At 43.4% G+C, this 72,089-nt stretch overlaps 1 protein-coding gene across 1 annotated transcript; it reads right to left on the bottom strand.

The window, feature by feature from the left end:
• Positions 1-24,080: 24,080 nt before the first annotated feature.
• LOC147619156 (protein MID1-COMPLEMENTING ACTIVITY 1-like) lies at positions 24,081-65,822 on the bottom strand. The gene is made up of 7 exons (XM_086774331.1): positions 64,613-65,822; positions 43,533-43,981; positions 43,317-43,429; positions 43,166-43,237; positions 25,275-25,381; positions 24,991-25,084; positions 24,081-24,755 (listed from the first exon to the last, which is right to left on the bottom strand). The coding sequence occupies exons 1-7, from the start codon at positions 65,018-65,020 to the stop codon at positions 24,706-24,708; spliced, it is 1,293 nt and encodes a 430-aa protein (XP_086630457.1). The 5' UTR covers positions 65,021-65,822; the 3' UTR covers positions 24,081-24,705.
• Positions 65,823-72,089: the final 6,267 nt, after the last annotated feature.

Below are 72,089 nucleotides of genomic sequence, written 5' to 3'. Positions count from 1 at the left end.
AATTCACCCAAGTCTTTCATGTCAAACTGCGACATGTATAACATCTGTAGCATGATCTCCTGTGACAATCAAGTCATCCACATAGATAACAAGTAAGACAATCCCATGATTTGTTTTCTTCACATAGAGTCAAGAATCTTCTGAAGAAACCTGAAATCCAAGGGAGATAAGATATCGGCTTATCTTATCACTCTAAGCACGAGGTGCTTGGAGTGATATCGGATTATCTTATCACTCCAAGCATGAGGCGCTTGCTTCAAACCATATAATGCTTTCTTTAATCTGCATACATGAGTGGGATACCTCGGGTGTACATATCCTTCTAGCTGTGCCATATAAACTTCCTCTTGTAGATCACCATTTAGAAATGCATTTTTCACATCCATTTGATGCATTTCCCAACCATTTGCTCTGCAGCCATAGCAATGACTGCTCTCACTGTTCCCATCTTTGCAACTGGACTAAATGTTTCATCATAGTCCAAGCCTTGGCTTTGTGCATAACCCTTAGCAACCAATCGTGCTTTATGGCGCTCAACAGAACCATCTGACTTGCATTTCACTTTGTAAACCTATTTGCAACCAATGACATTTTTGCCTTGTGGTAAGGCAACTAAATCCCATTTTTCATTTATGAACCAAAGCATCCATCTCAACATCCATTGCTCTCTCCTATACATGCTTCCCAATAGCTTTTGTATAGCATGTAGGTTCCACATGCTTCACCAAAGAGGTCATATATGCGTAATGCATAGCAAAATCACGATATGTCAACCTGTCAACTGGATACCTGACCCTTTGGGATCTCCACAATACATGCGGATCACTCTGAACACTTGTCACTCTAGCATGTGGAGGCACATATCTATCCTGCCTTGCACCAGGTGTGCGTAAAACTGGTATGCCAAGTTCCTCATCCAAACTCTCTGCTAAACTTGACGACTCATAACCTGTAATGCCAATTCCTTCAACCTTATTTTTCCCTTTATCCACAGCGTTACTCCTAGTGCTCACACTCTCATGTCTCAAGCATCCTGACCATGGATGTATAGTGCTACTCTCAGACTCTGCTGGCCCAGACATAGAAATAGAACTTGCTTGTGGTAAGTTCACATGCACATCAGCATCAAGGGAATCAATGACACCCTCATCCTTTGCTTTGTACCAACTAGCAAGTTCATAAAACACCACATCTCGTGAGATAACCACTTGCCTAGTTTGTGGATTGTAACATTTATATGCCTTGCGATCCTGTGCATATCTAACAAACACACACTTTTCTGCCTTAGGATCCAACTTCCTCCCTTTCTTGTCTGGCACATGTACATAAGCTATGCAACCAAACACTTTGAGGTGTCCAATGTCTGGCCTAAAACCTGTAAGCCGCATCTCTGGCGTACTTCCATGTATGGCTATTGTGGGTGTCTTATTAAGTACATACACCATGGTGGCACATGCTTCTGCCCAATGATAGTATGGCGTGCTCTTTTCATTGAGCATCGCCCTGGCCACATCACAAATGACTCTATTCTTCCTCTCAGCAGCCAGCAACACCATTTTACTAAGGTGTGTACCTGCAAGTTAACTGCCTTCTTATGCCATGCTTTCTCAAGAAATGCTCAAAAGCATGTGAGGTATATTCACCACCTCCATCTGTCAAACATTTTATCCAAGAGCCATATTGCTTCTCTACAAAAGCTTTGAAGTCCATAAACTTTCCCAACACTTCACTTTTCTCTCTGAGAAAGTAAATCCAAGTCATTCTGCTGAAATCATCAATGAATGTCACATAATACAAGCTGCCTGTAATGGATGGGTTTTGTGCAGGACCCCATACATCGCTGTGAACTATCTCAAGTGGCATGCTACTCATGTTGCCTTCTTTTTAGAAAACGGCAACCTCGCCTACTTTCCAAACTGATAGGCATCACAAACATGCATATTCCCATCATACTTGAATCTAGGCAGCCCACTAACAATGCCTCTTGCCTGCATGTTCTTTAACCTTTGTATGTTCACATGTCCAATCCTTTTATGCCACATGTCAATGTCCTGTACCACATTTCAGCTTTTAGAGAACATGGCTGATTTCAACTCAGGAATCCCAGCATCCAACTTAAATAACCTGCCTTCTTTCTTGCCTTTGGCAATGACTCTACATCCATTTTTGAAATCCTCAACGAAGCAACCATGCTCGTTGAAACGAACCTGTAAACCCTGTTCCACCATTTGACCAACTGAGGCCAAACTTTTTGTAATAGAAGGCACTTACAAGACATCTGCCCCATAGACTGTTTCACCATTGTGCATAACCAATGGTACACTTCCAACATGTGTGATAGCATGTTGGGTATCATCTCCTGTCTCCACATAGCCTTTCACATCCATAGGCTTCATATGCTCAAACCATTCACCATGACAAGTCATATGGTTTGATGCTCTAGAGTCCATATACCAAGTGTTATCACTTTCACCATTCGTCATCATAGATCCCACAACATGTTTCATGGCAAACAAGTGATTTGCACTGCCATCATTACTGCTTGATGCATAATTTTCACCACTTGCATAATTTCCACCATGTTGTGCATAATGTCCACCATGTTGTGCTCTACCCCCTCTCAAATCATTTTGACGTGCCATATGACCAAATTTTCCACAGTAATGGCATTCCACATTTTGCATAGATGTTTGTTGGCCTTGCCAACATCCTCTACCACGAGGATTACCTCTGCCTCTCTGAGGTGTAGATCCACGACCACCTCTAGCACCATATATAGGCTGAAAATTCTGTTGTGGTGACCTATCCTGCCATCCACGACCATTACCACGGCCACGTGATGCAAATCTCCCCTTGCCTCTAAATCCCCTTTGTGAATAGAAAGCCTGATTTCTGCCATTATCATCATGGCTAGTAGATGCATCATGAAAAGATTCACTGAGTTTGATTTCCTCGACAAGCAAGAGTGAAACCAACTCATCAAAATCTGGTAAACCTATACTCCGAACCGAGATGGATGTATCAAAAGACTTATACTCGTTGTGCCAAGACCACGCAAGGTAATGTCTACCAAATCATCATCAAGCATGGGGGCATTGATTGTTGCCAATGCATCTGCATACTTCTTTATCTCTTGTACATAATCATGGATGCTCCTTCCTTTCCGTTTCACATTATGAATCTGTTGTCTCAACTGAGACTTGCGAGCACTAGTGTCTGTATCAAATAGCTTTACCAATGTATCCCATGCATCCTTGGGATTCTCAGCATCATGTATATGTATGAGTATAGCATCCGAGTATAGCATCATGTATATGTATGAGTATAGCATCCGAGATACATATAGACAGGTAATGCAAAACTTTGTATGATCACGAGGATGCGATCGCCATCAAGAAGGGGAGAATGTTAACCCTTTGCTAGGGTTAACAAGAGCTACTACCATTATCTTATATCAAGGAGTCAAGGTAGATACACCAAAAGGTCATACATTCAAGATATGAAGCAATGGTATCCAAATCTACAACTTGGACGGGCGCCCGTAATGGTGTGATGGAGTATTTATGATGATTCCTACTTCAAGAGCGTGTGTTAGTAAGTTAGGATGAAATCCTAAGTGTTGTACTTCATGGATATATTATAAGAGTAATCATTGTAATAGCGTTAGGTCTCTACTGAGCCTAAAGTGCCCAGCCGACCATAATTTAAGTGAGTGTGAACACTTATGACCATGTATATAAGTGAATATCTCTCATAATACTCTCCCATTGTGCAATAGAGTCTTGCTCTTGCTAATGCACTTACTAATCTCTCTCTCTCTAATGCATGCTAGTGAGTGTGTGTGAGTGATGTGAGGTGAGAGGAGGGACGAGTACATGTAGTGCAATGCAGTGATGTGATAACGCTTGTGGGAGGTGCGGTGGAATTGCTTCTCAAGGAGTTGTAGAGCTTGGAGACCTCAAGGATTATGAGCTCGGCCATTGGAAAGATCCTCACGATAATTACGATTCACCAGGCAATCTCTTGTTAGATGTGTTTCAAAGGGGGGTTAGGGTGAGCCATAACATGCATTAAACTCATCACCTTCAAAGTATTGCCCCAGTTTTTTAAGTGGAATTTTAACCATAGATTTGGTATTTTCTTCTTCTACTGGGAGTATTGATTCGGGTACAACTCAGGGTGTCTCCATTGTATATTGGGGATGTGCCTTATGCATGTTAGTAATGGTGGTAATCCGACATTGAGTTTTGCATTAAGGAGAGCTCTCATCGCTTTAAACAATTCAGGATCTCCACTCAATCGGTGGTTATAGTTGTATTGGTTTGTGAGGCCATAAAGTCTAACAATTTGGGGATATTAGTGGTGCATTCATGACCTCCTTTCCATAAACAGGTGTCGGGGTGAGACTGGAAAATCCATCTCTGATGGTAGTTGTCCCGTGAACCAATTAGGGATTAAACTATGAGAGGTGGAGGCCTCAGTCTCTTCCATGATGACACTCAGTACCTCTAGAGGTTTGCGAATCTTAATAGTAGTAGACGTTAAGGTACTAGCGTGTATAGTATCCGAGACTCTTGGTTCAAGCTCCTCTTATGTTTTGGTAACTAAATCACTAAATTCTTGGATTTGCTCAATCTCCTTCTTGTTGAAAGAGTGAGTAAACACAGAATGACCACCTCCCCTCATAGCCCATCCAATACCTCAACCCACCCGTAAAGGGTGGTGGAGGGATGAGGGAGGCCTAAGGGTCTTTTGACCCTTATACTAAGGGTTTTTCACCCTTTCAATTGCATGTGGGATGATTCCCAATCTACATGGCACCCGAGGGAGATGGCTCCAACACCTCCCCTGGCGCCGAACTTGGCTCCACGCCAATCACGACATAGGCTGTGACAACGTACGATGGCTTGGCTCAAGGGACTTGACAACGCCTTATGCTCAGAGGCAACATTGTCTTGGCCATGGCCAACAACGGCTTGGTTAGGGGCCATGGTGAGCTTGGGTGCAGAGGCTTTACGTAGAGCTTGGCTTGGCTCAGTCCAATAGCATGTACACACAAGGCAGGAGCAAACGATGATCAGAGTAAGGCAAGGAGAGCGACCCAACTCTCACTTGCTTGGGTTTTGGTTCAAGCTCCTCTTATGTTTTGGTAACTAAATCACTAAATTCTTGGAGTTGCTCAATTTCCTTCTTGTTGAAAGAGTGAGTAAGCACAGAATGGCCACTACTGGCTGCCTCCCCTCATACCCCATCCAATCCCTCGACCCACTTCTTGTTGAAAGAGTGAGTAAGCACAGAATGGCCACTACTGGCTGCCTCCCCTCATAGCCCATCCAATCCCTCGACCCACTTCTTGTTGAAAGAGTGAGTAAGCACAGAATGGCCACTACTGGCCACCTCCCCTCATAGCCCATCCAATCCCTCGACCCACTTCTTGTTGAAAGAGTGAGTAAGCACAGAATGGCCACTACTGGCCGCCTCCCCTCATAGCCCATCCCCAATCCCTCAACCCACTCACCCATAAAGGGTGGTGGAGGGATCAGGGAGGCCTAAGGGTTTTTTGACCCTTATACTAAGGGTTTTTAACCCTTTCAATTGCATGTGGGATGATTCCCAATCCACGTCGCACCCGAGGGAGATAGCTCTTCCAACACCTCCCCTCACATCAAACTCGGCTCCATGCCAATCACGACAGAGACTCCAGCAACGTACGATGGCTTGGCTCAGGGACTTAATAGCGCCTTATGCTCAGAGGCAGATTTGGCTTGTGGGCCATGGCAGCAACAACTGGGTTAGGGACCATGGCAAGCTTAGGCGTAGAGGCTTTACAAAGATCTTGGCTTGGCTCAGTCCAATAGTGTGTACACACAAGGCAAGAGTAGATGATGAGCAAAGCAAGGTGAGGAGAGCAACCCGACTCTCAGTTGCTTGGGTTTTGGTTCAAGATCCTCTTATGTTTCAGTAACTAAATCATTAAATTCTTGGAGTTGCTCAATATCCTTCTTGTTGAAAGAGTGAGGAAGCACAGAATGGCCACTACTGGCCACCTCCCCTCATAGCCCATCCAATCCCTCAACCAATGAGGGAGGCCTAAGGGTCTTTTGACCCTTATAATAAGGGCTTTTAACCCTTTCAATTGCATGTGGGATGATTCCCAATCCACGTGGCACCCAAGGAGACGGCTCTTCCAACACCTCCCCTAGGCGTCGAACTCGGCACCACGCCAATCATGACAGAGACTGAAACGACATACGTTAGCTTGGCTCAAGGACTTCACAACGCCTTATGCTCAGAGGCAGCATTGGCTTTGTCATGACAGCAACAGCTTGGTTAGGGGACATGGCGAGCTTGGGCGGTGCGGAGGCTTTATGAAGAGCTTGGCTTAGCTCAGTCCAACAGTGTGTACACATACAAGGCAGGAGCAGACGATAAGCAAAGCAAGGCGAGGAGAGCGACCCACTTTGATACCATGTTGAAAGAGCGAGAAAGCGTAGAATGGCCGCCTCCCCAATCCCTCAAACCCCAAACTCAACTTGTACATGTGTACATGAGTGATGTTCCGTATTGTGGTAAAGTCATGGGAGCACTCATTGACTCAGTGTGGGCGTCATGGATGTGTGGTTATATGTGGCAATTAAACTTTAGGCTTTGATGGAAGTGTATGTGCAAGGGAAATGATGAGCCCAAGGTGTGGGAGTACCAGGCTAATCCAGAGCGTGGTCTGCTTGAGATGGTGTCAGTCATTCAGTTGCTCTATACATGTGCGTGTCTCAAAAAAAATAAAGTGGGTACTTGTAGATTGTATTCAAAAATGTACAAGTGCATGGGGGCAATTAATTGTTGGGGGTGCCAATATAATATGTATATGAGGGGTGAAAATGTCCAAGATTAAAGGAGATTCGAGAAGGGTGATGTGGTTGCGTGTGTGCATGGCAAGGGAGAGATGGCACAAAGAGATTCGAGCAGGGAGGATGCCAATTTGGGCCAGGTGTGGCGGGTTTTTCCAGAACAAGGGGACAATTCGCTGAAGAGGAGGACGAGTAGTGGGAGGTGAGCCGACCGTGGCTGTCTCGAAGAAGAATAAGACGAGAGGGTAGTACCCACGAGAAGGCTAAGGAGAAGGAGAGAGGAGTGGATGAACAGCAGGGAGAGCGAGTAGCTGGAATAATGTGCTCAGCAAATTGCTCAAAACAGAAAAGGTGACTTATCGTGGTGCTGATGACCTGGTTGGAGTCATAAGGTGCATGCGTATGCTTGTTGATAACAACGTTGCTAATAGTGTAATGAGCATCATTAACCAGAGCAAGAAAGGCGGGTTGCATCATTTCTAGTGTTGTTGATGAACTATGGGGAGATAGTGGTTGTGGCAAGAGTATGAGTTGTATATAGAGGTGTGTAGAGGCCAGGATGTTGAATGAATGCCTTTTGCCTTCTGATAGTGTTGTTCGGTTGTTTTAAACGTGAATGAGGGTGGCTGTGAAGGCAGATTAGGTTCTACTGCTTTTGTCCAACTCTGTAAAGATGAAGACCTGTATTGAAATAAAGTTTTGTTCATACTCTTGAGTCTGGTGTTCTGGGTGTGTTTGTATCAGTGTGTGGAAGTGTGACACTCTTTAAAGGCATATACAGCTATACCGCTTCCGTGTCTACGAGCTTGGATTAGTGCCTCTACTACTTGCATTTCTTCTAATATTCTACCATCAAGCATAAGCACTTGTGTGGGGGGTGGTTTGATAGTCATAGTTGCAATAGGAGCTATATGGACAAGGATATCAACGTGAACGCTCCCTACTTGTGTGGGGGGTGGTTTGATAGTCATAGTTGCAACAGGAGCTGTATGGACAGGGATATCAACGTGCACACTCTCTACTTGTGTGGGGGGTGGTTTGATAGTCATAGTTGCAACAGGAGCTGTATGGACAGGGATATCAACGTGCACACTCTCTACTTGTAATGTGATGAGAGTATGTTTAATGGTTACATAGCCAAGTAGTTAAGCAAATACAATTTCTCCACAAGAAACACGTTGATTAGGCGAAAACAGAGATTCAAACACAGCAGAAACGTAATGCACAGACAGAACTTTGACAGAGCAAGGTCACACAAGAGATAAAACCCTAAAAATCTGCTTCATTCTCCTCTCCTCTTTTTCTCTTCTCTTCCTACATTACATTGCTTCCCCTTCTTTTCTACGTTGCTCAAAAAACGTTTCTCTTTCCCCAACAAAACGTTATTCTTGAGTAACCGTTACATATCGTAACTTCCAAGATCCCAAGAAATACCACCTTATGATTCTCACTTAGCACATATCTGACTTACCAAATATCTGACTCAGCAACTTAGCACATATCCGACTTACTACATATCCGACTTAGCAATATTCTGACTTAAGAGAACTATGCCTTCAACACATGGCACGTCCCGGCGGTGGTAGATTTCAAAGAAATCTGACTCGGATCCACATATCCCTTAATCAGATCAAAATGTCAGACAACAGTAAAATCATGCTGCTTCATCAAATAGTCTGGTCCACCTCCTTCATAAAATTAGGTTCAGCAACCTGAACATCCTTGTCTGTTGCTACTACATCCAAAACTGGTTCCTTGAACTGCTCAGTAACCTATATCTACTCTGCACCATGCATCTCTACATCAGGCACTTGGTCTGCAACTATTTCAACTGATTCTGCCACATCAAACCTGCAACTTGTGTCTTGAAACTCTTGTTCTTCTCCAGGTCCTGCACTTTCTGCATTGAAGGTGCTCTCCATAAAGTAATCATTACTCTTAGTGGGCATGCAGTCCCCAACTTAAAAACTCCGAGCCAGTAAAGTCTGATTAAGCAACTTCCAACATAGCAGAATTCAGTCAAACAAACCCTGACAAAAGCTTCAGCAAATTTCAAGCTATGCAACAACTGATCAAAACACCCTGTGCCATCACTTCTTGCCGTCATCTCAACATCTATGTTCTGCCTTACGAACATCCATCTCTGTGCTGTGTTCACTTCTGGTGGTGAGTCGGATCTGACTTCCTCTTCAACAAATCTGATTTCACAGAATTCCTCCTGAGTTGATTCTTTATCTGTAATTCCACACACATCATCCATGGAACCTAAAAACAACTGAATCACATCCTCCTCTTCATTCATCTTGGTATCCACGTCTTCAATTGCGCTTTGAATGACATGAACAACATCATTGCTATGTATGATCTGCTTCTCCTCACAACATTCCTCAATTGACAGTAAAAACTTCTCGATGTCATCATGCTCATCACAATCATGCATTTGATGCATATGATTATCATCATGAACAAGATACCCACTTTTGGCATCAACATCATCACAAAAATGAAGAAAACTATGTATGACATCATCTTCATCCCCATGAACATCAACCTCAACATCAAAAACAACATCAAACACTTCATCAACATGCACATCCACCTTGTCATGATCTGCTGATTTGCATAAAATTTGAATTCTGGGACATTCAGAGTTACTTCTCTGATTTGAAATTTGATGCATTTCAGCCCCATCTTCATGATCTTGGGCATCATTTGAGACCTGCCCTTCACCTTGCAGCACTAGGTGAAGGAAACTTGCAAAAAACATGGAATTCTCAAATTCAAAGTATTCTCTTTGAGAGCTTTGAACTGAAATCTGATTTGATTCCATTTTTGAAAATTCAGAGTTGGAGATTTGTGATGCAAAAACATTGCTCATGCACATGATTTCATCATCATCTTGGTTGTTGGGATGCGTGTGGTGAAGAATTTCCCCACTCTAGGTGGTGCTATCAATTGGGAACCCTTGGTCGATGATGAGGCTTTGGATGATGCGTCCCCTATCTCTTAAATCGCATGGATGACTTCTAAACTCCTTCTATATCCTTGTCTTGCAAGTTGTCTCCACTAGGTCTATTGTCTCACCATGGGGCATCACTCATCAAAGATGTAGTGCCTACACCTATAGAGATGGTCATGAAGCCTCTTGCTCTTAAGACTAATTATGAATCAGTCCCTAAGAGATAGTCATGAAACCTATTTTCTCTTAATACCGATTATAAATCAATTGATGAGTAATAAGTCATCTACTCATTTGTGAGTGTTGCACCTCATGCGGAGATACTTGCTTCTAGTAATATAATCCCACATTGTTTCTCGTCCCTCCTACTTGAGGTTATAGATTTGTGCAATAGGGCTCCATCTAACTCCACTACGCAAGAATCCCACTACTATGAAAGTGTGTCTCAAGAGCTTGTAAGCTAGCCTTTTCAAGTAGGTTTAGTGACCTAACCCACTAGCTTGATGCTTTGCCTTCAAGGCAAAGTCCAAATGCATAGATCACGGTGGGATCATCAATCCATCCCATGGCCTCAAAAATTTGATCCAACTTCTCTAGGTACTGAATTTCAATCAAATTTGGTCATCATCATTGAGATTTGGATTGGCTTGGTTTTACCCAACTCTGAACCTCTAGGTACTATGTTGGGTTGCAACCCCCTTCCCATTTCAAATGCCATCCCTCAGCGTTTCCATCTATTCATGTGGTTGTGGGACATAAGGAGGTGGTTGCATGAGACCCTCTATTTCAGGGTACAAGATATATTGCCCTTTGTAGTTGTGTTGCATGGTTTCTAACGATACTTATCCTCCATCAGCTTCTTGGTCTTAAAGGCTACAAGCTCACTACAGGCTAAGGATACATTCTGTGGATGCTTGCATGGATCCATTTGGTTTTTGAGGTGGTTCCACACATTGGTTGTGTTCCATATTCCTCATCCAAATGGAAATTCCAAATAGAGAAGAACTAGAACTTGAAAGAGAGCATCATCCTCAGGAGGATATGGATCGTGGCCATAGATTACATCATCGGCAAAATAGTAGCTCCGTGACGCTCAAACTCCTTTAGAATGGTCACGGTACCCTTAGTGAAATGGGCTCACCCCATTCCAAACTCCCCTTTAGAATGGTTACCACACCCTTGGCGATGAACGATGTCACCTCTAACCTATCAACATCCCATGCCTCATCCTCCACTTACACACCACCACTGTAGGAAGTAACCTCTAACACTACACCTCATTCTCTCTTCACTATGTCGGTCACCCCCCTCCAACCCTATGGGAGAACCAAAACCTCATAGACAAAGATAAAGACCACGCCCCCAACCTCAACCTCAGCAATAATTTGAGGATATGACCAAGAAGACATGGTACCTAAGAGTACCCTGACTAGCCCTAGCAAAAGTATGACGCCCCTACCAAAATGTGATAGCCATCATTTGGCCTAAATCCCAACCATGAGCGGAGATCTACCTCATGAAATAGTGTTCTACCCAAACCCTAAGCCTCGTTGGATCCCCATCAAGCTAATAGAAATGCAAGATTCTACGAAGGGAACTCGTCTATCTAGGTCCCAAAAACCTCATTGTCTACACAATCCTAGAAGCCAAAAAGATCCAAGCACGATAGCCTCAGCATCTTGTACTACCCAAAAATTTATGTCTTGTTGAAACTACCAGAAACATAAGGATTCTATGAAAGAAAACCCCACATTTAAAAGCCACAATTGAAGAAAATCGTGCGCCCCCCACATGCCCCTAAATGCACCCTCACATGTCAATGCCAAGTGGGTGCGGAGACCCAGTCTCTGACACCACCCCCAAGTCTCAGTAGGGATGGACAGAACAGTGACAACACCCTTGATGTGCATGCTAGACCCACAAATGGAGTTGGTGAGAGAAACCTTGGGGTCGTGCTATAAAGCCCATGTGATGTGGTTACATCCAAAATACTTTAGAATTTTGATAAGCCACTAGGGAGCCAAGTGTTTTTCTATTCCCCACAGATGAACCCTAGTCGTCCCAAAGGGATCCCCATGGCCTCCCACAACACCATATGTGCCTTGAAACACAACATCAAATTGCCAACTTGAAGGCTAGAGTTTAAACAAGTGCACCAACCAAATGTAGTATCCAAGCTTTTGTCATGGATTGGCGAAAGATTCTCCACCCATTGAACGCACACATGGTAATGTACCCCCCCAATGTACACTACCTTCACCTAGAATGATAAAAAATCTTAAAAAACCCAAAAACATATCAAGAATCATCAAAAAACTCCTTAAAAATTATGTGTGCACCCCCTACCACACATATGCTCACACATAGTTGCATGCTCACACATAGTTGCACACATGCATGCACCCACATTCATTCACACATCTGCTACATCACGTGCACATGTACACACCCATTTGCATGCCCCAATGCATACTATGTTCATCGAGAGTGATAAAAAAGCATAAACAACCCAAAAACATATCAAGAATTATCAAAAAACGCCAACACCACACACACGTGCTCACACATAGTTGCACATATGCATGCACCCACATTCATTCACACATCTACTACATCGCATGCACATGTACACACCCATTTTCATGCACCCACATGTGTACCCATTTTCATGCACCCATTTTCATGCACCCACATGTGTACATGGTACATGTACACATGTGTGCAAAATTTATACCTTTGACATGAGCACGTGTATGCTAGCCCCTTTTCATTGACACCTTGCACGCTAGATTGTGTTCACATCCCTCCATGAGTCGATCTCTACATCAAATTTGAAAATGAATTCAAATATGTCTGTTATGCTCAAGCTAAAGTATATGAATATATATATATATTATTATTTACTTTAAGTTTTTTGGTTTTTTGAACCTTTTTTAGGCTAGGCTCATGCCTATAGGTGCAATCTTGTAGGCTCATGCCTCGACTGACATCTCTAGACTCGTGCCTCTAGACTCACATCTCATGGACTCATGCCTTTTTTGTATGGAATAGACTTATGTAGGTTTGGTGAGTTGCTAGACTCACATCATGCCTAGTAGGTTTGGTAAGCTAGACCTGCATGAAATAGACTACTTCGGGTCCAGTGAGTTAGACTTATGTCATGCTTAGTAGGCTCTTATGTAGGTTTGGTGAGCTGCTAGACTCACATCATGCCTAGTAGGTTTGGTAAGCTAGACCTGCATGAAATAGACTACTTCGGGTCCAGTGAGTTAGACTTATGTCATGCTTAGTAGGCTCTTATCTCTAGGCTCATAGATTTAGTCTTACAGATGTAGGCTCATACTTGTAGACTCACGTCTATAAACTCCCTCTTTTTTACATGAACTAGGCTCATGCATTTGATTTATGAAATACGCTACCTGGGCATAATTTTTTATGAAATAAACCTATGACATAATGACATAATTAAGCAATAATTATGCTAAATAGCCCAATATTTACAAAGAAAAATAACTTTCCATGAAATTTGTTTCTGGTATAAATTATATGATAGAAAAAGCTTTATAGGACATGGGTAGGTGTGTCCTTGCAAGTCTTCAAGGCTATTTTAATGGTATAGTGTAATATTAGGTTTACCTGCTTCTAGACTCACATTTGTTGACTCTGTTGAGATGTCAAGCTCAACACGAGAACTCGTGCTTGGGTGATCGTTCCACCTTTACACCACTGGTGCGTTTTGGTAGCTGACATGACGGATCTTTGCTAGTGATTCTATAGCTAACTACACCTACCTAGTCCAATCGAGTTATGGCATCCTTATCTTACCAGCTCACCTATTTAGTCTATTCACATTATGGCATACTTATCTTACCAGCTCACCTATTTAGTGTGTTCACATTATGGATTATTTGTGCATAGTACTCTAGTACCTATGTTGGTTTTCACTTATCTTTTGTAGACCACTTTTGAGAGCAACAAGGAGAAGAAGATTTTAGCCTTCTATATTTGTGTGTCTTATCCATTGTTGTGTGAATGTGTGTGTTCTTTGCAAGAGCTCAAGCTCTCTCTCTCTCTCTCTCTCTCTCTCTCTCTCTCTCTCTCTCTCTCTCTCTCTCTCTCTCCTTCTCCAATCCTTTCATGGTATCGAAGCCTAGTTTATGCTAAGGAGCTGAGCAGCACAAGCAAAGAAATCTGCGAAGGTAAAGGAAGCGATACATGGTTACGTAAGAGTATCATCAGCTCTTCTCCTTCTTGTTTTGGTATGACACCCCCTAGGTAACTCTAGGAGCTACACATCTCCAATTGAGGATATATCTTCATAGGCATGGAGATGCATGTATGGTGCTCAATACTTTGTACTGACCTTTTGCGGGTAGATTACATTTTGGGTGCGTTTTGTCCTCCGTTCAGCCACCACTACAAGGTGTTTTTGGGCACTTCAGGAAGTTTCGATAGACTATTTCTGTCTAAACTCTGGTTATTTACAATGCAGCAGTGTATTTTGGGTGTCCAGACGATGATTGCACACATATTAGTGATAATGCATGTATATATGTGTACTCTATGTTGGAAATATCACCCAAATCCATTCAAAGGTTGAAAGGGGCTATATTACCTTGATTACTTTACTCAAGAATCATCTTCAAATGGGCGCCTATTTCAAAATAGCCTAGAGGGCATCTTGTTCATTTATGGCAAACCCACATGGGGGGAGATGGCATCTTATGCTTGTAAGACATCATAGATGATGTCATGAGGTCATGTACTACTTGCCTATATAAGAGGCCCTTGCTAATGAAGAGAACAACTCGTGTCTCTATGTTTATGCCTAAACTATGTTTCATTAGCATCTCTTAATCCACTTATATAATCTTGCTTCTAACCATGACCTAACCATGACCATAGCCATGTTTGATCCTCCTTAGCTTTGCTAATCCACTCACTAAACCAAGAATTGGTATCAGAGCTTAGGATTAACATTATCCAAATCTCACTTATTAGGGATTAATTAGCACCTCATTAGCTTAAGCCTATCTTATCCCCTCCACTTATCTAGCCTGAAATATAGGCAATCCATGGAGGATCAAGATCTCATCGCCCTCTTCAAGACTCATCACAAGCGCTCAACCAGGCGTTCTCAACACAAAGACGAAGCTGTTGACGGGCGAAATTAGCCAAAGAGTGCCTGAAGTCAACGGCATTGCTGCTGCAGAGACCTGCGCCTTTTTATTTAGGGAAAAACGTTGCCCCATCGCCATCGCTTTGCCAATCTCTAATCTAATTCCTCAGAGCCTCGAGGGTTTTCATAGGCTGCGAACACGCCTATCTGGTCAGTTTTGCAAATGGTTTCGTGGTTTGGTGGCTGTAGGACTAACATAGCTTCTGGAGCTTCATCTCTTAACAGTAAATGAATGAGTGATTATTCCACTTAATCACCAATGTTTTGTGCTTAAATTAGTCTCAAATCACTGATATTGAAAGTGCTTAAAGCATTAGGTGCTTGGACCTAGGCCTCTACTTCTTTCAAGTACTCCAAGTGACCCAATTTTTAGAAACTATTTTGAAAGCATTTATCACATTGGTCACCATATACTTGATGATATTACTATATTGTGATGATGTTATTGTTTACATCATTTTTTGAATCACAATGGCTGAACCATCTGATGCTGAATCATCAAATATTCAACATTTGAAGTCTAAGAAGAAAAGCAGAAAGCCGAGGAGACCGGTAAGAAACAATGTCTACAACCCAAGAGCAAACAATGTTTCAGGAGGGCATGACTGGTCTGAATTTTTCATAAATAATCTTCATCTATTTGGTGAAGGTATCTAATCTTGTAAAAGCATTAGACACTGCCCTTGAGTGATACTCAAGTGGTAAGACCTTGCTTTATCATCATGTCTACATCCTCATTTCATGTTGATAAGTTTAATGGGGTAGGCTTTCATACCTGGCAAGTTAGAGTAAGATTTATTCTCATGAAGAAAGGTCTGTGGGGAGTTGCTAGTGGAAAGGAGAAAAAACCTACCACTAGAGATGGTGAGCAAGGATGGTTACCTAGGGATGAGAAAGCTTTTGCCATAATTGCATTAGGTCTAAGTGACAACTACATACATCATATCTCTAATGCAAATAACTCCGCTGAAGCATGGGAAATCCTAGAGAAATTATTTGGGGCAAAAGGGAAGCATTCCAAGATAGGGCTGAAAATCCAATTTTTTAAACTTGAAATGAAAGCTTCTGAGTCTTTACCTTCTCATCTTAATTATATGAAAAGCCTAATGTCACAACTTGCAACAATAGGAGCACCAATAGATGAGGAAGATGCCATTGCAGTTTTGTTGAAAAGCATGCCTTATGATGAATATGGACATTTAGTGTCAACTCTCATGAATCTTCCGGACCCTACTTTAGAAGCCATTGAAGCTGCACTCCTTGAGGAGCACAAGAAGAAGCAAGAGAAGATAGGGATAATTGAAGGGGCATACTTCTCCAACAACAAGTCACACTTCAAGAAGAAGAACTTCATCGACACAAAAGGAAAGAAGAAGACTTGTGGATTCTGCGGGGCGGCAAGGACAATCATATTGAAGAAAATTGTTTCTTCAAACAAAAGGCACAAAAGGCATTCCTCGCAATTCAAGACAAAGAAGAGCTTCAAGAAGAGGCCTCCGAAGAGGCCAATTTTATCAAAGATGAATGGGCCTTTTGAGTAAAATCAAGGGATAGCCCATACCATGTTTAAAACCTCTCCATCCTAAACATAACTATCTCATTGTAAGCTTTACTATGGTATTCTAGCATCATCCATCATTGCTAGCATTGTAAACCTAACTGGAATAAGACCTACGGGCACCAGCATGGTCATCATAACTAGTTTTTGTAAGTTGTAACTAGAGCCTAGAATTACCATCATAAAGGTAGCATTGTCATGGATTTGGTTGAAGGAGGGTTTGTTGGAAATATCACCCAAATCCATTCAAAGGTTGAAAGGGGCTATATTACCTTGATTACTTTACTCAAGAATCATCTTCAAATGTGCGCCTATTTCAAAATAGCCTAGAGGGCATCTTGTTCATTTATGGCAAACCCACATGGGGGGAGATGGCATCTTATGCTTGTAAGACATCATAGATGATGTCATGAGGTCATGTACTACTTGCCTATATAAGAGGCCCTTGCTAATGAAGAGAACAACTCGTGTCTCTATGTTTATGCCTAAACTATGTTTCATTAGCATCTCTTAATCCACTTATAATCTTGCTTCTATGACCTAACCATGACCATAGCCATGTTTGATCCTCTTTAGCTTTGCTAATCCACTCACTAAACCAAGACTCTAGTCATGTGTTGGTGATTGCACATGTATTGGTGATTGTGGATGTATATATGTGTACTCTGGTCACGTGTTGGTGATTGCACATGTATTGGTGATTGTGGATGTATATACGTGTACTATGGTCATGTGTTGTGACATACAGATTGTGCAGAAGTACCACCACCACAAGAGCTACAATAGATAATGTTGTGTTATAGGTTGCATAAAGAAATTGTTTGTTTATAGATTTCTAGTTGTTATAAGCAAAGATGTCTAACAACATCAACCAGATTCTTAGTGAAAAGCCCCAAGAACAACTTCCATACATGGACGTTTATAGAGCATGTTCCCAACTTTTGGGATTTGGTATCTATGTTAATCATAGAAGAGAAGTCTTTCGGTGAACTCTTCCCCCTAGCACAAAAACACGTCAAAATACACCTTCTACTCAAATTCACGTAGAGGTCGTGATCGTCTCGTGTCAAGGCCAAGGTGGTGTTCATTTTGGAAATCAAAATTATGGATATAGTAGCACTCCAATTATTCATAGAGCAGACACACACAGGTGGAAGAGGCCATAGTCTCAAGGCAAGGGAAGCTAGAGAGACCAAGGCAATCAGAATTATAGACAACTGCAAACACACAAAGGTGGAAGAGGCTAGTCTCAAGGCAGGGGGATTCAAAGAGGCCAAGGCAATTAGCAAAGACAACAAATCACAATCAGGTCCAAGGATTGCTTTTATTGTTGCAAACTAGGTCACCTTGCGCAGAATGTCACAAGAAACATAGTGGCATAAGAACTGTAAGGTTGCAACAAAACAAGTATACATCAACAAGCAGACCAAAGATAGATGTGAGAAATTATTTGTTGTGTAGTAGGCTGAAGATAGATATGAGCAGTTATTTGTTATGTAACACATGTTGAATTTAGTTGATTGGATATGTATTCACAAACGATGATGATTGGATATGTATTCACACATGTTGAATTTAGTTGATTGGATATGTATTCACAAACGATGATGATGTATGATATGTGGATTTGGAAGCCTCTAACCACATGACTTGTCATGGTGGTGAGTGGTTAGAGATGTCAAAAATTTGAAAAAACCAGGTTATGTAGAGACGTGGGATGACACGGGTCAGTCATCCTATTGCTGACATTGGGAATGTGCCATTAGCTATGTAGGATAGCAAGATGAGATACTTGGCTAATGTTCTTCATGTACCTAACATAACAAAGAATTTGGTTTCTGTTGGGTAGATGGTTGAGGAGGGTAGATGGTTGGGTAGATGGTTGAGTAGGGTTTGCAAGTATGCTTTACCCTGAGGGGGGTTGCTATGTTGAGGACTTCAACAATAAATATCATTTGGTTGTTGCAAAGGGCAAAAGAGTGGGCAGAATGTTTACTTTGGATGTAAGCATGCTTGAGGTGAAAGCTACTATGTTTGCACAAGGTGCAGATGTTGTGGCTGATATAGATATATGGCACAAACATATTAGTCGTGTGAATGATCAACGATTGAAGTCTACATAGAACACAGAAATTGGCACAAGTGTATTAGTCATGTGAAAGAGTAGCAATATAATTCCATACAAAACTCTGAAATGTGGCCGGATATAGATATCTAGCACAAACATATTAGTCATGTGAATGAGCAACGATTGAAGTCTATGCAGAATTCATAACTTGCTACAAGTTTGCAAAAGTTTAAGGTGGATGGAATGCATATTTAAAGCATGTCAATTTGGAAAGCAAACAAAGAATGTATTTCCATATGATAGAAATGTAACTAAGAGAGAACTTGATGTCGTGCACTCAGATGTATGGGGGCTGACAAAGACGGCATCAATGGGAGGATGTTACTATGTGTTTTTCATTGATAACCACACAAGAAAGGTGTGGGTCTATTTCATGAAAGAGAAAAGTGAAGTATTTACTCACTTTCAGACTTTAAGAATGTTGTCCAAAAAGCAAATAGGTTTGCAAGTTAAGTGCTTAAGGTTTGATGAAGGGGGAGAATACTTCTCCAATAAGTTCAGTGAGTATTTGGAACTTAGAGGTAATTCATGTGTAGGTACAATTTGCACAAAATGGTGTTAATGGCTCCACAATACAAAACAGTGTTCACATATCATCGCCATAACTACTTGTATAGCTCCACATTGAAAGGGGAGGAGGGGGGGGGAGGAGGACACAAGAATGTGCGTGCTATGTTATAGATGGATATTCCCCATTCTTTGAAGGCTACTTTGTGTATACATAGGTTTATATATGGCATTATTCCCCTTCTATGTGTTGATTATATAAGATAATACCTTTATTTTAAGGCCTCAGTTGAATGTGCATGGTATGATACGTATGGATGGGAACCCCCCCCCTCTCTTTGAAAATCGAACATAGTGCTATGTGTATACCTAGGTTTATATATGGCACTGGTATGGCCGTACATAGTGCTATGTGTATACCTAGGTTCACATATAGCATTATGTATGGCCATATATAAACCTCTGTGCATACATAGGTTTATATATGGCATTATGTATGTTCATATACATAGGCATATGCATATGTACTAAGGCATTATGTACAGTCGTACTACATAAGTGGAAAAGAAATCGATACACTTAACTTCTTCTTGACATTGTACACAAGAATGGTGCAGCAGTGTTTGCATTTATGATTGCCCACCTCAACATGATGTCGCTTGATTTGCATATATCTCTCATTATTGTAATTATTACTTTATCAATATGAAGACATTTGTTTTACTAATATAATGGACCTAAATCTCATCATACATTGCCTTGTTTTGAAATTATCACTTTATCAATATGAAGGCATTTGTTTTACCAAAAAAATGTGCCTTAATCTTAACATACATTGCTTTGTTTTAATTTTTCTCTTAGAGAGACACAAGCTTTCCCCTCTCACGTGGGCATAGCAAAGACTATAAGAGAGTCTCTTTACACCCTAACTCGATGTGTTGCATCAAACTAGTATTCTTGCTTCCCAAATCGATGAAATTGCATCAAGAAAATGGAAATTTTATGCAAACAATAGTTTTTCTTTCTTTTTCATGAAAAAATCATAAAATATGCCAAATGGTCTTCCTTTTTCCCCCTTTTCATGGTGTTTGTCTCCATTCTATGGTTGGTTCTTTTACAAACTTTATGTTTATGATTATTATGTATTTTGTGATGAAAATCTATTAGTTTAAGAATATTGTGCTAACTCTTTTGGTGACCATTATGAGCATATCCAAATGATTGAGTACAAATGAAAATTAGGTTACGTTTGGATATGCAAATTAAGCAATTAAATACAAAAGATTGGGTACTTTTCTTACATACCCCATGTGTACTAATACATGATCATGATGTGGCTACATGGAAAATCCACTGAGCAAGGATTACAAAAGCTAAGACCAAGGTCTCCATGTTGGGGTTGTATCTAGTAAATAATAACTCTCCTCACACAAAAAATGTGGCCTTCTCAAAAATAGCATACTAGTCACAAAGTGATTCGTAATACTAATGTAGCTAGTTTATTAACATAGAATATCTACAAGAAAAACTTGACTTTGGTGCTAGAAGTAGCTTGAACAAAGTAGAAATATGTTTCCCATCACGGGATTGTAAATCTCATGACACTTTAGGAGCTTAAAGTATGTGCAATAGCTCCTTTCACTCTTACAAACTTGATGGTATCACATGAGTTTATTCACAAATCCCTAGCTTGACAATTATCACCCCAATCTTTTAACTATTAACTATCACGGCATATGTAAGGAATCAAGATACTAAAATAGCCTACCCTAGCTTGACAATTATCACCCCAATCTTTTAACTATTAACTATCACGGCATATGTAAGGAATCAAGATACTAAAATAGCCTACCCACATATGGGTGTACAATCCTGAGTGTAATATTCAACAAGCAAAAGCCTATTTTGGGTGATGCAAACGTACATATTCCCCTTTGATATCATGAAACTATTATTTAGATTCATGAGAATCCATATTTACTTAGTTGTGGTGATGTGTTCAAGTGTTTTTTAAACATGCTTTTGTGCTTGAAGTGTGAAAATATCAATGAGCCAATTTTTTGAATTGCCTTAAAAATGTTGTTATTTTAAAAGCTTCTCATTTGAAGGGGATTCATGTGTGTGTGTGTGTGTGTGTGTAATCATGGCTTTTTAAATAGTAGTGTAAGCCTATGTAATGGTTTTTCTAATGTGATACAAAAAATCTCATATTTTTTAATAAATATTATAAAGATTACAAATAAGTTTTGTTTAGAGAAAATATTACAAAATTGATTGGAAACTATGTTACTCACTTGTTAACACTCAAGTGGGTAAATCTCAAAGAAGATAAACATGTCCATTTTAACAAGAAAGAGGACGGAATGCATAGAATCCGTGTACTTGATGCAAAAGGAACTCCTATCAAGCTTCTTAAATATATAATTACATGTCTTGGTATAACTTATACATGAGATAAACCCTTGTAAGCATTGTGATTACTTTAATGGATACTTTTATTTGAAATATCTGAAGGGAGTTATCTATCAAAAAGACTATGACATGAAAAACATGAAGGGAATTATCTGTCAAAGAGAAAGGCTAAGAAGATTTATGCTATAGGGATGGTTCATGCACTAGTCAATGTATTATGTGGCATAATACTTGCAAGACACCTTCATATACCCCCATGAGCTCCATAGTGCTTTAATGGGAGTGAAGTTGAGAGAATGGTAGATAAGGTAAAGGACTAGTGTTTTGTATACTTGGGCATCACCTCACTAAGGGTTGGGCAATTGGGAAGGTTTCATATTGCATCACACATTAATATATGTAACCACAATAAGCATAAATGGAATTTCAAGGTCAAATTAATCAAATTTAAGCCAACTTGGCATGGATCTTCATTATAATGGCTATCGATAGTTCATGCACCGATGTGATGGCACTAAGATATACCACATAATGTGCCTAGGAGACCATTAATGTTAAGCTCAAATGCTGATAAATCACAAAAACTTTAACCTATTTGAAATCATATGAGAGCATATGCCTTCAGATAGGTGGCTTCTATGCTATTGATTCCTCGAACTTATGCCACTTAAGTGAGGTACCATTTGTCTTCCCTGGCCATTGCCAAAATCAAGTTCCAAATCTTCTCCCCTCTTGCTTGCATTTCCACATCCTTTGAAAGGAGGGGAGTTTTTGCGTTTTATATTGGCCGACCTTATCTTGAGGCCCTTATACACATGATTTCTTTATAAGGTTATATATTGCAACTTTCAAATCCAAACTTTAGTGCTATGATGATAAATGAGAAAAACATTAACCTATTTGAAATCATGAGAGCAAATGGCCTTGAATGAAATCAAATGAGATCATATAGACCTAAACTACAATAAACTTAACCTTATGAGCTAAAATCCAATAGACATCAATTAAGGACTCAAACCATGGTGGCAGGGTTCCACTATATGGACCTTAGTTTATTGAGCTCTTCTCATATGACCCTTCCTAGTCATGTCATTGGATCTCACACATGGTAAACAAAATTATAAATAATGAAAGGTTGACCCCTAGTATCTATCCTATAAGATGGTGCAAAATTTATGTACCCAATGCAAACCTACATTTAGCCACTACAGCTTTTTAATACCTTTATACTTACATGTTTGCAATGGGGGGAAGAGAGGCTCCTTCATCTTAGTTTTATGGATCACAAAGAAGTAGCCATGCACTTTCGTGGTATTGCATACTCATAGATGCACAATGCATACAAATAGATAGCCATTGACGTAGAGGCAATTTCATCTAAAAAGGTCAAATCACAAATCATCAAAAAGCTGATCATATATTTGGGCCAATCTTTCTTTCCAAATGATTTTTTTCCATTTTTACCTTTCTTATTTAATGGGTTTTGAATTACATGCCGCTAGGTAGATTTGAACATAGGTGTTTTGGCAACTATGGAAAGAGTGAGTTGAGTTAAATTATGGGAATGCATATATTTGCCTTACAAGTGGTTATATAGCATTTTACTGCAACCATAAGAAGGCAAACCATGCAACTCACTCAACAATTAGACCCAAGTGCCAAATTTGCATTCAATCTTGGGAACTATATAAGGCAACTTAATAGGATCGGGTGTTCCGCGTCTTACTTGATGCCCGGATGGAATGAACATGCTTGATTAATGAACAAAAGAGTGCTAACCACATGGCCGTGAGCTTTCTATGTCAAACGTGATACAAGGAGCCAAGCAACCATGCAAGTTGAAGGGTAGCCTATTTTGCTTACACATGTTGTAATCAAGGTTTTGCCTAGCATCTATGAGAATTAAGGTTCAAGTTGCAATATAGATGCTATATATGCATTTCACCGAATTAACCTAAGAGGCCTTGAAAAGGAAAATAGAGAGAGAACTTCATCTTGGTGTTGCTTTGTTGATATTCTAGGTCATGGCTTAAGGAGGTTTGTTCAAAACATGTGGCCTCCATACCACATCAAAAAGTCAAGTCAAAAGTCAAAAGTCAATTGGCTAAGTTTGGACTTGACTCTTCTTTATAGCTTCATTTGCTCCTATCCCATGGCTCCTTACATCACTAGTGAAGAAGGGTTATCACTCATCTTTGCTTCACATTATATATAAACACATGCAACCTGCAGGTGAATAATTGAACATCACTAAATTTTTGCACTAGATTATTTTATCTTTTGGTTCTTTCTTGGGGTCACATGCTTAGAAGTGACAATTCCAACTACAATTTTTTGTATGTAGGATGATCATCCCCAGTCTGACTCACATTTACTATAAAAAATAGTCATGCCAAGGTTTTAGGCTTAGAAGTAACTAACAATTGCAATCAGTGCCTTCATTCTTATTCACAAAAAACAGTCATGCATCGATGCAAGGGTCCTTGACCTTTTTTACATTGTGTTAAGCTTTGTTTATTGATTAGTCTTTTTTGCTAAATTGAGAGGACCAGTCTTGATGCCAACAATTCAAACTCCTATACAAAAATCAAGCCATCAAGAGTACATAGCATAACCTGAGCAAATTGTGAAGTGGAGGATGTTCCTCTCCCTATCCCACCTAGGTCAAAACTTGGGAGCTTGCCATCTTTAGGACCAGTCTTGATGCCAACGATTCAATCTCCTATACAAGAAAAAACCAAGCCAACAAGATTACATAGCATAACCTGAGCAAATTGAGCAGTGGAGGACGTTCCTCTCCCTATCCCACCTAGGTCAAAACTGGGGAGCTTGCCATCTTTTCTGAATAAATCAAGAATCCCATTTTATATCGAAAACTTACAAAAACGAAGCCAGAGCCCAAAAGCCTGCATCACTAGTGGACATACATATTACTACTGGACATCATGTGTAATTTCAACATGGGTACTCTTTTGCACAACTGGTTTTACTGCATGAAGAGATCTGTCACTGGCTGCTGAAGCCTTATCCAAGGCATAAGGAGCTAATTGTAGCAGGAAGTCCTATGTATCAGCATGGCATTGGATGTACTGGCCAAAATACCTTGCCATTTTTTCACCCATCTCTCACCATCTTCTGAGACTGGGGCAGGCTCATGTTTATGCCTGCTCAAGACAAAAGGAAACAAGGCATGTCTCTCTTTCAGTGGTGCAATCATACACTCCAGAAAGCACTAATATCAGACAATCATTATGATTTTGTATGGTGTTTGGTAGGTTCACTTCCTACCAAGCCAAAAAGAATACACTGGATGGATGCCTCCGCGTTGACGCACTTCGCAATGCTAATCTAGCAAAATGTAAATGGGTGACTGCAAGAAAATGCAATTGCATGGCATACCTTCTCCATCACGATCTAGAATCTCATGCCATTCTTGAACAAGAGCACAATAGAAGCACATAACATGTGTGCAGAGATCTTCACAGCATCCACCCTGCAAGAACAAAAATATTTTTCAATATGTTTTTGAAGAACTAAACACCCAAAATATGTGGTCACAATGAAAGGTAAACCTGGAGAAGGCTCAACTCTTTGCACTGTAAAAACACCATAGGCTGGCTCAAAAAAACAATTGCTGTGGGTGCACCTTGAATTTGGTATGAAACAATCTGGATGACAATTACCTCAATGTTATACCGTTTGCGCAGCTTTCTCCTGTAGCAGCAAGTATAGCAGAAACAGCTCAATACCAGTGAGTATGTCAGGCAATCGTTGCATGCATCCTCGGGCACTGTTGGCAGGAGAGAGCACCACCATTAGAGAAAGAACAACCACAGCTCACTTTTACACAGAAAAATACACCTTTATATGCTCTTACAGCCTTTCCGATTCTATCATTCTATCCCTTATGCCCATATGACCATCCAACAAACTTTGGCACCAACCCACATGGAGAGATGAGACTCCAACAATAGATTGTCAACTCCCAATGCTGAAAATAATAAAATTGAGCCCCTTTTATAATAATCCTTGACTTCACGTTTTTTCTGCTTTTCATGTACGGATTTTAAAACTTCAGAAATAACCATGTTTCTTTGCCCCCACTTCCCCCCGGCATGATTTCAACCAATTTTGATTTAAAAAAGAAATCTTATTCTTCTCTTCTTTCTCTTCCCCTTCACGATTTTCTTTAAAAGCCTGTAAAGATGAAACAAAGAAATAGATGAAAATTTTCTTGTGACTAGGTGTGTGCTCAAATTTTACTCCTTGGTCAATTTCACCTAGTTTCACACCCAATTGTTAAAATTTCTTACTAGTATTCCAGTAGCTTGTTTATTTCTCACTTTCCCCCAATTTACAAATCCTAATTTTACACTTTCAACCTCAATGGTCAAAACACAGTTTTGCCCAAATTTGACTTCTTGGTCAATTTATGTCACATGCACCCTATATTGAAGTGCTATGGACACACTGGCTCTACATCAGTGCAACATTTGTACAGTAGGATTACTCTTTTTGAGAACATTTTGTCGTATACCGTGACCACATTGTGAGCCCCAATCCAAGACATATCGGTCACGAGCTACATAGGTCAGTCTCCAAGACTTGAAAGCGCCTGCATGTGTCAATCCTCTTACCCACTTGGAGAATTCATCATATAAGTACATGGGCCAGCCCACAAGGCATGCTGCACCCTATTATGGGGATTACCTTGTATATGGTGCTAGACACCATATGCCACCCTTCTCGGCCAGCATAATCAGCATGTCGGCCATCATAAAAACATCATGGACAGATTATATGATCAGTCAGCCAGCGCAACATTTGATGCTAATTTTTTTGCATTTTTATCTTGTCCAATATGGCCAACAGCCCCTGAAGCAGACCAACCAGCAGCAAACAATCATATATAAGTAAACGCTCAGTCCATTGCGTAAATCATCAAAATCAGATTTTCAGTCCTCAAGCATTCAGGAGCAGATATGTGTGCCTAGATCCCCCGGCCTCTTGTGCATACATCCAACATTCAATACTTTATTGTGCTACAGTCCCCAAGGCCTCAGTGAAGATCCTCTTCTCAGCATTCAGCCAGCATATGTGCATCCCTCAGCAGTTCTAGGCTTGATTAGTGGTCATTGAAGAGTTATTCAAGGTGTCTTGGACAGTACATAGTCAGCCTGCGTTCAGTCTTCCTCGTCCTTGCGTTGGGCAGTCCTCACTCATCATTCATTGTCATTGTACAAAGTTCTCCAAAGAAATACAAGCAAATACTTCTACTTTAGGGGGGGGGGGGATTGGGCGGCCTATTGGGACCCAATCTGGTGTCGACTATCTATCTTCTCTCTCTATCCTAATGTAACTATTTGGCCTCCCTAGCTCCATTCACGTAATGGAACCCTTGCCTAGACACTAGATTGGTGGAAGAATGCATGGGGATAGGGACCATAAGGTTTGTACACGAAAAAGCACCAGTTTTTGGTCAAAAAGCAAAGAAAAGCAAAAGGTCAAACTAAGTTGACCGCAAGCCAAGAGCACCACTGGCAAGAGAGGATTGAGCAAGCTGCTTTTTCAAAAAGCAAGGCCCTAAAGCCAAAAAAGCAAAGCAGGCACGAGGATAGAGACCATGAGGTTTGTACATGAAAAGCACCAATTTTTGGTCAAAAAGTACAGAAAAGCAAAAAGTCAAACTGAGTTGACCACGAGCCAGGAGCACCATTGGCAAAGAGAGGATCGAGCAGGACCAAAAAGCAAAAAGCAACTCTAGGGCCAAAAAGAAATGCCCTAAAGCCAAAAAAGCAAATCACAAAGAATTCGCAAAAAGCTGGCCTTAATAAAAAGTGAAAAAGAGCAAAAGCAAAGTTTAAAAAAAGGAAAAACAAAGCTTGGCAAGCTTTTTGGCAAAAAGCAAGACCCCTCCCTGAAGTATAAAACTAGCATGAACCTCTCTTCATGATCATCATCGAGGCTTGGTGTTCATCATCATCACCCTGCTGTATGCCGCCTACTGGATTGTACGACTAACCACCTACCATATGACTACCAACACCGCCGCCAGCTGATCTGCCAATGCCGTCGCCACCTGTTGTGCATCGTCGCCGCCGCCGCTTGACTGTGCCATATGGAACTACCACATGCACTTGATCTGTTGACTGCCTATTGTTCTGTCTATACCACCGCCTACTGAAATGTTGTACGTACTACAGCCTGTGCCACAACTGAGTGCCTGCTGCCGACTAAATTGAGTGCCTGCTGCTACCATCAGTACCAACTGCCGTACAGCCACGTGGAACTCATACTCCCTTGTGCAGCCTCTTTTGGGTTGTTTCTGTTCCGGCTTGGGCAACAGAATCTACAGCTGATCATCATAAGCTTCACCCTACTAATGTATTGTGGGGCTAGATACTTACCTTCAGTTCTTTCTTTTCTTTTCCAGACAGTGTATCAGATGTCACATGGTTGTAACTTTGGTCTCATAGGTCACTTTGGCCTTTTGAAGACGTTAATATAACATTTCATTTCATTTTTTTTTTCTTCATGAAATGTTGTTTTATATTATATGTAAAAAATGTACATCAGCCACATGGCTCACATAAAACCTATGGCCCCAAAAACCCCACAAAAGATCCTCTAAAGGATCATGACCATGGAAACCTTTACACTAATAACAAAGCCTCCTAGCCAAATAAGCATCCCAGATAAAAGCATCAAAGATGAGCCAGCCGAGCCACCGTAGACCATAACGAAATAACATCTGCATCAAGTAGCTGAGCTGAGAGAAGAGAAGAGAACTGCAAAGCAGCAAACCGCGGATACGTAGAATGTGCCCATGTATTCCAGACAAGGAATCAAAGATGAACCCATTCCGTGTAGTCCAAATATGCCAAAATCCTGTCCATCTAAGAAAATGGAATATCACAAGGTGACTGTCCGAAGTAATGACTTGAGGACAAATCCCAAATATCCACTGATGAGCCGAAACAGTAGACCTCTCTACTGCCTCCCAAACGCGAGAGACAAAAGACCAAATCTGACGGGCCACTGGACAACTCATGAACAGATACATAACTGTTTCAGTGCATGTCATGCAGAAGAAGCAAGAGGCCAATGTAATTTTACGACGGCTGAGCTGATCCCGTGTAGGTAACCCTCCCACCAACATCCTCCAAATGAAAACCTTACCTTGGTAAGGGAGTTTAGACTGCCAACCACCACGCATAAGAGTTTTTTTCCACCATGATTTAGACTTGTGCAATCCCCACACCTTATTGGCCTTGGCTGAAATCCAATCTTTCTCTGATATGAGCTTATGATAGATCTAGTTAGCTGAAAGTGATATCAAGTCACCAGATTTACATAGTGCCCAATCAAGCCAAGGCTGATCTGCAGATGGCCGAGGTAATGGAGTAAAAGGCTCAGCTGCATGCATGATGTCAACCCATAGTGGGGCTGAAATGTCCGAGGAACCTTAAAGTGCTGCCGAATACGACGAAACGAATATGGCCTGTCACGACCAGGTATCACAGCATCTCGGATTCTAACCAAGCCTAACCTGACCATGCGGTTGAGTCGTATGCGTAAGGCATCTCTGTCTGGCCAAACAATGACACGCGACTCCACAAATGTTTCGAACTGCAAAGAGTTCAAAAGTAGTCTCTCATGACCAGGATCCCACCGAGCCAATAGTAGAACTTCATGCCAAGAAAGGAGAATATGCGATAAAATGTGAGATAGCGAATACGGACAGGATGAGCCGCATTCACAATGTCCCACCATGAAGCCTGCACACGTGTCCGTCCATGAATACCCAAGGCTGCTCCTGCAAACACATATCCTGAAAAAGCGCCCACCTACGCGCCACCATATGCAAGCGGACATCCAGTAAAGTAGCCCCACCCATTCTTTTGGGCGTCGTAATGTGATTCCAAGCTATCCATGTTTGACCCATAATATTTCCTTGCCTCTTCCACAACATAAACCGAATGGGAGCAACCAAACAGAGAAGAGATTTGTGCGTCCAATGTAGCAAAGGCAAAAAATAGGAAATCATGCTAAGCATAATAACCTGAGCTACCTTAACCCTCACGTGCATAGGCCACCCTTGAGCTTTCCAATACACAAATTTATCCGAGATCCGAGCAGAAATCCAAGCAAGAAGCACTTGGGGGTCCACATCCACACCCACCGGATACCCAAGATGACAAACAATGTCTCCTGTATGCACCACACGGCCTTGCCACCCTAATGCCTCAAGAGCAAATTCCGTGCATACAATGAGGGCTGATTTTGTTGAATTTATTTTCAGCCCAGAAGCCAATGCAAAATGATTCCAAGCTTCCATTGCTCGATCTATATTGGCTTTTTCGGCCCTGAGAAACATAAAAGTGTCATCCGCAAGGGCTTGAGCAACCAATTGCTTGCCATGAGGGAGATGCAAACCAACCACTTCACCATGCGATGCCATAGCATCTAGGAGAGATAACATAGGATAAGTGGCAATGGCAAAGTGACGTTTTTGTTGCTCCGAGGCATCTGAAGCATAACCCACATCCTTCTCGATCATCTCCTCAATAAGATCCATGTTAAGGCTATTGGCAGCCATGCCACCAACAGCAGCAGCCGGGTCATCCAAATCCATGCACGAAAGCAAAGAAAACCCGTTCTCTCAAACCCTAATTCAGCACCTGAAAACCCTAATTCAGCACCTACAAACCCTAAATCAGTAGCTGCAAACCCTGGAAACCCTAAGAGCAAAGCCTGAAAACCCTATAACAGCAAAAGGAAACCCCAAAACGACTGCTGTAAACTGTAAAACAGCAGCAAAATCTACGTTCAAAACCCTAAAACAGCAGATTTCGAAGAAGAGAAACCCCTAAAACAGCAGCCCAAATTTGTTCGAAACCCTAAAACAGCAGAAAATCTCTGTTTGAAACCCTAAAACAGCAGCTCTACTGAAGACAAAACCCTAAAACATGTACAAGAAACCCTAAAACAGCAGCCCAAATCTGTTTGAAACCCTAAAACAACAGCAAAACTCTGTTCAAAACCCTAAAACAGCAGCTCTACTGTATCCATGGATGAAATATAGCTATTTTTATTTTGAACCTCAATTTCAAACTAAATGCAATAGAACCCATTGTAATTTAAACTCTTAAGAGTCTTAAGAGTTCATTTTGAGTTAATTTTCTTTCAGTTTTATGCCTCTTTGGCATCGATACCCAGAGTGGAATGTAAATGGATGTACCTCATCTGTCCCATAGGTCGGATTCGGCCTCCCGTGGACGTTAATATAACTTTCTTTCTTTCTTTCCCCTCTCTCTCTCTCTCTCTCTCTCTCTCTCTCTCTCTCTCTCTTCGCTTCTCTCTCTGTGCACACCCATGATGATTTGCACGCTGCCGAGATGACCTGCTGAGATGACCTGCGCACCTCTGCCCGCCTCTTTGCTGGGATCCACGCTTTTGCCTTTGGCTCGCTCTCCAACTCTGGCTCTCTCCGACGGGCTCGCTCTCTTCCAACCAACAAAGCGAAGCACTGGACTCTCTCTCGCTCACCGACGGGCTGAAGCGCTGGACTCCCTTTTCTCTCACCGACGGACTGAAGCATTTGATGCTCTCTCTCTTCTGCATACTGTCGGGTAGAACTGCAGACGGCTGGAGGACTATTGGCAGGCTGCGCAGGTGCAAACGGTAAGGTGCAGGAGGTACAGTCGGGCAGAAGGTACAGTAAGGTGCATTGCCAGTTCTCAATTGTGCACCCTTTTCCCACCCATCGTTGCTCAGGCCCCCAAGGCAATAACTAGTTGGGGTTTATCGGGATGCAGTATCTGATGGCTTGTTCGCTTTAGACCCGCATAGCTCTCTGGACGAGATCACGAGAGGATTGGCAGGTGTTCTACATGCATCCGCCTCATATGCGTTTTCCTGCACTATGATCCCTTCCACCCACCCCCGCAGCACTACCCCACAGAACAGTTGGTATGATGATGAGTGTCGTGAGACACGAGCACAGCTACATCATGAGATTGCCATTGGGTCTTACACACATAGACAGGCCAAGATGATCTTTCGGCGCCTTGTGCGGAGGAAGAAACGAGCCTATCTGGCTAAGCTAGAGGAGGAGATCTACCAACTCTTCTTGGGGAAGGACAACAAGAGGGCATGGAAGATGTTTCACGAGAGACAGCCTGGTACTCCGATTACTGCACCTGAGGCATGGCATACTTATGCTAGAGAGCTATATGATGCACCAAGACAGCCCTCCACCCCCCCTCCACTGGGAGCTAGACCGGCTAGCAGCACTTTTTTTACTATGCGGATGGTGCTAGATGCGATAGACAGGTTACAGAATGGAAAGGCACAGGATCACGATGGGCTAGTTGGAGAGCACTTCTCATATGCACGAGACACTTTGACTCCGCTCATCGTACATGTGTTTAATAGTGCCATTTGTGAGGGTTTCCCAACAAGCTGGACAGAGCATATCATTGTACCACTCTTTAAGAGTGGGGACCCCATGGTACCAGGCAACTACAGGACGATCATGATTGGTCATTACTTGGCCAAATTATATGGCTCTATATTGGAGTCGGAGCTGAGCCGATGGGCAGAGAGGCATGGTCATCGAGCACATGGACAGGCTGGCTTCAAGAGAGGATTTACTACCTTGGATCACATACTGACACTTTGGGCACTTATTGAAGAGGGCAGGGCACAGAAGAGAAGGATATATTGCTGCTTTGTGGACTTCCGCAAAGCCTTTGATACTGTACCACGTGCCAGGCTTATGCACAGATTGCATGACATTGAGGTACCCGAGGATATGTAGTGGGGGATATATGCTTTGTATGAGTCTGTGACAGGCAGAGTCCGAGCTCCAAGCAGACTATCTGATAGGGTGACCAACACGATAGGGGTGAAGCAGGGATGCCCGCTATCACCCACCCTCTTTGGATTGTACATTGATGCAGTCTCTGATTATGTAGACAGATTGGGAGCCCCAAGGGTGTTGATACCCATCTTGTTATATGCTGATGATATTGTTCTAATCTCAGACTCTCCAGAGGGACTACAGAGACACTTGGATGCATTACAGGCTTTCTGTGCGGATAGAGATCTGACAGTGAACCTTGGGAAAACCAAGCTTATGGTGTTTAACACCACACAGGCATGGGTGACGAGATCAGAGCCTCAGTTCACTTTCCGAGGGGAGCCGGTAGAGTACGTCAAGTCATAAGTCTACTTGGGAGTTACTTTCACAAGACCGCATTTCTCCCTAAAGGAGGCAGCAGCAGCTAGATTAGCTCGAGGGCATGCAGCCTTGGGGGCACTTGAGAGGCAGTGTGCACACATACAGTTTTAGGAGCCATGCACCAAATTGTGGTTATTTGATACGCTTGTCACACCGACCCTCCTGTACGGAGCTCCAATTTGGGGGCCCAATATACATCACAGATCTCAGAGAGGGACAGATGAGGGATGGAGGCAAATGGAGAGACCACTGATTATGATGATTGCCTGCATGATTCGGAGCAAATCATCAATACCACATGAGATTGTTTGGGCTGAGCTGGGTGCCCCACCAGTAGTAATCGAGGCCCTGTTCCAAGCAGTTACCTTTTTACAGCGGCTATGGGAGCTCCCTCAGTAGAGGTACTCCCGTTTGGCATTGACCTCATCCATACAGTTGGCAGAGGATGGAGATACTCATTGTTGGTATGCTTGGATGAGATCATGGTTTTGACCTACATGGTTTGCGGATAGAGGCACTACCACCCTTTCAGTACAGTCTGGATTGTCCATTTTTGGATCTCACCCGCTCAGAGCACAACCGCGTGATCAGGATGGATATCATCAGAGTGGACACAGAGAGGACATGGACTAGCCCCCTTGAGCCCTTGGGCACGAAAATGACTCATTACAAGAGCCATTTTCTACACCTCTCACCGGATGATTTTATCACCCGCTCAGCGTACATGGATGTACACCTGTCACATGGGATACGTTGTGCCATTGGACAGATCCGGACCTCATCACACCAGCTGCGGATTGAGACAGGGCGATATGTGCATCAGATCGTGGATGACCGCATTTGTCAGCTATCTTACCAAGAGGTAGAGACAGAGGAACACTACATTTGCCGATGTACAGTTCCGAGAGGGTTTTGGGCCGTTACGCAGGGTCATGAGTTTGAGGATCAGAGATGCCTGGGATTGTGTCTACTTGAGCTCAGGAGACACAGAGAGACCCTCTTGGCAGAGGGGAGGCCGAGCCATGATGTACCTAGATAGAGGACCTTGACAGATTTCTTCGGCACCGCACCAGCAACCCAGCCCACACACCTCCTGATACCTCCTCCGTTGGGCCATCAGGGCACCGACCACGCTCCCAGGGAGTCACCACTGATAGAGCACTTATCTTATGTTGTGCTCGTCAGCCACGCCCACCAGGATCCCGACCACGGCATCCTCACCATCGCCAGATTAGAGCCATTATTGCTCTAATCGGAGGCGCCTACCTCGCTTCTACGACCTCTCCATCCTAGACAGCCCCATGGCGGAGATACTTGATCTAAGGAGAGGACAACACTTCAACTGATCAGCATACATGGATCTACCTGATATACATTTTCTAGTATTTTCCAGTATTTTTTACTCAGTATCGTCTCGGAGTCTTACAATTCTGTTCTTATAACCGTAGGACAATCAGTTTATTGTACTTTTTAGTCTCATTTAATTGTTCTCTTTGATGAAACACCAACTTCAGATGTACTCTTAGTTTTGGTCTCATAGGCCACTATGGCCTCTTAGATTTCTCTGCTGGATACGTAGTAGAATCTATCACAACACGCCCTACTAGGCTTACAGTGGTATCAAAGCAAGATTTCTCTCGAGGAATCTTTCTTGGGGTGACAGAGCCACATGTCGAGAGTAGAGGGCAACCAAGGGCCTAATGAAGGGAACAACTATGAGGCCGATCCAGGACTTCAGGATGATAACCAGGGTCATCGATCCATTACTCATGAGACCGCGGCCATATCGTCAAAAGAGTACAATGATTTTCAACAATTCCGGAGTTTGCTCACGGATGAATAATTCCTTGCTTGGATAGCCAAGAGGGAACAAGACAAAAGAAGGACTAAAATGTTTGAAGACTTCATCAAAGATAGAGCCACCGAAGCCAAAGGAGTTGAAGCTGCAAAGCCTATCTTCGTGCCAAAGGAATCACCATTGCGGAAGGACCTAGAGCCACCGAGTCTGTTTCTTGTGGAGGAGGCAAGAAGGCTATTCCTAGCCCTGCCATCTCAGATTTAGCTTCTTCAGGACAAGCAAGAGAAAGGAAGACAAAGGAGCCAACAACAACCAGCAAAGTGGACTTCAAGCCGGGAGAGAAGAGTGTCAAGTTCAATGCTTTCTATAGAAAGCAAGATACACAAAAAGCTTTATCTTTTATTAAGCAATTTGATTCCACCTTTGGAGGAGAGGACTTCTCCGAAAAGTCCAAGCTTCGCATACACTTGAAGGATGCCGCCTTAAATTGGTGGCTAAAGGTGGTACAAGAAGGAACTCAGCCAGAGACGTGGACCGACTTCAAGGTTATGTTCAACAAGAAGTTTCTACCCGCAACCTTTGAAGCGGATGTGCAAAAAGAGTGAGATGAGGTAAAGCAGAAAGTCGGTGAGAATGTGGCAACTTATCTTAACAATTTTTCAGTTGTTTCATTGAAGTCTGCTTCTTATAATCCTATTTCACCGATAATGGAAATTTGTAAGTTTGTGAATGGACCTCAACCTAAGCTTATGCAAGCAATGTATATGGCTGGTCCGAAAATTTTGGAGGAAGCCCAAGACAAAGCTTTGCAAGCCGAGACTTTACACATGCCTTGGTGGGCAAAACGAAGAATGACAACCGGGATCCACCTCAAAAGAAGAGTTTGACGGATCCCAATCGAGAACCGGGACTCAAGAGAAGAAGGATAGGAGCGTAGACAAACCTCCTCCACTCTTTCAAAGGAAATTGCCCCACAAGCAACTTGAGGAATATGTCAAGGAAGGAAAGTGTTTTCAATGTGGAAAGAAGGGACACATGGCTGTAAAATGTCCCGACAAGCCAAAGCAAGAAGCCAAGAAAGAGACCCGAAGATCATCAAATTGACATCATGCTAGGAAGTTCATCAAGTGGTTTGCAGTGGTTGCTAGTCCATTGCATGATTTGACAAAGAAAGCCGTGGGATTTCGGTGGACCAAAGCTGAAAAAGAATCCTTTAAAGCATTGAAATTTTATGCTAGCAAAGAACCGATGTTGCTTATTCTAGATTTGTCAAAGCCTTTTGTGGTTGAATGTGATACCTCAAGAGATTGCATTAGAGCAGTTTTGAACCAAGAGGGCCATGTTGTGGCCTATGAAAGTCGAAGACTTCAAAGAGCCAAAAAGACCGCACCCACATATCAGAAAGAGTTGATGGCTATCATTCATGCAATGAAGATTTAGAAGCATTATCTTATGGGTGTTGAGTTTGTTATCAAGACGGATCATCAAAGTCTTAGGTACTTTATGTCCCAACCTAAGATATCCAAAAAGCTTATAAGATGGGCTAGTTATTTGGCCCAATTTCAGTTCCAAATTATGCATACTCAAGGAAAAGACAACAAGGTAGCGGATGCATTATCTCGGAGACCCATGAGCCATGCAGTTTCTATGGGATATCATATGGATTTTACTTTGATGAAAGATCTTTATGCTACCGATGAGGATTTCAAGGATATTTGGAACAAATTGCAGAATGGAGATTTGGTGACCTCCTATGTCATCAAGGAGGGTTTCCTTATGATGCGAACCCGGTTATGTGTGACAAAAGATTTGAGGCCAAAAGTGTTGGAAGAATACCATGCTCCACCCTACATGGGACATAGAGGCATCTTGACTACAACTCAAGCTTTGGAGAGCTATTTCTATTGACCCAGTATGAGAAAGGACATTGACCGATATGTTCGAGAATGTTTGAAGAAGACCATTCGCACACAACATATTGCAAGATTGTTTATTTAATAGATTTTCAAGCACCATGGATTGCCTAAGTCCATTGTGGGGGATAGAGATCCTCGAACTACCAGATTCTTTTGGAGAGCTCTTTTCGACAATATGGAGACAAAGCTGAATTTCTCTTCGGCTTATCATCCTCAAGCCTATCTATGGGCAAAGTGAGATTGCAAACCTCACTATCTTGGATATGCTAAAGTGCTATGCTCACAAAGCGAAGGATCAATGGGAGAAGTATTTGCCTTTGGTTGAGTATGCTTACAACAACACCGTTCATTCATCTACAGACAAAGCTCCTTTTGAGATCATCTATGGCAAATCATTATTGTTGTCCATGCTTAGAACCAAGAAAGACATCTTCCATGCGGATGAGTTTGTTCGAGATTTGGATACAGCTTTTGCACAAGTTCGAAAGGCTAGTGAGACATCTCAAGCCAAGCAAAAGAAAGCTGCAGATAAGCATAGAAGGAAGGTTTCATTTGAAGAAGGGAATTGGGTCTTGTTGAGATTTGAGAAAGCAATACTTAGAAAGTCTAACGCCAAGGAGCACAAGGACCCAAAGCTTGCTCCTAGGTATTATGGACCTTTTTAAATTACAAAGACGATCAACGATGTATGTTATCAGTTGGACCTTCTAGATCATTGGAGGATACATAATACCTTCCATGTGAGTTTATTAAAACCATATATGGGACCACCCCCAAAGAAGCCTTTATTGGAGGATCCACCAGAGGTGGAAGAGCAAGAAGAAATTTTGTAACCAGAACAGATTGTGTTTCATTCTATGAGAAAAAGAGGAAAGACAATGGTCAGAAAGTTTCTCTTGAAATTCAAGAATTATTTGCCATTGGATGCCAAACGGATGCCAGAGGAGTACTTCAAGGACTATCTAGAGATACTTCAAGTTTATGAGGAAGCAGTTGGTCGAGATGTATTTGAAGTACAAGCATAGACGTCTTGCAAACAAGACAGATTCAAGAGGGAGGGATTGTATAATCATTATTTTGCTTATATAATGGTTAATTGAACATGCTCTAGTTTGGTCAGTTGCTTACCAGACCACCCAAGAAGTAAGACTTATATTTGGGTGGAAGTAATGCTAGATGACCCATTGGGCGGCCTTTGTGCCAGATGCCTTCGATTTCACGATCGGGTGGTCGTGGTGACCTCGGGCGGTCAATGCGACCAGATGGCCCAGATGACTATTGATGAACACTCGGGCGGTTATAGTGACCAGATGGCCCTGATGATTGACTGAGCGGTTTCCTTGGGGAGCCAAATAGCTCAAGAGTGGTTTCCGATGAGACCAAATGCTCGACCGGGCAATCCATGAACACGAGGATCTTTACATGTGCATTGCATATTGATGTATGTTTGAATTTATTAGACTTTGTGTGTTGTTTTTAATGCATGGACAATGCTTAAATTTATGGCATGTGATAGTCCACTGGGCTCCAGACTACCTGGCCAATACTTGGAATACCCAATAGACGCAATGATGCATTCTTGTTTGTTGACTATATTGTGTCTAGTTTTTGTAGGAGGTAAATTTCTTTTATCTAACACAGGTCACGAGGAAGAACCGTCAAGGACAAAGCCATTGGTCAAAGATAAGACATTGAGATGTTGCCAGATGAGCAAATGACATCACAAATATGGGGATGTCCATATGCACAAGACTTGCCAGATGGGGCTAGTACTTGGAACGTATGCATATACTTGGTACACTTGTACTCCGCAATTGAGGACAACTCAATATAAGAGGGAGGAAATGTAACTATTTGGCCTTCCTAGCTCTATTCACATGATGGAACCCTTGCCCGGACACTAGATTGGTGAAAGAAGGCACGACCATAAGGTTAGTACATGAAAAAGTACCAGTTTTGGGTCAAAAAGTCAAACTAAGTTGACCGCAAGCCAAGAGCACCACTGGCAAGAGAGGATTGAGCAAGACCAAAGCCGCTTTTTCAAAAAGTAGCTCTATGGCCAAAAAGAAAGGCCCTAAAGCCGAAAAAGCAAAGCACAAAGAATTTGAGAAAAGCTAGCCTTATTTGAATAAGTATTTTATTAAAAAAAAGCAAAAGCAAAGTTTAAAAAAAGGAAAAGCAAAAGCTTGGCAAGCTTTTTGACAAAAAAGCAGGACCCCCCCCGCCCCCCCACCCTCTCCTCAAGTATAAAACTAGCATGAACCTCTCTTCATGATCATTATCGAAGTTTGGTATTTATCATCATCACCATGTTGTGTGCCGCCCACTGGATTGTACGATTAAGCTGCACCGTACCACCTACTGTACGACTGCAAGTGCCGCCACCAGCTGATCTACCAATGCCACCGCCACCTGCGATGCGCCGCTGCCGCCTGATTGTGCCATACGGAACTGCCACCTGCGCCTCATCTACTGACTACTAGCACTATACAATTACCTACTGTTCTGTTCGTACGACCGCTTTTTGAGCTGTTGTCCGTACTGCAACCTGCACCACGTCACCAACATGATGCCAATTGAACTGAGTGCCTACTGCTGCCATCAGTACCAACTGCTGTACTGCCACGTGGAACTGCTCCAGTTCATACTTCCCTGTGCGGCCTCTTTTGAGTTGTTTCTATTCCGGCTTGGACGACAGAATCTCCAACTCGTCATCATAAGCTGCATCATCTATCCATATCTCTCGATACCTCATCTACAAGTATCGGCGATGCACAAATCATGTAAATCATGAGAGAGCTCGATTGCCAACCCCTGGACGGGGGCAGACACCGACTCTCTATCATATTCCATCCTCGGTGCTGCACTCGAGGGAAAGGAGATCGTCATCGCGCCACTCCCTAGAGTGATGAAACACCACACAAATCCAAATGGGAGCAACCATCTCCTCGAACATAAGAGTTCCTTCCAACCGGTAAACATTGGAAGAAATTGTAATCCACTCGTTGCCCTAGAACCCAAGGGAGGCCTCCTCGTGACTCTAGAGGGAGAGCCCTCACTAGAGAGGCAGCGATGGTCATCTCTACTAGCTCCGAGAAACGATGAATCAGGCAGGCGGACTGAACTCGCCGCCTACCTCCGCTCCAAGTCTAGCGTGGCCGGAATGCTTCGAAGAGGCGGAAGGGGAGGGGAGAGAGGGATCCGAAGGAGTCGAATCAAAAGAAGTTGCTAAAGGGAGAGCTGAAGCCAAAGTTTCGTTTTTTTTTTTTTGGTGGGGGGGGGGGGGGGACGGGACCGCTGAGGAGAGGGAGAAGGAAAAGGAGGGGAGGAATCGACCTAGGAGGGAGGTCCCATCTGCCTGCATATGAAGCATTAGCTTGGGAGGCCAGAGTACTCCACTCTTTGCACGATAGGGGCTTCCCGGAGGCAAGCAAGGGATATGGCATGAGGCACTGTCTCCGGAGAGGCTACACAGATACAAAGGGATGGAATCCCGGCTGCCCGAGCAAGAACCGAAGTGACAATGGAGGGGGATTCCATCACTCTCCCGATAGCACCACCTATCATCTCTACACTTGGACATAACATGTACAAAGGGCCACACCAGAGGGGGGCAACCCCAAGACAAAACTCTAGAGCATTCCACTCCAAGAACTCAGACAATGCACCTAAACTTACTCCAAACCAAAAGACTAAGGAGGATAAGATTGGTGCTAAATTGAGTCAGATCTGAAAAAGACCAGTATCAGCGTGAAGGACACTATTTCTAGTGTCACGATGGGACATACATTGAAGACCTGTCCGAAGAAGACCCAGACCCCAACCCCAGCCCCTGCCTCCATAGCGATGGTGGTGAGTCAGTGGGGCATTGCCACCAGGGGACTGCTGAATAAATGCTCGAAACGGTTCTCTGATGAAACTATATCCTCTCACGCCCGACGGTGCCACTCTGCTCTGGAAGTCGGTTGGCAGCTCTGTCTTGGGCCAACGGTCTACTACTCTCCTACGTCAATGGCCGCCGGATCTTGTGCTCTGCTACCTGGGGGCCAACTTCCCTCCCACCCCCTGACGAGGATCTCAGTTGGACCCGCGGGGGGGGGGTACAGTAGAGGCGGTCCCGTCTGCCTCCATATGAAGCATTAGCTTGGGAGGCCAGAGTACTCCACTCTTTGCACGATAGGGGCTTCCCAGAGGCAAACAAGAGATATGGCATGAGGCACTGTCTCCGGAGAGGCTACACAGATATGAAGGAATGGAATCCCGGCTGCCCGAGCAAGAAACCGAAGTGACAATGGAGGGGGATTCCATCACTCTCCCGATAGCACCACCTATCATCTCTACACTTGGACATAACATGTACAAAGGGCCACAACAGAGGGGGCTGACCCCAAGACAAAACTCTAGGGCATCCCACTCCAAGAACTCAGACAATGCACCTAAACTTACTCCAAACCAAAAGACTAAGGAGGATAATATTGGTGCTAAATTGAGTCAGATCTGAAAAAGACCAGTATCAACGTGAAGGACACTATTTCTAGTGTCATGATGGGACATGCATTGAAGACCTGTCCCAAGAAGACCCCGACCCGAGCCCCTGCCTCCGTGGCAATGGTGGTGAGTCAGCCCCGAGAGCTAGAAGACACATGGGGGGGGAACAAAGACCAAAAGTATGAGCACAATGAGCTACTCAAGTGTTTTGGCTATATTTGTGGACAACGGTAGAACGGAGTACGTAATTACTAGGCAGGCTGCTCAGCGAGCCCACTTCACTTTATCTTTGGTGGAATGAGAAGTTTAGGGATTTGGCACAAGTATGAGCACAAGCATCAAAGTTGAAGCCATGCCAAGGTGGTCATTCAAGGCACAAAATTATCGCATGATACCAGCATTGTCATGTACATTCGTTAAGCCCGATGCTCATGGACATGATTATCTTTCCTAGCAAGTATCTAGACACATTTAGAGGAAGACTTGGACCTAATTTTGTGTAACATGCAGCGGAAGTATTCGTAATTGAGGATCCTGTCACACAAATGCTCACACCGTCTTCTATATCCTGAGTTTCGCGCGTTTAGCCATCCACTTTAAGACTTCAAACTTTAAGAGATTGAGAGAGAGAGAGAGAGAGAGAGAGAGAGAGAGATGAAAACTGTACACTGTATGGGGTCCCGAATTACCCACTGAAGGGCCCCCTATCCCGTTACCGGAATAGTATTTGCTTTATTTCTTTGAAGAGACTAACGGTGGACTGACGATAAGCCAAACACAAGATCTAGGAAGACCAAGAGTCGGGCTGAACTGTACACGGCTGTAGAAGCACCAATGATATCCACTCTCGAGCCTATGCACTCTTCCCAATGGAATGAGGAAAGGCTGCAAATCTGAGGCTAAGATAGGGGCTGTTTGGAACTGTTCTAGGCTATGTATGAATGCTGAAAATGAATATGAATGCTGAGTTTTACCTTCACCAATTGGCTGTAGCAAAACGATGAAGAGATGAATGCTGAAAACTGGTTGTATGCAGAAAACGCAACGTTTACTGATGGCTGAATGCTGTAGACTGCTGCGTTTTGCTGATGGGATGCTCATGCGTTGATACTCCTATAGCTGTAGGATGAAACGCTTCTCCAAAACGCTGGATGCTGAGGTGAACTATGGGCTGAATACTAAAACGCTGAAGTGCTTGAGGCTGATTGCTGAGATATGAGATTATATGAATGAATGAGCAAAGCATGCCTATTTATACTATACTGAGGACTAGTCGGTTGGCATTAAATGCTGGCCGACTGGATATAAAATGCTACACGACTGATAAATGGTGTTTAAATGCTGGAAATTGTGGTAAAAATGCCAGATAAATCCTAATAAGTATTCTAAGGCTACCAGATGCTATTTCAAGGCTTCTGCAATGATCTATATGCAATGGATGAATGATATGCAATATGCAGAGTGCTTTCTAATGCAAACCCTAAGGTTTCTACTGACTCTACATGCATGAATGCGTCTCTTCAAGTGGGTTAAGAGACTTGATTAACTGACTAACTTGCTATGGCTGAGGAATGACCTACATAGCTCGTGCCTGACTTATCCTGGACTAAGGATTACAATGGGGTCACGGCGTACGACAAATATCATCCTAAAAGGTGCTAATACTATACAATGTTGCACTCATGATGATGAGCTAGCTCGTCACCATGCACTACAGTGCAGAGTGCATGTGAGATTTTGAGGCCCTACAAGCGTCCAGAAGAGCCTAGAACATGTGACCATGGATTGGACACAATTTGGAGGCCAAATATCTTTTTGGACATTATTATGTAGGTCAAAAAGGCAAAACCGACCTGAACACAACTTTCCATCCTATCCCTATATAAAGGAGGTCAAAGGGCATGGAAAGGCAAAAAACAGATAGATCTCTCAAGCATCTCACAAGTGTTGGCAATAATCCCCGCATAGAGGCGGCCCAAAGCAACTCTAGGCAAGAAGGCAAGCATCTGGAGAGCACGACCAAGCTATGGAATCAACAAGTTTTTGTAAGCATCTAGATTAACATGCACATATTGGATCTAGGTCAAGATTCAAGATCATTGTACATATTCATGTTTGTATACTCACAAACTTTTCCATCTGAAGCAAAAGCTGCTATATCTGAAGAAGTGCCACATGGATACATACAGGTGGATATACCTGAAAGTCAAAGGATGATACTTTAAATCCTCACTTTCACATCAGGGCCAATTGGAGAAAAACATCACTCAGCACTTACACAAATAAGGATCCATACAGCAATCCAATAGACTGTTATGCCATGTATCTGGGCCCTGGGAAGTTTTCCTTGCAGATGGTTCTTGTTTTGGAGATGATGATGCTGCTTCTTGCCTGCAAAAATCTCACAGCACCACTCTAGCCTAAGAAACAGAGGAAAACCACATGGATGTCAGAATACACGAAATGAAATTAACTTGGGAGGTAGACTTAAAACCTTGAAGGAGGAGGACTTGATTCCTCATAGTAAATTGACTCTGAGTGCTCAAGGGTATGACATTCTTCTTCTTCGTGTTCTTGACTTGTTTCCAAAACCTCTTTCTTCACATCCAGATGCTTTGAGCATTTTGACTTTGAGCTGGAATGCCGTAGGCTACTCTTCTGAGGAAAAACACTCTCTGTGACATCTATTAGATGGTGAATGACATCAACCTGATCCATCTCATAACTTTCTTCCACCTGTTGAAGCTCCACTCTTAGCTTGCTGTTCTCTTTTTTGAGAGCATCATCAATGCTTAATCCTGGATAGCTTCGAGAAAGAGATTTCTCCAAGATGCGGGCATCTTTTGCGGTAACTTCTGTCTTTAAAACTGTCTCATGAACCTTCAACTCTTCTTCATCCAAGGTATACACTCGCTTGTCCTTTTCTATGGCTTGCAAGCGCTCCTGGAAACTACGATTGCACGGTTAGGAGCAGATGCATATTCATTCTCTCTCTCTCTCTCTCTCTCTCTCTCTCTCTCTCTCTCTCTAGGATGATGTACCTCATGGATATAATGTAACCTTTTGGTCTCATAGGTCATTTTGGCCTTTTGAAGACATTAATACAACTTTCTTTCTTTCTCTCTCTCTCTCTCTCATATGGCATGAGCACCTATGCCCCCCCTGTTCGCGTTCGCTGTGCTGATACACGCACCACCTCCGCCTCCGTTATCCCACGCACCCTGCTCAGGCCCCCAAGGCAGCAACTAGGGGGGTTTAGCCAGAATGCACCTACAAGAGCTGGAGGCATAAATTGAGACTGTGGAGGACAACACCAAGAAGGCGTTGGGCAAGCAGAAGAAGGTGCTGGCGGGGTCCTGAACCAACATGAAAAACAGTTGAAAGGCCTCCGCAAGGAGTTACAAGGCAAGAATAACAAGATTGAAGAGCTGGAGGCAAAGGTGAACCCCCAGGAGGAGAGATTCGGATGCTGAAAGAGACCCATATGCAACAATAGGCAATGCCAGAGGCCATCCCAGTGATAGGGGAACTCCGGGCAGAAATGGAAGCCCTAAAGGCTACTATCAAGGATCATAGGGTGGAGGAAGGGGAACTGAATATACAGGAGGGCCTAAAGACGGACCTGGAGCAACTGAAGGCTACGAGTGATAAGTTGCAAGAAGAACTGCACACCACCAAGAAAGAATGGGTAGAGGTGGTGAAGAAGCACAAACCCCATTAGAGCATCATACATGAGATTCTCGAGGAGGAGAAATGTAGGAGGATAGGTCCCTCCATGTGTGAGTGTGGGGGCTACAGGTGGGAGCTTTCCCCAAGGCAAATGCCATGACACTTTGTGAGATGATAGGAGTGGACGGGACCACCTCCCCCTTTGCAGATACGTGGAGGGCAGGGAAGGATATGACATGAGAGCAGCCCCTCAACATCAGATTCCCCGATGCCACCTGTAGACATAACTTCTTAGACACGGGCTACCCTCAAGGGCATACAGATCTACATGGGGGATGATCTCACACCAACGTAGGTGGTACACTGACGTGAGGCAATGCCGCGATGGTGACAATTCATGAGGCACGTAGAGCGGGCAAGTGGGCTATCTACAAAGATGGCAAGGTCATTATCACTGTGAGCACCATCCCAAATATGGCAGCATGGAACTGCAATGGCACCCTGTGATTGAATCTAGGAGATTTGAGTGAGATTCTCACAATCAAGGATGTCAGTTTCTATACAGAGACTCATCAAAGCCCTGAGAGGGGTTTAGCATACATAGCTGGGTATGAGTGGGAGTCAACTTTCCGAGGCAAGATCCACATCAGGAGGAGATGCTGGGCTAAGGTAATGAGCGAGCATCTCCGTGAAAATCCATCTCTTGCTCTAATCCTAGCCAAGAGGAAGTTCTTCCAGTGCTCACCGCCCGAAAGAAAGCCTCGAACAATCAACTTGCCCGAAAGGGCATGGCTCTGAATGGAGGTGTCGATGATGCCCAAGCCCCCTCTACATCGTAGCTGAATGATCACTCTCCAAGCCACCTTGGTAGGGTAGGCCTCGCGTCGCCACCAGTCCACAGAAAGTTGCAGATCAACTATTGAACCTGACCAATACAAGCCCAAGAGAAGGCCCAACAGAAGATGATGTACCACATGGTGGTGAGAAGAACCTGGTTGGACACCAGGTCGAGCCAACTAAAGAAAGCCTGGCTAAACTCCAATATAGCTGCTTCTACCGAATGCTCAGAAGAAGAGGAGCTAGTTGTTGCTAAGGGGAGATATTGTAATTCCACCAGTCGGTGTGGAATGTGTGGTTGAACACAATGTTAATCAACACACTTAAATACACCAAGATTTAATGGACAACAAGCACAATACGAGATGTAATTTTCTAAATTGACAAGAGACGCACAATACAAGATGTAATTTGCTGAATTGACAAGAGACGCACAATAAGCCGGAATAGTCGGCCCCTACCTCAAATAATGTTTATTGATCTTGGAAGAATGAAGTACATAGTGTCATGGGCATTTCTGACCAGATTTCCATACCAATGTATATGAATATAGTTTTGCAAACAATATAGTCGTCGGTGAAAATCTGCAACTCACACTACCCTCTCAAGTGCCCATGTTCCCTACCCCATTGTTCCACCAACACACAATAGAAACAATCTGTAAGAGAGCACATAAGACAAGAGAACACTACACAGGGTATGTAAAAATGGAGTCCTGCTCCTTCCTCTTGCTACTTGCTTCCATTATCGAGCATTAAAGCTTACCAATTGCAAGTAGAGTCAATGACAATGGAAGTCTTCGCAATGGAAGCGTCTAGAGTGTTGAAATCTTCAATCTATCATGATCCTTAGCAACAAAAGTCGTCAAGTGGACGAAGGGAACCCTGGGAAAGCTTCCCTTATGGTTCAACTTGAGAATAGGCTGAAATTAGGGTTTTCAGCCAAAAGACCAAAAATTACAGCAAATATAAGGTCTGTTTTGCTGAATTTTAGTCATTGGGAGTAGAGGAGAGTGAATACCACATGGAAACACTCTTGGGAGTTTGGTTAACACACTAGCAAGCTTGGATATGGTGTTGGGAAGGAGAAAGTGCAAAAAATATAGCTAAAGAGCCTCATGAAGAAGGGCACCAACTTCTAGAAAGAGAAGAAAGAGAGAGATTAGATGTCCATCTTGGGTGTCAAGATGAGAGGGCAAGTGACTTGTGGTGCAAGCTAGGATGGACACATGGCTGGTTGCTCTCTTTGAACAATGGGCGGTGGCCATTGTGCTTTGTCCACCTCGGGATATCAGTGTGTGCGAACACAGAGCTAGTCATAATTTATAAGTGAGTTTTGGTCGCCCAAATCTAATAAAGTGTGTACACAGTGCACACTCACTTATATATTAATACTAGTCTAAGGCTAGGTTTTGACCAATACTTATCACCTGTCACATGCCACATAACCATGTCAGCAGACAGTTTCCGTTCATGGACAGGTGTCTCTTTACCCTGAACTACACATTGGTCAAGCAAACATGAGAATGGCATGTAAATTCAATTTGCAAGCAAGCACATAAAGATATTATGCCATGCAGCATTGGTATGGACAATCCATGTTCATAAGACTATAGCAAAATAGACGTGTTCTAGGTACCAAACCCAATGGAACACCAATCCTCCAAGCATTTTCAAGCATGTATGCACAGGCACAAGTCCCAACGGAAAGTCAAGTCCACAGTATCACATAAGCGGCATCAATCTCCAACATATGCAATTGTCATGGACGCCAGTTCAATGTACATACATAATGAGAACGCATGGGTTGACCCGTAACATGCAGCAGAATTATGTGTAGATGTAGAGTCCTGTCACACAAAGTCGCACACCACCTTCTTTATCCTTAGTTTCGTGTGTCTAGCAATCCACTTTATCACTTCCCAATTTGAGAGATGGGAGAGAGAAAGAGACATAGAGCTTTGTACACCTTATTGGGTCCCAAATTACCCACTGAAGGGCCCCCTCCAATTGCTAGGAGTATTTGCTTTATTACTTTGAAGAGAATGACTGACTTTGGACTGTAGATACGCCAAATGCAAGACCTTCCGAAGACCAAGAGTCTGGCTGAACTGTACACGGTTGTAGAAGCACCAATGATGTCCAATCTCAAGGCCAATGCACTCTTCCAAGGGGCTGTAGGAAGGCTGCAAACTGTGGCTGAGAGATGGGCTGAATTGAAACTGTTCTAGGCTGTGAATATGCAAGATGAATGCATGACTATGATGCGTTTACCTTCACTTGGGAGGATGGAGCAAACGATGATGTATGCGAATGCTGAAATCTGCTGCAAGCTGAGAAATGCAAGGGACTGAAGCGCTTCTTACTCGGTTGATTGATCAAGATGCGTTTTATACTGCTGAATGCTTCTATGCTTCAAGCGATGATGATCCAATGGCTGAATACTGAATCGTTGAAGGCTGAATGCTGAGATGATTGGAATGATGCAAAATGATTGCTATTTATATGGAATGGGTGGCTGGTTTGCTGGCTACAAAGCTGGCCGACTATAGCATTAAATGCTACACGACTAGGTAATGTGATAAATGCTGAATAATGAATTATGATGTTAATAATGCTAATAATGCTGAATAAAGTTCTGAGGCTTTTGCAATGGTTTACATGCACATGGGGATGAATGCTATGCAAATGCATACCATGAACTGATGCAAACCCTAAGACTTCTATTGACTCTACGTGCATGAATGATTCTCTCCAAGTGGATTAAGAGACTTGACTGAATGACTAACATACGTAGCTCATGCCTGACATATCTTAGACCGAGGATTACAATGGGACCACGGCATACGACATTTTCATATCCTAAAGGGTCCTACTGCTGTACAATGATACACTGATGATGAGCCATCTTGTCACCATGCACTACAGTGCAGAGTGCATATGACATTCCCTCCTGCTTAGCCTAGCGAGGACAGGTTCATGGCTTCCAAATAGTCCGCCAATAACTAGGAGTACTCTTGAAAGAATTCTTAGTCTAGTTCTGCTTCATCAACCACTTTTAGCTGCTATTCATCTGAAACATCAAAAACCTCTAGTCCAACATATGGTTTTCGCCAAGAAACATGGAAAACATCATGCGTCATCCAATTGTTAGCCAACTTCAACTTCATAGAGACATCACTTAGCTTCTTAACTGTAGGAAAAGGTCCAAAACTACGGAAAGAAAGCTTAGGACAACGTTTGCCCACTTGTTTCAATCTCGGTTTCATTATGCGCAAATACATCTCGCCTAGACTTATTTGCCTATCTATGCATTGGATAATAGCCACGCTCAGAATTGAGTGCCAAACTGTATTGAGTACCAAACTCTGTGGAATCGACATACTGATCTTCTATGCTATCCAAGCCTTTTCCAGAGATCTTGAGAATGGTAGAGAAAGACAATAGAAAAACTTGCTAGGAGGTTCTACCCCAGGGACCAAATCAATATGATCGTCCTCAGGACGAGAGGGGAGAAGACTAGGTGGGAGATCGTCCCTAAGCATAATGTCCTGGTGTCGAGACAGGAGGTCTGCTAACTACGAGACTGGAGATAAAGATGAGATAGCCGCTATTGATGAGGTAGAGGCTATTTGAGCACAAACATAAATCAATGCTCCTTCTGCTCCCTTGCGGATAGCTCGTTGGGCCTGGAGATGAGAAATCAAAAAGATGCTGAGAATGCTCCTATCCCCACGAATCATGAAGGGCTCATGAAAACCTTTACACATAGTAAAAATGTCCTGTCCCCAATCGGGAATAGATTCATTCTAGCAAAACCACTCAATTCCTAAAATCGTGTCACACTCCAAAAGAAGCGAGACAATGAGATCTTGCTGGAATGAGGCCTTTTGAACTTGAAAAGAAAATTGTTGTGCCTTTCGAGAAATGTGGGTGCAGAGACCAGGTGTAAACCCGTTCACATCCAAATAATAGGGCACTAATGTGCAGCTCATTTTGGTATCCAACTGGGGAGAGATGGTGTCCTCATAACTGCCCATGTCAAACAAGACTGCAAACAGACGGCCCTTAGCCAAGCCATAAGCTTGGATCAAGCTTTTCTGTGCAATATCACTCTCACCCTCCTGTTTAGCATCAAATACCACGGATAGCATAGGATGCATAAAAGGTAAAAGCTGAACTGCGTTGGTGATAGTAGGCGGTGTTGGAGGAGCAGGAGATGTTGTGGCAACTGTGGAAGAAGGTGGCTGGGAGGCTTGCTCTATTTGCCATTTCTAACAATCCTTCTTACAATGCCCAATGGTGCGACAAAAAATACATCAATTTTTTGAGTCGTATTTCTGTTGCTCCTCTAGAGGAAGATAGCCTCCAATGATGCCTAGTTTAGCCTTTTCCTCAGGGGTTTTCTTAGGTTCCTTATCCTTTGTACTCCCTGAACTAGAGCTAGAACTGACATCCTTCTTAGCGTCTTTAGAAGACGAATTACCTTTCCCAGGCTGGAAAGCAAATTGTTGCTGCTAGGGTTTGGTACTAGACTATGGTTGTTTTGGCTTGCCTCCGTTCATCTTCATTTCTTCATTTGGAGCAAGAGTCAAAGCCCGGTCATGTGTGTTGGGTCCAAAGTTACAAACCGTGAACCGAATGTTAGGATCCAATCCACAAGTTAATTGATCCATCTTGGCCTACTTAGATAATATATACCAAGATGAATCTAGGAACATGTCCAAATTCACCTTATAAGAAAGTGCAATTTATAACCTCATGGTAGTCATCCACAAGACAATAAACCATCAACTCCATCATGCATACCATGGACTAGATACTATGACATGTCAAGTGGGTCTACAAGACCAGGTATACGTCCAATGAGTCTGTGAAAGGAAAAGGCCAAACTTGTGGCTAAGGGCTATGCTCAACGGCCAAGTATCAACTATGAGGATACTTTTGCACTGACAGCTAGGATGACCACGATTCAGTCAGTTCTTGCCCTTAGCCTCTTCTCAACAATGGCCGGTGTATCAAATGGATGTGAAATCTACGTTCCTAAATGGTGACTTGCAAGAGGAGGTGTATGTTTCAAAAAGGTATGGTTTACAGGTTATGAAAGGCCTTGTATGGTCTTAAACAGGCTCCCAAGGCTTGGAACCAGAAGATTGATTCTTTCTTTCTGAGAAAGGGTTTCCAGAGATCAATTGCAGATCTGAACTTGTATCTCTTTCAAGAACGCGGTATGGTCACATTGATTATCCTCTATGTGGATGATCTTATTCTCACTGGCGGGTCATGTGGAGCACATAGCTGTGACAAAGGCTACTTTGTCAGAGGAGTTTGAGATGACGGATTTAGGCTTACTCCATTTCTTTTTGGGATTGGAGATTTGGCAGACCCAGAGGGTGTTCTTTGTTTCTCAGCAGCAGTATATTCATGAGTTGCTGGAGGCCTTTGGGATGGAGAACTACAAGCCTATTTCATCTCCGATGGACCCGAATACCAAACTTAATGTACATGATCCTTTTGAGCAAGTTGATACCTCCTTGTATTGGAAGCTTGTTGGTTCATTGATTTGGTTGCTTAACACCAGATTGGTCTTGAGCTTTCCAGTGGGGCTGTTGAGCTCATTTATGCAGACACCTTTGAAAACTCATTGGGACGCAGGATTGCGGATCTTGCGGTATCTACAGGGTACTAAGGATCTTGAACTTTTTTATAACACTGGAGGGGGAATGCAGGACCGAGTTAGTCTCCGAGGTTGGAGTGACTCTAATTGGGGAGGAGATCCAGACATGAGGAAATATACTTCAAGATACGGCTTTACCCTTAGCTCAAGAGCAATTTCTTGAAGCAACAAGAGGCAGCCAACTATTGCCTTGTCTTCTACTCTAAGGCAGAGTATCGGGCTACTTATGGTGTTGCTTGCGAGGTGGTGTGGCTGCGGAGGTTACTTGGCGAGATTGGGTTTCCACAGAAGGAACCCACAGTCATCCAGTGCGACAACCAGAGTTGTATAGCTATTGCTCGGAAGCCGGTCTTCCATGCTCGGACCAAGCACATAGCGATACAATATCACTTTGTTTGTGAGAAGATTTTGGCTAGTGACATCTATGTGCTATATATACATGAAGGGGCAGCCAGTTGGCTAGTAGGAACTGGGCCGACAGCCCTTGTGTAGGCCCACGACTAGGCTTGGCCTAGTCGGCCAGCAGAAAAGCCTAGTCGGCTGGCCCACAACCAGCACCACCTGGTCGGCCATGATGAGTCCTGGTCAGCCTGCAAAAAATTAGGCCCTCCTGGCTAGCAAGCTCCTACAGCCGAGCAAGGAAAAATAGAGCCCCCCACAACTAGCAAAATTGGAAAAATATGGACAATGAGGAAAGATGGAGAAACTCACACGGGCGGGCACACCCACAACATTGGCCCTTACTTCCTACAGTGTAATATGGTATAGACAGGTATAGACAGGAGATGACTGCTCACACCCCCTCTCAGCTCGTGGACGTGGAACCAACCCTAGTGAGCTGGAGTGTTGACGGAGCATCTGCTGAGGTAGAAGCTTCGTGAAGACTAGATGTTCCCCCCACACCAGTTCGTACCGGATATTGTGTATATAGTAGAGTTTATACAATACTTCTCTCTCTTGCATTTCTGTGCTTCTATTCTCTCAGTTGCTTGTCTCATTTCCACTACTCATTCCGATAGGAATTACCCTCCACTCGCACTTGGATTTCAATGGAGAGTAGTGACTATCGGTTCTAGGACAAAAGCCACACCAAATGGGCACAAATCCTCCCTCCATGTGAAGCCACTCTACCCAAGCTCTAGAATATGCATACTCCACCCGTCACACAATGCAGGTATATGTAGGAGGGGGGCAAGAGTATTACCACTGAAACATAAAGAAAAACAAAAAGAAGCACCTCCAGCTAGAGGACACCATATCCCCTTCTTGATCTCTGTGGCCCAAGCCACCCAATTCCATCCAAGCCAAGGACCAGAGGTGGGTAAGCACATCAGTGATACATAGATCATGCAAACGGTGTGAGAGCTCCATTGCCTACCCGTGACCGTGAATATAGCGGCAAACACGGACTCCATGCTCCAATCCGTCCCCGACGCTGCACTCAAGGGGAAGGAGAACATCGTGCCACTCTCTGGGGTGGATGGCCTAGAGTGATGTAACACCACACATATACCAATGGGAGCCACCGTCTCCTCCAACATACCAGCTCCTGTTGGAATTAGGGTTGCAGGAATGCACACACAACTTCAAGAAGATGAGAAAGCTTGAGAACAACACAGTAGTGTATTATGAGTGCCAAAAAGGAAAGATAACAAGCCCTAGAAGATAATGGGCGTATATACAATGCACGGGGGAAAAAACCTCCTAGTGAGGGAAAAAGTGCCCCGGCGGTCCTAAGTGTGTTCACACACATCACTACTATAATATGGTAACAAATCCCCCCTGGAGTGATGCGGTGAACAAGAGCTAGCACTCATGTATAGGGAAGTGTCTAGCTATGTGGACGAATCCACAAAAGGGAGTAAGCCCAAAGCTTTGCGAAAAGCTTCGAACTTCTCACGAGGCAGAGCCTTTGTGAAAAGGTCTGCAAGGTTATCCTGTGTTGGCACATAAGCCAAACTGATCTCTCCTGCAGAGAGTCTCTCCCTGACATAATGGTAGTGCACCTCAATGTGCTTCGTACGAGCATGGAACACTGGGTTCCGCGCAACTGCCAATGCGCTCTGACTGTCAGTGAAGATGGTGGTGGCAGATGGCTGCCCAACACCCAAATCAGCCATAAGGCGTCTGAGCCACACACACTCAACCGTAGCTGTGAAAGCTGCCCTGTACTCAGCTTCACAACTAGAAGTGGCCACAGTAGGCTGCTTCTTGCTCAACCATGATATGCATGAGCTTCCAAGCATGAAGCAAAAACCACTCGTGGACACGCGTGTGTCATAACAACCAGCCCAGTCAGAATCTGAAAAAGCATGTAAATCTGGCGGCAATGATCCCCCCTTGGGATAAAACAACCCAAGATGCCGAGTACCACTCAAATAGCGAAAGATACGCTTCACTGCCTGCCAATGCTTAATGCCTGGGCTATGCATAAATCTGCTCACCTGTGAGACTGCAAACTGAATGTCTGGCCTCGTAATGCATACATAAATGAGGCAACCAACAGCTGTCTGATAGAGTGTGACATCAAAGTGATCTCCAGCATCATGAAGACTCAACTTCAAACCTGTCTCCATTGGAGTAGCAATAGGCTTGCAGTCTTCAAGGCCAAATCTCCGCAACAATGTTTCAATATACTTTGTTTGACACAAAGCAATACCTCCATCACACTGCTTAAATTGTATCCCCAAATAATGATGCAAATGCCCCAAATCTGACATCTCAAAAGAGGCATTCAAATCAGCCTTAAAATCAGCAATATGACTCTCATTTGGTCCTGTGAGCAGCATGTCATCGACATAGAGAGCAATGATTAGATGTACACCATCCACACGTTTAGCATACAAAGTGCTTTCTGTTGGACTATTTTGAAACCCATGTGCAGTCAAATATGCATGTATTTTTTCATACCAAGCTCGTGGAGCTTGTTTTAAACCATATAAAGCCTTTTTTAACCTGCACACTTTGTTTTCCTGCCCTCTTTGAACAAAACCACGAGGCTGCGATACATACACCTCCTCATGCAAATCTCCATTTAAGAACGCAGTCTTTATGTCCAGCTGATATACATTCCAACCATTATGAGCTGCTAATGCACAGATGCTACGAACAGTGGTCATACGACATGTGGGAGCAAAAGTCTCATCAAAATCAATGCCCTTCTCTTGAGCATAACCTTTTGCAACAAGCCTAGCCTTATGGCGATCCACTGTGCCATCAGGCTTACGCTTCAATTTGTATACCCACTTAGTGCCAATGGCCTTCTTGCCAGGGGGCAAGTCACATAAAGACCATGTACCATTCTTCATAATAGCATCGTATTCTGCTTGCATAGCAGCCATCCAATTTTCTGAACTTTGTGCCTCATCAAATGAAACAGGCTCACTTTCATCGCACATACTAGAAATAGCCAATGCATAACAATCTGACGCATAAGAGGCACCATGAGAGCCAGAACGAGTGCGACTAGACAAAGGGGCATCCAACTTGCTGTCACGCAAAGTCTGCACCAGCCATCTAGGCATATTCCTAGAGCCTTCAATCTCTTGTCTCTCATCCTCAAGTGCATCATGCACATCTGCATCAGATATAGGCTGATCTGTGCCATCATTTAAAACCTGCATAGGCTGAAAAACTGCCTCATGAGGTATTGCACTTGACTGTGCACCACTGAAAAGAGGCAACAATGTATCATAGACATCACGTGAGCTGATATCTGTCTCCTTAGTACATGAAACCAAGGGCTGAACTGCATCTTCCACAAATACAACATCACGGCTAACCAAAATGCGCTTTGTCTGTGGATGATACAAACGATAGCCTTTGCTCTCAGCACTATATCCAACAAAAATACATTTGACAGCTTTGTCATCCAATTTTCTGCGATGTTGCACAGGCACTAATGCATATGCCAGGCAACCAAAAACACGTAAATGGCCAACAGATGGCTTGCGGCCATGCCAAGCCTCATATGGAGTGACAACCTGTAATGCTTTGGTGGGACACCTGTTTAGTACATAAGTGGCACACATGACAGCCTCAAGCCAAAAACCATGTGGTAGACTTTGACTCTTAACCATACATCTTGCCATTTCCATGAGAGACCTGTTTTTTCTCTCAGCCACACCATTTTGCTGTGGTGTATACGGCACTGTACATTGGTGTTTTATCCCACGCTCAGCCAGAAATGCATTAAATTCTGAAGACATATACTCCCCCCCTCGATCTGAACGGAGGGTGCCCATCTTACTTTCTGACACATTTTCAGCCATAACCAAAAACTGTTTGAAGCACAAAAACACTTCGGACTTTGCCTTCAAAGGATATACCCATGCATGCCTGGTAAAATCATCAATGAAAGTCACGAAGTAAAGGTAGTTTCCAAATGATGGAGTTTGCATGGGACCACAAACATCACTGTGAACAAGCTGCAATCTGCGTTCAGCTCTCACTGATCCATCTTTGGGAAAGGAAGCACGCTGCATTTTACCCAATATGCAGCCCTCACAAACATGCTTGACAGGTGCCTCAAGCTTAGGCAAAGAAGACACCATTTCAGATTTCTGCAGGCGCAGCAAACTTGCAAAATTCAGATGACCAAAACGTGCATGCCACAGTTTTGCATTTGAAATAGCCTGCGTATCCATAATAGCACATGCTGAATCCTCTACACATTTGCCATCCATATTGAGCTTATACAGCCCTCGACATAGTGAACCAGATGCTACAATGATGTCACCACAAGAGAGATCATGAACAGTACATCTGTCATCCACAAATTTTATAACCAAACCTGTTTTGGCAAATGCGGAGACTGACAGCAGATTCTTTTTGATCCCTGGCACATACAATGCATCAAAAAGTGTAAAGGTGTTGCCATTTGCAACATTCAGCACAATCTGTCCAACTCCTTCAACGGGATAAGAGGAGTTATTGGCACAAGTGACAGTATTCCCTGTGGGAGCAGACTCAAGGAAGGTGAATAAACTGCGCTGCGAGGTGATATGCTTAGTGGCACCACTGTCAAAGTACCATACATCTGAATCTACTGCAGACATACATGTGTCATGCAAAGATGGGTCATAACTGCACTGCGCATTGAATGCCCATTCTGTATCTAGCACAACATTAGCAGATTCATTGTTAGAAGGAGAGGCATCTGCAACAGCCATACCAGCCTCTTTCTTCTTAGCCTCTTTCGCAGCCAGCTTAGGACACGCTTTGATGACATGATCATTTCCCTTACAGTACTTGCAAAATGTCTTCTGTTTGTCACCCTTCTTCTCATCTTTGTCTTCCTTCTTTGGTTGCGCAGCATTTGCAGATTTCTGCTTACTAGAAGAAAAGCCAACTTTACCTTTCCCGCTTCTCTGACTAGCAACGAAAGCTTGATCTGCGACACGCATAATATTCCTGTTTTGCCTTGACTGGTCTTCTTGCAGCAAAACAGAAACTAACTCCTCAAATGATAAGGCATTGGGATTGCCTTTCATCATCAAGCGAAGAGTGGAAGCAAAACCCTGATAAGAATCTGGTAGACCATTCAAAACAGTCTGCACAAGTGAACTGTCTGACAGGATTTCATCTGCAGAAATGAGCTGCTCTTTGAAATCCTTGATCTTTGTCAAAAAGCTATCCATAGAATCACCTTCGTTCATATGCTCACTCTCCAACTGTTTTCGGAGATAAGCAACACGAGCCTCATTTCTTGCCTGATACAATGTGGCAAGTACATCCCAAGCATCCTTAGAAGTCCTGCAGGAGCGAATATGTGGGATAATGGTACGTTTGACAGACAGCGCAATCAAGGCATGAGCCTGCGCATCTCTACCATCCCAACGAATCTGCTCTGCTGAAAGTGGTGATTCTCGAACAGCTGCTACAGCACTTGTGCCTGCACCATCATCAACAGTACCTGTTTCTGATGTGTTTGCAGCATTCCCAGCCACAATAGGACGTGCATCAATACCCTGCACAATATTCCATAACCCCTTTGCTACCAATACATGTCGCATCATATATGCCCACAATGGATAGTTGGTGCCATCCAACTTATCCTCAGCAGCCAACATGCGGAATACATCATTGTTGTCAGCCATGGCCAATGACTGTACTACTAGATGTAAATGCTGTCTGTAAGAGGTAAACCTGTATAAAATCGACCTGTGCTATGTAGCACAGCCCAAAACAGACGAATGGGCACCTGTCCTGCAGATTTCAATCTTGACAGAAAATCTGCACAGTAGGACGATATTGCCTGCGCAGTACTTGGAATGCAAAAACGGAGGGCGAAATGACCTCAGATCAAAATTCTGAAACGACCAAGCCCTACGGGCTTTCCCAAAGCATATACTAACCTGCAGACGCTCGTGAAACCTCGTCGCAATCGGAGGAGATAAAGCGGCAGGTGCCGGTGATGCTGCCCGGGAGGAGGAAGCCTGCTCTGATACCAATTGTTGGAATTAGGGTTGCAGGAATGCACACACAACTTCAAGAAGATGAGAAAGCTTGAGAACAACACAGTAGTGTATTATGAGTGCCAAAAAGGAAAGATAACAAGCCCTAGAAGATAATGGGCGTATATACAATGCACGGGGGAAAAAACCTCCTAGTGAGGAAAAAAGTGCCCCGGCGGTCCTAAGTGTGTTCACACACATCACTACTATAATATGGTAACAGCTCCTTCGACGGGAAGGCATTGGAAGAAGTTGTCAACTGGCTGCCCTGGCACCCTTTGGGCAGCGATGGTCATCTCTACCAACAATGGTCATCTCTACCAATTGGCTGCCCTGGCACCCTTTGGGCAGCGATGGTCATCTCTACCAGCTCCATGAAACGAGGGATCAAATGGCAGACTAAACCGGTCGGTTGCCTCTGCTCCAGGTCAAGCACGACTAGAGGGCGACGGGAATGCTCCAAAGAAAGAGGGAAGAAGGGGGGAGGGGGGGGGTGTTTTTAGATGAAGGCGGAGCAGAGAAAGTTGCAGGGGGAAAGCCGGAGTAAAAGGCGAGGGGTGGGGGGTGGGAAGGGGAGATGGGGAATAGGCAAGAGCCGAGCAAGGGGGGCTAGGGGGGGATGGTTTCACCTACAAAGAAAGGGGGGGGGGGGGAGGGGGGGCAAGGGCTACGTGGTAGGGCCCGCAGCCTCGCGGGAATCTGAATGCTTGAAGAGGGGTCTCGACGAGGCAACGGTCTTCATATAGGGGAGGCCGGAGGCGAACTCAAGGGTATTGGGGAGGCCATCGCTGTTAGGGGCTGCTCAGATAAATGCTTGTAACAGTTCTCTGACACAACCATATCCTCATGTGTCTTGGCAGCTTGGCCGCGCCACTCTGCTCTTGAAATCTGTCAACGGTTCCACATCGAACCAACAGTTTGCCACTCTCTGGCACCGAGATCGTCCGAGTCCGAGTCCTGGGGATTGGAATCCCGCCCACCTCCCTAAAGAGGATCTGAACTGGGAACAGGGGGGGCGAGGACCACTGGAAGCGCCCTCCTTGGATTGACAACAAGGACAAGCTCTAGCGAGGTGTCCCATCTGTCGGCAGATTAAACATTGGCCTAGGAGACCAAAGTACTCAACTCTCTACAAAGTAGGGTCCCCCCGAAGGCAAGGTGAAAGAGTGCACGGAGCGGAAGCAAATAAGCACTAGAGTGTGCTGAATAGAGAGTGCGAGAGAGAGAGAGAGAGAGAGAGAGAGAGAGAGAGAGAGAGATATGGAGCAACTATGCTGAATATATTGAAGCAATAAGCAAGAGACAGAAGTAGTCTCATAACTGAAGGAGCAAAAGATAGGCAAGGCAAGATGAAAAAGTGAGGCCAGCCCACCTATTTATAGGTGGGTGGCCGATTGGAACTGTATAAGCTAGCCGACTGGACATCCATAGCTGGCCGACTCGGAAAAAGGCATCCAGGCTCGAAAAAATCCCAGAAAAATATATAAAATAAGGGTGGCCAGCCCACAATCAAGGGCCATGCAAAAGGGACCAAAAGGACACCAAACGTGGGCAAAAACTAGGGATGAATGTGCTAACACCCCCTCTCAGCACCAAATGCTGAACAAACTCCGAGAAGCCAAAGATGAGGAGCCAAGGAAGCCTAAGAAACCGGCTTGGTGAACAAATCTGCAGCATTCTCCACTGAAGGACAATACTCCAAACGCAAATCTCCAGCAAGAACCCGTTCACGAACATAGTGATACTATATCTCAATGTGTTCCGTACGAGCATGAAACACAAGGTTCTTGGCGATGGCGATGCAACTCTAATTGTCACACCAAAGAAGAGTAGATCCGATAGGAGGATAGCCAAGCTCCTCCAATAATCTCCGCAACCAAATCACCTCACATGCAGCATAACAAACTGCACGATACTCCACCTCTATAGAAAACAACGCCACAATAGGCTGCTTTTTACTGCTCCATGAAATGGCTCCAGAGCCGAGTGAAAAAACACAACCAGTGGTCGAACGCCGAGTATCTGGATCTCCAACCCAATCTGAATCAAACCATCCAACAAGAGTGCATCCTTGGCCATAGAAGATGCCAAAGTCCAGAGTGCCACGCAAGAGTGCACGCAAGTACCAAAGAACTTTGAGAGCACACCGCCAATGCTATTGATGGGGTTTGGATGAAAAAGAACTCAATAAACTGATTGTGAAACAAATGTCCAGGTCAACCAAGCCAAACAACTGACGAGAACCCGATATTGTCCCTGATCAGTCCCTAGAGAAGGAAGCATCAAGTAGAGAAAGCTTCTCACTAGTATCCATAGGAGAAGATACTGGTCTGCATCCAGTCATCTGAAATTTGTCAAGAATCTCTCGTGTGTACTTCTGCTAAGAGAAGAAAATGCCCTTTGAGGTCTGCCAAATCTCAAAGCCAAGAAAATAATGCACAAGGCCAAGATTCGTCATCTCAAACTCTGTCTCCAAAGCATCCATGACTGAACCGATTTTCATAGAATAAGAACCTGTAAAGATGAGGTCATCAGCATAGACCACAATGATAACAATCAACCCCCTCTCAAGGAGGATATAAAGGTTCGAATCTGCATGAGAACGGCGCAGGCCGAGCTTCTGAAAGCACTCATCAATCCACTGGTACCAAGCCCGCAGAGCCTGCTTCAGACCATATAAAGCCTTCTTCAGCCGGTACACCTGATCTTGTTTGCCTGGAACAACAAATCCCAGCAACTGATCAACATAAGCCTCCTATGTAAGCTCTCCATTCAGGAAAGCCGACTTGACGTCCATCTGAAAAACGGGCCATCTATGATATCCTGCAAGAGCAAGAACAGTGCGAATGGTAGTCATCCGGGCCGTCGGAGCGAAGGTCTCATCGAAGTCGACTCCAGGGCACTGAGCATAACCCTTGGCAACCAACCTCGCCTTGTGCTTGTCCAAGCTGCCATCAGCTCGGAACTTCGATTTGAAGATCCAACGCACACCGCGAAGGAGACCGTCAATGACAAACGACATCCCTCTTGCTGACTACGCGCAGGTGTGGAATGATGACTTCCAAACTAGGGGCGAAGCTCATCCAGTACATCCTTGCCTGCATCAAAGGAGCAAAAAATCCTTGCCCTCGTCTCATTCAACACTTGCTCCGAAGCACGAGCCCTTGTAGATTCCAAATCTGGAATACTAGGTGCTCGAAATGCCAACTCTATCTTGTCAAGACGGGTAGATAAAGCCGCCAGCGTGTCCATGGATGCCTTCACACTCAAAAGCACATCTGTGTGTTGCATGCACGGAAGACTTGCTATATTGATCCATAGCCCTAAGCTTGATTAAGAATAAGATGCTGATTTAAGCATGATTAAGACAAAGGAGAGAGAAGAAGAGAGAAATTGGTATCAGGGTTTTTCTTGTATTTCATATGGTACAAAAAAGTTGGTTGATTGACTTTACATGGTTTAGGCCCTTGGTCAACCCCATAGGGGTAACCTCTGGCCCTACATGACTTCTACTAATGAAATGATGAATGAACTTTCTTCGCTGTTGAATGAGGACTTTATGCTTATATATATGTGCTAAGGTGTTGGTCAACCTACTGCCTTGCTGTCGGCCAAATTGCTGGACACAACATTCATGAAATATGTTCCTTTAATGCTGCCCTTACTTCTTTGCATGCCCCATTGCTGGCGAACTCGACAATGTTGGCCAACTGGCTGCCTCGATGCCAACTCTTGTATGGATGCTGATGCTGCGACTACTGTGATAACTCTAATGATGCTCATGATGATGATGCTAATGATGCTCTAAATGCTGTCCTAACTACTATCCTAATCAGGGATTATGATGTTCCTGCTGAGAATTATGCCATGGCACAAGTGTGCACGTGACGTAGTGAGTTGTGAATCTATGGCAAATATCAAGTGATCAAGGACTAGGTGAGGGATTTAAGCCCTACGCGATGAGGTAAGGGTTTGGTGGGGTAGGGAAGAACATTATACCATAGTCACAGGAAACGGTCGTTTCAATCCCGTTTCTCCGTTTCAGGACCACATCTGTTTCCCATGGCCGTTCCTCGTTTCCCAATTGATATTGTCTCAGGACACGGCCGTTTCCATCCTCATGTGGTGATGCGAGTGTGGGCAAGGGCCACGAGGTTGGGGGCGTCGGGCTCTGCATAGCTCGATAGCTCTGCCAAGTGTCACTATCTAAAAACTCATTTTCCCGTTTCCATTCCTCAAACCTTTCCGGTCTCGTTTCTCATTTTTGGTGACTATGCAATATACCCCAATCAACCCAGGTGCATTGACACAGCCGTTTCCATCCTCCTGTGGTGATGCGAGTGTGGGCGAGGGCCGGGGCGTCGGGCTCTGCATAGCTCGATAGCTCTGTCTAGTGTCACTATCTAAAAACTCATTTTCCTGTTTCCATTCCTCAAACCTTTCCGGTCTCGTTTCTCATTTCTGGTGACTATGCAATATACCCCAATCAACCCAGGTGCATTGAAGAGAACCCAAATATTCACTTTCCCCAAACCGGAACTTCTACACTTGGAAAATAGGTGCTCTACCTTATCCACACAGTCAACACACACAAGTGTCAGAAAAGAAAAGAAATTTGCAAGTTTCCTAGGCTCTGATGCCAACTGTAGAACCCTTGTGCTCTTCAATGTGGTGATGAGGTTCTCGTAAAGCTCTTTAGCCATGGACTTTGAGTACTGCCAGGGCCACATCATCTTCAACTTGTACCTTTAGACCTACAAGCTCGTTCATTAAGGACAACATCGTGTTCACATGAGCATCAAAGTTCTCATGTGGTTGCATTAAAAGACCATAGAACTCTATTTGCAAAGAAACTTTTGTCATGTGCAAGAATTGCCATGGACATTCTCTGGAGCTAGTCCAGAAGGGGTAGCCAAGGAAAAGATGATTAGAACCAGGCCTTGGAGCATAAAGTGCAGAAGTGGCAGTGTTGGACTTGGAGCAGGGCATGGAAGACAAGGAAGGGTGCTGTCGGCTGCACACAGGGGAGTAGGCTGTCCCAGAGGAAGGCGACTGCAGGCGCTTCAGCATTTATGGAGAAAAATGCCAGTCGAGTTAGTCATTCACTCCCTTATGGAGTGGGTCCTTAGTATAGGACTGTTTTTGGTGTTTTCCACCTTTTCAAGAAGGCAGCCTATGGCTGTAGACTTAGGGTAGCTTTTTGTACCATATGAATATACTGAATTTCCAGCCATCTCTCTCTCTACTCTCCCTTCTTCTACGTTTTTGCATCAGCATGTTCTAAGTGGTGTTTAGGGCTGAAAGAAGACTCTCAGAGCTTCCGCGTGTTACAACTTTGGAGTTCTTTGCCTGAGCCCCAAAAAGCTTATCCAACTTTTCATAGGCTTCTTTGGAGGTAGGGAGATCTACAACATGGTGTGTGAAATTATCAAAGAGACCAAGGGCTATGAGGCCAAAGGCTCTTTGATCCCTGAGCTTCCATGCTTTTGAGCTGCATCTTCACTCTCGGTCATCTTCTCTTCTCCTTCAATGAAAGGCCATCTCTCATGAGACTAAATTTTAGTTTAGTCTCGGGCATCTTCTCTTCTCCTTCAATGAAAGACCATAGGCCATCTCTCATGAGACTAAATTTTAGTTAAGTCTGCCATGTATGGAAACTTTCCCCATTGAACTGGTCAATGAACATTTGGGTAGCCATGATATGCTATGGATCTGGGAAGGTCTTAGCAAAGGGGAGTTTCCAATGCCAGCGTCTAATCCCTTACAAAAAATGCCCTCGAAAAATTAGGGTTTCCAAACAAGGGGGTTTTGAGAAATGATGTTGTAGCATCCTATAGCAACACTTTAATGCTTGATTTGTATCCTCAATTTTGAGAAATGTTGGAGTAATTAGGGCTAATTGCTCCAATTAAGAAGGATTTTGCTGAACAATGCAAAAAACTTACTAAAGGCGGTTGACTATGGAATGCCAAACGCAAGGATGAAGTAGACTAAACATCGACTGAACCATCAATCGGTATGAAGCTACATGCTCTGTTCTCCAAGTGAGTTAAGGGGCAGACACTGACACATAAGGCTTGGAAAAGACCTACATAGCTCGTGCCTAACGTGTCCTTGGACTAGGGCTCACAATGGAGCCACGGCGTATGACAAACAAAATCATTTAAAAGGTACTAATGATGTACAAATGTAGCACTGTTGATGAGACAGTGTCACATAGCACCTCAATGCATAGGTGCATATGACAATGGATAACATAGCATTTGAATCTACCATCTTCAAACAACTACAAAGACTTTGTATCAGTCTAGCATTTGAATCTACCATCTTCAAACAACTACAACGACTTTGTATCAGTCTAGCATTTGAATCTACCATCTTCAAACAACTACAACAACTTTGCATAGGGATCTCTGGCTGGCACAAGTTTTTAAGTGAGCGCTGAGTTCATACATATTTCTGGTCTTTTTTTTCTCAAATATCACTTTTGATCACCCAAGCAGTCAAGGAACCCTCCAAAGAGACAAAGTAGGAACTGGGGAGGGTGGTTCCCTACATGGCTGGCCGCTCTCGGAGGGAAACTACCTCATGCAATGGTTTTGGGGGGGGGAGTGTGGGGGGGCCTCTAATGCCAAGTGATCTCACCGCCTACACATGCAATCCCCATTGTGGCCGCCAAGAGTATAAATGATATCAGTCAAAATGGAGCGAATGTACTCTGCTTGAGAACAAGGGGGGCGGGGGGGGGGGGGGGGGGGGGGGGGGGGGCGCTTAGTGGCCTTGCTACAATGGGCCCACAATATACGCCAAGCAGCAACGCTGCTGATGATCTCCCAACCACCTCTGACTAGTGCCTGGTAGTGACTTCACTACTCTCTCTACACTATCTGATGATAACATGTGACCAAAGCAAGAAGATGAACAGCAAAATACTCACCCGGTTATTGTCCACCAGAGTGATGAGAGGGATTAACCTCAGCAATCTGTCGATCTCCGCCTGGCGTTCTTTGAACTGGGAAACTGTGGTCCAGCCTAAGGCAAGCAGGTACAGGTAACTTTTGTCTCTGCAGCTGTTGACAAGGAGATATGCTCTCTTGAGGGCCTCTTCAAGCTCCTCTAATGGCTCCCGGGTTTCAGGCCACTCCTTGAGATCTGACAGCTTCAGCTGCTCGAGCAGATTGCCTATGAGCTTGAGGTGCTGTGCAAACTGCTTGCAGTTCTTCTTATGCATGCGTGCATTGTTGGCGGCCTTCACGATCAGAGCTATGAGCTTGACAGAGTCTAGGCCAGTGAGCTGTGCTGCAGTGGCCACTTCCCCTATATGGTTCCAGTTAAGGTAAGGCATCTCTGTGCACTTTTAATCGGCTCAAAGCTACAGGTTATTCCATCGGAGCAAGTAAAAGGGCAGATTTAGTAGCATTTCGGACATGCTGAAAGTGAGCTACATCTTACTCAATGAGCTAAAGCAGCGAGAAAGGAAGACCCATTACTGCAAAGAGGTTTATTATGCAGAGAAAGGTGGCAAGAGGTTTACTATGCAGAGAAAGGTACATTGTGGCAAGAGAGTGAGATCCGTTGTATGCATGGAAGAACCCATAATGCGGTAGGATGGGCTGGTTGAAGCTGGTGACCGAATGGTACAAAAGGAAGGCTCAGCAGAGGGTAAGGTGCGAGAAAAGAGAGAGGGGGAGGGTGAGCAGAGGGTAAGGTGCGAGAAAAGAGAGGGGGGGGGGGCTATGGACGCGTCAAGAGATTGAAGAAGAGATTCATTAACGACAGCAGACTCTAGAGAGAGTGCAACAGCGAGAGAGCGAGAGAGAGAGAGAGAGAGAGAGAGGATTTTTTTGTTTGGGGCGCACAAAACTGAAGGAAAGATGCATTGATGAATGCAAAAAAGTCGTTGAACACCTACAAGGCAGAGACACGCACACACAGAGAATTAACTGTCTTGAAACTGAAGGGAGGATCCATTGATGCATGCAAGAACGAGAGAGAAAGAAGACCATGAGCAGTCGAGAAAATGAAGGGCAGCAGACTTGGAAAGAGGGTTTTGGGGGAAAGGTGAAACTTTGCCTGTACCCAAAAAGTATTCCTTCCATCACAAGACAGCTGAGAGCTCCCTTTCAACAGAAATTCGCCCATAGGCAAGTGTTCCAGAGTCCCCTTAAGGATTGTTTGATGTCAGCCAAAAGAGTAAAGGACTCCCAAGGATGAGACATATCTGCCCCACCCACTTTGCTTCCTTCACACATAAGAAAATTGCACTACCCCTACACTTTGCTACTCTTGTCATCATCACATCTTTGTATCCACATCAGTAGTCATCATCAACATCCGTAATTTGCCCACTCTTGTGGCAACAATTAACTGAGCCTAATTGGACTTAGTTGGATTGGGGGGCTTCATTTAACATGGCCCCCTTGCCAGATAATGAAGCTTCAAATTGTTTTTTTCCTTTCAACACGACACCTTGGACCATCGAAATTCGAATATAATGCTCAAAATTTCCATATATTCCCTTCATTTAATGCTACGTATCTTGAGTCTTTGTAAAAATGAAGCCTTCTGGGACCTCCACCTACGTATCTTGAGTCTTTGTAAAAATGAAGCCTTTTGGGACCTCCACCTATAGCATCATTGCCTTTCCACACAAATGTGGCTTCATTGAAGTTCCAAAACCATCAAAGGTAAATTCTGAATTAAACATTTTAGGGGTCTAGTTTTAGCCTAGTGGGATGCAGTTAAGGGTAACATGTGGCACATTTGGACTTACAATGCACAAGCACCCAATGTATCCTTTTCTTTAAGCTTAACCTTGATTTCATGTCATTTAAAGGCATTGTTTATATAGTGGGAAGATGGGTTGATCATTTGTGCCATCTCCTTCATTAAATTTCACCCAAGGGTTGGGCGAGAACTAGAACAATGCCAACACTGCATGGTGATTGGTTACAGAAAGTATGGATGATGGATGGCGAATGTTGCCCCAACTATATTGATAGTGGATGGGCGCTAGAGATCTTTCTCTTTTATTGTTCTATGGCAAGTGTGTGGATGCCTTAGTAGCTCTATCGAACAATCCATATGTTCACATGTAAAGAAGAGCTTTTCCCATCCTTGTAACTCACAAACTCATCTATTCAAAGAAGATAATAGGCAATCATTCCCTATCTTGCTTCCTTTTCTTCTTGCGTATACTTCCTCTTTCCTAGTCAAAAAATAACTAATAAAAGCAACATGTTTTTACTCTCACTTAATCAGTGATTATATCAGTCATTGTATAGAGTCTCGTACTTTGATATCTTGTTCCAAGTTAGTAATTAGTATGTAATGAACAACTTTGTTGGCCACATAAGGAGACATGTTTTGCATGGTGTACTTGTGTTCTTACTTTATATTATGGGCCACTATTTGCTAGAAACAATCAAAAGAAGTATGTTAAAGATACATGACTGGATCCTTTTTAAAAGCATGTAAAATCTATCTTTTTCTATACTACTTATTTTTTTCATCTTAATCTCTAGTATGAAATTACATGGACGTCGTTCATATCATGTGAATGGGACTTCATTTTTTACAAAACTTTGCAAACAAATGCTCTTCTTTAAATTTATGTATCTAAGAATAAATAGACTAAAAATCTACTTTTTTGAAGGTATATTATCACCTCTTAGATTGCCTCATCCAAATATAATGCACATTCATAGCTCTTTTATAAGTATGGCCTTATGTGCTCATAGAATCTAGCTATATATGCCCTCATTCTCCATATGTTGATTTTACTATAAACCTATTAATAAAAGGTGGAGCTAACAACGTGACTTAATATCATGCTTGGGGACATGCACAATAAATGCATGTCCACACCAACAAAGAAAGGGACATAAAGGGTAGTCCAAACTTTTTCGCACCCTTATGTCGCGATTAAATAGTTACAGAGCAACATATAATCGGCCACAAAAAAAGGGCAAATGCCTTTTTCATGCAGCAAGAAATGCCCTATTAACAGTTCTCCTCTTTTATCAATAAAATGGGCCACAAAACAATTAACTTATCTAAAGGAAAAAAAACAAATAGCAAATGTATGCTCCCAAGAGTAACAACCTTATCCTTTAAAGGAGACTTATGTTGGTGGGAGAGGAGAAAGTAGTAAGAGCGGTTAACTTGTATCATGCATGGAATTCATGAGACTTATGTTGGTGGGAGAGGAGAAAGTAGTAAGAGCGGTTAACTTGTATCATGCATGGAATTCAAAGTGAAAGAGGTAAGTAGCATGCATGTTCAAATGCTCTCTCTCTCTCTCTCTCTCTCTCTCTCTCTCTCTCTCTCTCTCTCTCTCTCATAAGTGCACATTATGTGAATGCCCTAAGTCTTGCTTAATCTTGAATTCTTGTAATTATCACTTTGTCACAATATGGAGGAATTTACTTTACCAATACAGTGGGACTAAATCTCATCATGCATTGCCTTGTTTTAATTATTCTCCTCGAGAGAGACAAAGAGATTATACTAATTACATGTTTTAAGTAGATTAGGCTACAACATGTCCATGTTGTGGAGGGAAATCATAAATACAAACACTGCCCCGCAACATTCTTGTATACACCAATGTCTAGAAGGAGTTGAGTGTATTGGTTTCTTCTTCACTTATGTAGTACATTTGTACATAAGGCCTAATTACATATGCATAGGTCTTGAATATGGCCATACATAATGCTATATATAATCTATGTCTTGAATATGGCCATATATAGTGCTATGTACACATAGCACTATATATGGCCTTTGAAGGAGGGGGTTGGAGGGTGGCCTAGTGGCTTGTTCCAATCACTCCTAGAAGAAAGGCACTTTGACACACAAGAGACCATTAAAATGGAGTATCCTTCTTGAGAAGAGCTAACATGCCTAACCCCAAAATGGGTTTTCTCCCCTTCCTAATGTTGATCGTGTCCTCACAATCAAGTAGCTTATCAAAGGCACTCTGACACATAGGAGACCATCAAAATGGAGTATTCTTCTTTAGAAGTGCTAATAAGGGAGAAGCGGTCTTAGCATATCGGTGGGTGGTATCAGATACCACCCACCGATATGCTAAGACCGCTTCTCCCTTATTAGCACTTCTAAAGAAGAATACTCCATTTTGATGGTCTCCTATGTGTCAGAGTGCCTTTGATACCACCCACCGATATGCTAAGACCGCTTCTCCCTTATTAGCACTTCTAAAGAAGAATACTCCATTTTGATGGTCTCCTATGTGTCAGAGTGCCTTTGATAAGCTCACGATCAAGTAGCTTATCAAAGGCACTCTGACACATAGGAGACCATCAAAATGGAGTATTCTTCTTTAGAAGTGCTAATAAGGGAGAAGCGGTCTTAGCATATCGGTGGATGAAAATTTGATACCACCTTGTTAAGCTTAAGAATCCTCTAACTTCCTTTATCGCTTTAGTTTTGATCAATCATCAATTTAATAGCTTGTACTTTTGCTAAGTCAACCTAATATTCCATCCATTGACACTTGAATCCAAGATATTCAATGAGATCAGTAAAGAAGGTACGCTTACTCTTCTTGGCAAAAAGTTTGTGCTTTTTAAGGGTTTCAAAGACCTTGTGCACATGCTTCTTATAATGGCTAGCATTTATATTATGACTAGCTTTAGCACTAATCATCACTGCTTTTTTATGTTCAACATTCTCTCCCATAGGGAAATCTAGCCAACCTTTAATACGCACCTCAAATAGAATCATAGATGTCTCAGTTTCAATTTTCCATTTACTTTCAGATGGAAGCATTGAATCTTTATCCCCTGACTTATTCTCCCAAGAGTTGGTCTAAAGCATAGTTTTTCTCATTTTGGCTCTCAATATTCTTAAGAGTACCCAATATGGTGCTCAATGTGTATAAGGGCACTATAGGTCCCCTTATTATGTTAACTAAGACTTGTTTAGAAGCTTGTGAATTCCTTGGAGGTTCACGTGCACCATTACAATACCCACATTCTCCTCTACCCATTATGTATTCTTTTGCAGGTTTTTTGGCGTTTACTTACACCTTGGCTTGCAAATGTGTAAATGTGTGAGCACATTTAGTGGAATCATGGACAAGTTTCCATCTTGCACACTTAAGATATTGAGAGTTAGGTATTACAAGGTAGCTTACAATAAAGTATCTCTTCTTGGGAAATCTATGAACATAAAGCATCTCTCCTCATGCAATCTATAAACATTGTTCACACAAGGATTGTGTGGTGGTGGCAGAAATTGTAGGTACATTATTCCACATTGGGCAGTTTGTAACCTTGTGTGGTCCATGATAATAGAAATGCATTGTTTATCTAACTGCTTCCTTATCCTAGGTTTTTTTTTTTGCATGAGTGAAAGAGACTGGATGCGTACACATGGGGCTCCCGGTTTTGAGATGACAGGGCTCCTTGGTCTTCACATGATTGTGCACCTGTTGCATGTGAATATAGACATTGCAAGATGTCATGAACAAATGCCTTGCAATGACTATAGTATAGAAAGACTAGCTTAGGGTACATGCAATGTGAATAAAGATGGTGGTAATTTAGCTCACCCACTTTGTTGGGTAAGATGGAGGATTCTATGATGGCATTCTTATAAAGTTATAACATGCCGCATACAGAGGGAGGGTAAATAGCCGATGTGAGTGTGTGGACATTGGAATGGTGTTATGGATGGAATAGGGTTGGACTGAGAGCAAGAACAAGAATCAATGAGGAATTCAAGACAACCGGATCAAAGGCATCCATGCAAAGTGTTGCCATAGGGCATGGATGATACGTGCAAGAGTGGGATCCGATGTTGATAAGGTGTGGTTGATCGACGAAAAGGTATGAGGGGTGCTACGTGCAAGAGTGGGATCCGATGTTAGAGTGCCTTGATAAGGTGCAATGGAGACCATGGATATGATCGGCAAAAGGTGTGAGGGGATGGATTCTGGATGGACCATGAAGTGGAAAGGACTACATAGGTCTAAGTTCCTAAATGCCATGGCAAAAGGCATGAGTGCATAGATGGGTTCTAGATGGACTATAAGGTGGGAAGAACTGTGCAGGTCAAAGTCTCGAATCGATGTGAGTGAAGACAGTTGATTGCACCTGAAAACTTGCGAGGGTTTTGTGGTAGCGGGATTTTCTTTAGGTTTTGCAAGTGGTTTGGTAATTGGGCTATTCAACGATGTACCTACAAACAATCCCAACTGTACCAGCTCTACCCTCTGTGGTGGGGAGCACTCTACCCCCTCAATGGGGAGCCAAAATATGTAGGAAAATGAGGATGAATTGTTTTACTTGCACTTATAAATTTTTCAAGAAGAACGTGGACGTCGGCATTTCCTTGATCGCTTTTGCTGGATTGCCGATAGTGGCCATATGAGGGCATCTTTTTGCCGATTGCATCATGCTAGTGGCTTCTTGCCAGTAGGGCGGGCCGTAGTGGTGTTGCCTTATTGTCGTGTTCGGGTTGGTGGATCGATGTTCTTGTGCAGTTGTGCCATTGTGTCGGTCTTTGTACTACCAAGGGGCGGGGGCATAGAACTTTGTCAGGGGCTTTGAGGATGTCGATTGGTGGCTTTGGCAGTTGTTATGCTAGCGGCATGTGTGGCAATGCTTTGAGATTAGCAACGTGTATGGTTTGCTGATTGTGGACTCCACTCACACACACCTTTGGCTCTCAGAGATAAGGCAACATAAGTATCATGTGATGGCATCCACATCTAGGTAGGTTACTCCTTTGATAAATGCTAGCTCTTGTTATTCCAGATGTGAACCGTAACTATTTCCCAACATTGTAGGTCCAAAGTTAGTCCAGGAATGCTTGTCTCCTTAATATTTAAGAAAGCTTGTTATCCTACTAGCATCCTGTTAACCCTTACCGGAGACCTCTATGGCATCGACGTTGGCCATCATATTATTTTCACTTCTTTTGGACCACAAGCGTCAGAATGGCTGGGATTCACAGGAAAATCATGTATTGTATATTTTACGTTGTATACACCGCTTGTCTATTAAAGGCATACCACAAGATCCTAGGTTGAGAGTTCTAGATCTAGAATAGGTGTTTACACTAGCTAGAGTGGCGAAATGAGCCTGAGGACCATACCTTTAACTTTAGCTTCCCAAGAGTGTGAACCCTAGAGGTCACTGACAAAACCTAAAATGTAACTCTCATGACTCATTCTCTTATGCAACTAATAGAGTGCTCTTCTTCTCTACTCTCTCTCTCTCTTGTGTCTCTTGCTTGCCTAATTCAATTAGAACTGTTATATGCTCATTGTGTATGTATGAGTGTACGTGAGAGAGAGAGAGAGAGAGATTGAGTGAGAGGAGGGTCGAGCTTCCTTTGAAGTGTGGCAGCGGACTGGAGCTTTGGAGTGTGGCTATGCAGCAACA

Source organism: Cibotium barometz, chromosome 34, assembly GCF_041138505.1.
Source record: "Cibotium barometz isolate CiBa-2024 chromosome 34, ASM4113850v1, whole genome shotgun sequence".
NCBI classification, from domain to species: domain Eukaryota; kingdom Viridiplantae; phylum Streptophyta; class Polypodiopsida; order Cyatheales; family Cibotiaceae; genus Cibotium; species Cibotium barometz.
This window is presented reverse-complemented; position numbering and strand designations above follow the sequence as displayed.

What these genes read in the sequence shown, in the direction of transcription:
- LOC147619156 (XM_086774331.1), bottom strand. Translation starts at nt 65,020, where the DNA reads ATGCCTTACCTTAACTGGAACCATATAGGGGAAGTGGCCACTGCAGCA. An exon ending in TCAAGTCCTCCTCCTTCAAG is followed by an intron (nt 43,430 to 43,532) that starts GTTTTAAGTCTA and finishes AGATTTTTGCAG; the next exon opens with GCAAGAAGCAGCATCATCAT. An exon ending in TGCTTCAGATGGAAAAGTTT is followed by an intron (nt 25,382 to 43,165) that starts GTGAGTATACAA and finishes TCCTGCCAACAG; the next exon opens with TGCCCGAGGATGCATGCAAC.